The sequence below is a fragment of the Rhamphochromis longiceps genome, linkage group LG12 (assembly GCF_057381845.1).
Source record: "Rhamphochromis longiceps isolate RC_006_pf linkage group LG12, R_longiceps_female_GT1.1, whole genome shotgun sequence".
NCBI lineage: Eukaryota > Metazoa > Chordata > Actinopteri > Cichliformes > Cichlidae > Rhamphochromis > Rhamphochromis longiceps.
This window is the reverse complement of record NC_140568.1, coordinates 8,077,130-8,148,126: the sequence shown is the minus strand read 5'-3', so window position 1 is coordinate 8,148,126 and position 70,997 is coordinate 8,077,130. Positions and strand designations below refer to the sequence as shown.

The 70,997-nt window shown below is 42.4% G+C and overlaps 4 protein-coding genes and 3 long non-coding RNA genes across 7 annotated transcripts in view; 3 read left to right on the top strand and 4 right to left on the bottom strand.

Moving 5' to 3' along the window:
• The window catches only part of LOC146656805 (kelch-like protein 10), a 5,438-nt gene extending 1,926 nt beyond the window's left edge, over positions 1-3,512 (bottom strand). Inside the window, exons 1-3 of the mRNA XM_085426848.1 lie at positions 3,291-3,512; positions 1,723-2,206; positions 696-1,310 (exon numbers count right to left, since the gene is read on the bottom strand). Of these exons, the coding sequence (XP_085282974.1) occupies positions 696-1,310; positions 1,723-2,206; positions 3,291-3,442 (1,251 nt within the window). The 5' untranslated portion in view covers positions 3,443-3,512. The remainder of the gene's footprint in view (positions 1-695; positions 1,311-1,722; positions 2,207-3,290) is intronic.
• Positions 3,513-6,659: 3,147 nt separating this feature from the next.
• On the top strand, positions 6,660-17,881 carry LOC146656804 (uncharacterized). The gene is made up of 4 exons (XM_085424574.1): positions 6,660-6,967; positions 13,913-14,105; positions 17,222-17,287; positions 17,599-17,881. The coding sequence occupies exons 1-3, from the start codon at positions 6,708-6,710 to the stop codon at positions 17,246-17,248; spliced, it is 480 nt and encodes a 159-aa protein (XP_085280700.1). The 5' UTR covers positions 6,660-6,707; the 3' UTR covers positions 17,249-17,287; positions 17,599-17,881.
• A 3,835-nt stretch (positions 17,882-21,716) lies between these two features.
• LOC146656803 (uncharacterized) lies at positions 21,717-28,796 on the top strand. The gene is made up of 3 exons (XR_014913970.1): positions 21,717-25,847; positions 25,957-26,164; positions 27,143-28,796. It is a non-coding gene; the product is annotated as an uncharacterized LOC146656803 (long non-coding RNA).
• A 2,032-nt stretch (positions 28,797-30,828) lies between these two features.
• LOC146656802 (uncharacterized) lies at positions 30,829-32,972 on the bottom strand. The gene is made up of 4 exons (XM_085425857.1): positions 31,855-32,972; positions 31,393-31,709; positions 30,999-31,184; positions 30,829-30,905 (listed from the first exon to the last, which is right to left on the bottom strand). Exons 1-4 carry the CDS (start codon positions 32,490-32,492, stop codon positions 30,829-30,831), a joined length of 1,218 nt encoding a protein of 405 aa, XP_085281983.1. The 5' UTR covers positions 32,493-32,972.
• Positions 32,973-36,575: 3,603 nt separating this feature from the next.
• Positions 36,576-38,796, top strand: LOC146656801 (uncharacterized). Its single transcript, XR_014914183.1, has 3 exons — positions 36,576-37,479; positions 38,428-38,462; positions 38,699-38,796. It is a non-coding gene; the product is annotated as an uncharacterized LOC146656801 (long non-coding RNA).
• A 13,845-nt stretch (positions 38,797-52,641) lies between these two features.
• Positions 52,642-53,274, bottom strand: LOC146656800 (general transcription factor II-I repeat domain-containing protein 2A-like). Its single transcript, XM_085425856.1, has one exon. The coding sequence runs from the start codon at positions 53,272-53,274 to the stop codon at positions 52,642-52,644; it is 633 nt and encodes a 210-aa protein (XP_085281982.1).
• Positions 53,275-56,774: 3,500 nt separating this feature from the next.
• Positions 56,775-59,029, bottom strand: LOC146656799 (uncharacterized). The gene is made up of 3 exons (XR_014913968.1): positions 58,427-59,029; positions 58,171-58,295; positions 56,775-57,004 (listed from the first exon to the last, which is right to left on the bottom strand). It is a non-coding gene; the product is annotated as an uncharacterized LOC146656799 (long non-coding RNA).
• Positions 59,030-70,997: the final 11,968 nt, after the last annotated feature.

Here is a 70,997-nt window from a genome sequence, read left to right as displayed (position 1 = left end):
AAATTTTTACATTTCTTAGATTTCAGTTGGAAACAATGTTACCTGTAAGTGAAATGTTTCCACATCATTTGTGAAGTAAGACCGATACTCAGTACCCAAGTGTCCAACTGAAAAATATGACAATTAACAAATGTGTGTGTTTTACAATTTTTTTAATATCTGTTATATTTTAGTTGACAAGTCAACTCAACTAAAGTACTGTACATAAATGCAAAGATGCACTTGTGATCAGTTAGAAACAAAATAGATATATATTAGTATATTTTTCAACTTTTTAAACTATACTTTTAAATTTGAAAACATGAACATAGAAACCAGTTTGTGACCTATCTTGCACCTCGCTTCACTGTAAAAATGTGTATTCCCTGACTGGTTGGCAAGTGGTTGCTGGAGGTTGATGGCTGTCACTACTGTGAAATTGTAACCAGGAAGGTTTTGCACCACAAGCCTCCTTGTGTTTCCTTTGGTCGTAAGCAGACTGTTGAGGTTTGCATGGAGTACTCTGACTTACTGCAAATACTCAAACTATTTGCTGTAGAAATCTGTAGAGTCTTTCATACAACCACTGCCTAACCAGCTGAGGAGTACACATTTTCCCCTAGCAACTGGTTGTTACCAAAGGTTTCTGACAGGTCTCTAGGCCTGTGTGCCTTAGACCCTACTCTATTTCTCTGCTACTGTTTTACTTCACCCACCCGGTTGTTAAGTGTTGTGCAGCTGGCGTGGCTCCTCTGTTCGTGCATCGGTGCAATAAGACTCCACTGGTTGATTTCAGGTTGATAGCGCTCTGCACTGCTGAGTCGTACATGCCCGTCGTGGCCTCCCAGGGCATAGATGAACCCGTTCAACACAGTCACGCTCACATAGCAGCGGCGGGAGTGCATGGGCGCCACCTCATTCCAGGCGTGAGTGGTCAGGTCAAACCTACGGACGCTGTTGAAATGCTCCACCCCGTCGAAGCCACCAACGGAGTAGACGTACCCGTTGAGGAAGGCGGCTCCATGATAAGCACGAGGACACTCGAGGTTGTTCGTTACGTTGACCCAGCGGTTAGCCCGGCAATCGTAGGCCTCGATGCCGTTAGTTGGCTCACCACCACTCCACCCCCCAATGGCCAGCAGGATGGAATGAGGCAGGCGGGGACGAGCAAGAGGGTGATACAAGGCAGACATGAAGGGTCTGCTTCCTAGATCATGTATGTCTAAGATGGCATTACTTATCATGGACAGGCACTCAGAATTGGCCTCCACCAGCTCACTAGACAGCACATTGTCCTTTAGGTAGTCTGACGTCATCAATCCCAGTCGGACCTATAGAGAGATGACAGAAGAGAATGTGACTATGAATTTCAACTACATCAGTTTTAGTAAACTCAAGCTTCTTTAGGATAATGCTCCTAATGTTGTTTAATTTTCTTATTGCTAGCAAGAGAGCGACCAAAGTCAGACACCATTAGCCTTTTCGTCAACAGGGACAGTTTTTAGTCATAGCCCTAGCAACTATACTTAATAAATATAATTTATTCTATAGTATGTGTGTAGAGATCTGATACGGTTTTAATGCTCTTGAAGAGAATTTCTTAAATGTGGTTTGGCTACACCTGAAAAGAGCAACATCTCAAGATATTAAAGCATCCTTATACCCAGATGGATCGACTCAATCTATGACTTAAATGCTGAAGATTTAAGTCCAAACTAAATGTAGTAATGAAAGTTTATAGACCTTGGACAACAGAGCGGTGAGGTGTTGTTTCCGTTGTACAGGTACATGGCTAATCCACTTTGTAAGCGCTTCATACACAGTGGTCTCCAACTGCACATTGAGGTCCTCTCTATCAAGGATGTCAGCAAGTTCCTCCACAGTTAGCTGCAGGAACTCCTCCTCAAGAACAACCTGCTCAAAGTTACTGATGATGTAGTGGTAGGCCTTGGTGCGTAGTTCGGGTGATAAGCATACTTTTGTGAACTGCCAAATGCCAACGCAGTTCTCTGGGCACAGTTGCTCCCCGAGGAAGTCAGAGCAGAGTTTCACAATGTCCATTGCATTGAATTGATCAGCTGCCATGAGAAGTTCCACTACATTTTCCCCCGTTATGGAAACTGAGCCGGTGTATGCAAAGTTAATGATGAGTGCCATCATCTCAGAAGACAAGCCAGGTATGTTGAAGACCTGTTTGTCTGGGTCGCTGCAGTGGGTGAAAAGAGCCCTGAGGGTAGAGATGGAGACAGAGTAGAGAATATTAAAAGGTGTGGAGGCAACAAGATAATAAACTATGTCATGCACAAGTACTCCAAGTAACTCCAAAACAGAGTTTGTACATGTTTAGTGCACTTGATTGTTGGGTTTTCAATGTCTTTATTACATTGGCAGCATGTTTATGAAGCTATTGCCAAACACAATGCAGTCCCACACCATGACAGAGCCTCCACCGTGCTTTAAAGTTAACTCTAAACACTCACTGTTGTACCTCTATGACAAATATTGAAATCAACTCCATAGGGCCAGTTTACCCTGATATTTAGTCTAGTTATTGCGTAATTTGGCATACCTCAGTCTGTTTCCTTTCCTTATGGAAGTTCCAGTGCATGTTGCTTAATTACAGTCTCGGTTTCCCTTCCACAACCATTTCTTTTCTTTTCTTTTTTCTTAACATTTATTTATTGGTTTTAACAGGTTTTACATGAACCATGAAACCATTTCTGATGAGGATGAGGAAACCATTCCTCTGAAAATGATCGGGTACAAGCACTGGACTAAAAAGTGTGAAAATCGTCCAAACGAAACCTTTATAAGTCTTCAAAAAAACACTATTGCTCAAGTAGACTTTTAAAAAATCATCTGTTTCAAAGCAAAATATAAAAAAATGAGAGGCAACTCAAAACTTTTGCTCAGCGTATAACTGTATAACACAGTTCAACCTTTTTAGTATCAGGAAGTCTGGTGTGTCTTACTGTCTCAATAACAGTGGGGAAGATATTAATGTAACTTAATAAAACACTTCAATTAGACTTCACACAATCACCAAGTGATTCACAGTGCTTTTTAAATGGCACATTTACTGAAGTGGAATCTGGAGCTCTGTGAAGGTAATGATGAAATCTGCAAATGTTTGCATTATGTTTTGGGTGTATCTGTCAGTTGACCGTGACAAAGTCTTTCTATCAGAAAAGTTTTATGATTCAACCTGTTCCTTTTGGTTGGCACTGTTTCACCAACTAAGACCATGAATTACATTTTTCACAGGTATAAATCAGTCAACTGTCCTTCACATTATCAGGTAAGCAACTCACCTGAAGTACGGCGTACAGTTACATAGGATGATCCTGTGGACCGGAAATTCAACATCCTCCACTTTGATGATTGCATCACAAAATTGTCCCTCCAAACGGAGTTCATTATACACTGAGCTCGACTTGTATGGCAGCTGGCCTTCTTCACTCATCTTGAGTTTTGTGACTGCTTTTCTTAGTTTTTTTTGTCTGCAGTTTGTCTTGAAGTGTTCAGATCACAAAATCAAACCTAACTGAGGAATTTGGGGAATGGAGCCCATGACATCATCATGACTTGGCAACTGTTGCCATGAATTGTTTTGAAATGTATATTTACATTGTTTTAATGAACCTTTCATTGCATAAAAAAAAGCTTTGTTTTGATTTGATTTGGATTTAAGAAATTGCATATGAGCCTCACAGATAGCATACAGCATTTTGTATGTTTGCCTCACAGAGGTCACCTAGTAAAATAAGCACTTCAAAACACTCTTACGAATGGACTACAATATCATATTTAGCTCATATTTAACCTTAATAGGCCATTTTGTTTAATAAAATCACTTTGTAATATCCAAACAGATATTACAAAGTGTGATTCATGGCTAAGCTGTTTTCTTGGGTTGTATTAGACTTTTATCTAGTTGGAAAAATGGGCTCCTGCACTTTACTGATGTACAATAGTAGTAAGAAAGAAAGAAACAAAACACATATATACACTGTATGTATAGTACAAGACTGTTATAATGACGGTGCTTGACAGTATTACCTCAGACAGGTGCAAGCAGTCACCTGTCTGAGCACAGACTGCAGATCTGTTGTTGAGCAATTTCTTTCCATTCATAGATAAATGCAGCATCCAGCTGCAATGGGTTCTGGTTGCCTCTAATGAACATGCCAGCCCAAAATTACCCAGGCATATTCAGTGGGAAAGACATCAACACTAAATGCTGGCCAAGGAAGTGTCTGGATATGCTAGTGATCTCTGGCAATGTGGAGGCGACACGCAAACTGCCACAGGCCAGGTTGTTGTACAGGTTAGAGAACTTCATCTCGATAGCTCTGTCAAGTCACTTCCACCAAGAACAGTCAGATTGATAGGTTTGTAGCTTGAACCCATCCGCTGGAACGTTGAAGACAATATAATTACACTGCAAAGCAAGACACAAGTAGGCAAGCTTCTTCATGTTTCTCGTGCACGGGAGAGAACCGGACAGGCACCGTTCCTTCGCTTGACCCCAGTTGCTCTCGTCCGTTCTCCCGTACCACTGTTCTTTTATTGAGGTTACATGAATATGCATAAGTTCATTAACATATGACGTCTACATACACACAAAGAGTACCTTGCCTGTGTGTGTGTGTGTGTGTGTGTGTGTGTGTGTGTGTGTGTGTGTGTGTGTGTGTGTGTGTGTGTGTGTGTGTGTGTGTGTGGACTGCTGATCAAAGGGTCAAACATCCTTGGTCAGGAAGAGGGTAGCCTCCCCCTCACCCTAGATGGTTCATCCTAGATAACACGGTGAGGAAGTCCTGCAGTTCATCTAAACAAAGAGCACTTAGACTAGAACAGACGCAACTACGTTAATCCTACCATAAAACAATAAGACACGGTATGACCTCTCATGCTCCCAAAGTGCTGTCTAATACACACAAAGTTTGCAGACTATCAAGGATCAAAACCTCTACCAATCTACAACTAATTACAAAACTAAGCATATATAAGTAAATATTTCTAAGCATAAATGACAATCAACAATACAAATCTAACATTTCCCCCCTTTTTGACCTTTATGCTTGAAAAGTTCCCAGGTATGAATACCTCATGTCTGACAGTTTCAATGCAAACCTTTTTATACTCAGCATATGTCAAATCACCCTAAATTACTGAAAAGGTACACAGTTTAACAAATGTATTAGCAGTTATCCCATTCCTCATTGATCTCATCTCATGGCAAACTGCATCCCACAAACAAACAAATTGTTAATTTAATAGTGAAAATAAGAAGATAACATTTCCAAAAACATCTCAGCTTGGTGGTGCTTCCTCCGGGTGTGCACATCACATGTCTCTCTGCAGAGTGGTTTAAGCTCTGCAGGGCGTCATGAATGTCTCTTCCAGTTGTTTCCATCACTGTCCATAGGACCAGAGTCCAAATGTATGTAGAATAGACATTCAAACATACCAGTTGGTTTTGTTGTTCGTCAACATGGGTCTCAGCTATTTCCAAGCTGCAGACTTCTCAGCACTCTAGTTTTATGGCCTCTTACCAGCCCCCATCACCTGACTTCAGACCTTCGTCTTGTGAGGGGGATATTTATGACTCCTTAATTGTCCACGCTCTGCAGAAAAAGCTCTCTGTGGAAAGGGTGCTGGGTTCCGTCATCTTACTGCTGTTATGATCCCAGCAGCCTTCAGAGTGTCATCGTATGCACAGTACAGTGGCACAGCGTTAGGTGATGTTCATAGGAAACTGCTGTTATCACCACCATAGCTTCTGGTTCCTGTGCTTTTCACAGAATCATGACGTCATCCTCGAACTCCTTCTGCGCTGTCGATGGAGCTTGGCACGCTCCCCTCATCCCTCGAGTTTTCATATCCCAACGCTGCTGAAGATTTAAGGCAGAGCACGTCGTACACCTTAATTGTCTTTCTCAGCGTCAATATTGAATGTTTCATTTTATTTAACATCTTGCTGTGGGAAGTCTCCTCTTGATCTCCTGGAAGCTCAGTAGCACAGCTCTCTGTGTGATGTCTGCTGTGCTGAAGATGATCTCTGATCCTCCTGAAGCCTCTCTCCTGGCCTCAGCTCCCATCCTGTGGACGATCCTCTCAGGCACTCCTTCTCGTCATGCATAGTCCTGATTTTGGGCCTGCTGGATCTGTCTCTCTTAGGTGAGAGTTGTCATGTGTCCATCTCCTCATAAAATTGACCTTTTAAAATGGTTTCTGGGCATGTTTTAATACCCAAAAAGTGTTTTTCTCAAAAGTCTTTGTAAACCAAAAACTTGACATATGTTGTATATTTGTGTGTCCGCCACTGCCCCCTGTCGGTTCGAGTTGTCCCTGCATGCCGCACACACAAGCGCGGGAAATTATACACGAGCGCGGGACATTATACACATGGCGCGAAATTGGAAGCTGCGCATGCGCATTTTAACATTACCCATTTAGACCATTGATATTTACATCAATGATTTACGGTGTGTTCACACCGAACGCGATGGACGCGAATAAAACGCCCCAAACGCCCCTAATTTGACGCGTGTACATTCGCGTCTCAACGCGTGTCCAAGAAAAATCCATCGCGCCTCAAAATATGATATTTTGACGCGCGTGAACCGGAAATGTGGGAGGAATGTGGGAGGGAGTTGTGCCAGACTGGTATCTTTGCAAGATGGCAGCTATCGAGCTAGCGCTTGAAGAGAGAGTCTCCCTTCTCTATGTACTGTGGAGAGCAGAGCAGCAGCGTAAAAGACGTCCTCGCCGTACCTGGGTCCATCAGGTCCTCCAGAGGCATGAGCAGTTTGGTGAGTTTCACCACTTGCTCCAGGAGCTGCGCCTGGATGACGGCCGATTCCAGCGCTATCACCGTCGGCCAGTTTGAGGACCTGCTTTCCCTCGTCGGTCCCAGCATCGCCCGCTTAAACACCAACTACAGACGCTCAATCCCACCTGCAGAGCGCCTGTCCGTCTGCCTGAGGTTAGTAAAACTATTTAATACGGTAGTCCTTTATTGATATCTGTGCTAATATGCTAATCCATCCAGTTATACACTGCTAACATGGATGTGCTATGCTAACAGTGAATGCTGTCGGTGTTTACTGAAAGCAAACTGTGGTACAGAGACGACTCTTTATAATATTTCTAGTGATACTCAGAAGGTCTCATCAAGTCCCGATTTAATTCGATTTATGCTGTTATCAGTGTTTGCATGATAGCATGGCTGTGGTGTCACATCAATGTATGCGCTCGGTGTTTGCTGATTGTTGGAGGTTCCATTTTTTAGGGCAGAAATACCGGGGTTACTCGCATATCTCACGGAGGAATAAACCATACACACGTTGTTTAGAGTTTTACATCAGAGGGACACACCTTCCTCTGCGCCATCATTTATTGCACACACACTTCCGTATTTATACCTTTCAGGTTAAGAGCACATACATATATGATAGGGCAACACCCCCACTTGCTCTTAACACTATACATTACATATTTACATGATATTCACATATCAACGTTTTATGTTCCAAACAAAATATGCGTAAATTTATCTATTTTCACTTTACTTACAGACTTAGTCATGATGTCTGCTACCATGTCTTCTGTTGCACAATACTTAACTTGTACTTCCTTCTCAGTTATAGCAGACCTAATAAAGTGATACTTGATATCGATGTGTTTACATCTTTGACGGTTTATAGGATTTTTGGACAATGCAATTGCACCTTGATTGTCTGCAAGAATGGTAACTGGTGAATATTGCCTTTTAATGTCCATGCCATTAAGTAGCTGTGAGAGGTATAAGCTTTCTTGTACTGTGGCGGCCATCGCCATGTACTCTGCCTCGCACGTTGACAAAGCTACTGTAGCTTGCTTCCTGGTTTTCCAGCAGATCACTGGCCCATTTTTGGATAGTACAAAACAATAACCCGTTGTACTTCTCCTGTCACTCAAGTCTGTGGCCCAATCTGCATCGCTGTATGCTATAAGATTTAGGTTTCCTTCTATCCTTTTATAGCACAGCTCTTTGTTTAGTGTCCCCTTAAGGTAACGTAATACATGTTTTGCTGCTGTCCAATGATGCTCTTTTGGCTCAGACAGGGATTGTGACAGTTTGCTCACTATCCAACTCAAATCTGGTCTTGTACATGTCATTAAGTAAATCAAACTGCCCACTAATTCTCTATATTTTCCTGAATCAACTGATTCACCATGTGCACCAAAATCATTTTTGAGTTCACAAGGAGTAGAACGTGGCTTACAGTCAGACATTTTGAACTTTTCCAGGATTTTTGTGATGTACCGTGTCTGATTTAGTCTTATCTCATGGTTCTCTTGTATACAGTCAATACCCAAGAAATGTTTGAGCTCACCAAGATCCTTCATTTTAAATTTCTCATCCAACATTTGTTTCACGTTTCTGATAGCGTCCTCACCGTTGGCAGCTATGATTACATCATCAACCCAGATGATAAGAATCACTGTCTCACTCGCTGTCTGTCTGGAATATACACAATGGTCTACAGGATTTTGTTTGTAACCTTTTTCACATAAATGGTCATGTAACATCTTATTCCAGTTCCTGCCAGATTGTTTCAAACCATATAGTGATTTGTTTAGTTTACAGACCAGTTTTTCACCTGTGTCTGACTTTACTTCAAAACCTTCTGGTTGCTGCATATACACCTCACAATCGATTGGGGCGTGCAAATAAGCAGTCTTCACGTCCATTTGATGGAGTTTAAAGTTGTGCTGTACTGCTAATTGCATCAGCGTACGCACTGACGTCATATCTGCAGTCGGCGAAAAGGTTTCTTTGTAATCAATGCCTTGAACTTGGCTATAGCCTTTAGCAACATATCTTGCTTTAAATGTTTTAGTCTGATTTGGGTTCTCTTTTATCACATACACCCATCTCCCCCCCACTGCATTTTTACCTTCTGGCAGCGTGGTTAAAGTAAACGTATTATTGTCTTTCAAGGATCTTATTTCATCTTCCATAGCATCTGACCAACACTTAGAGTTCGATGACTGCATAGCTTCTTCAAAAGTCTTTGGTATGTCGTACATCACCCTGTAACAGTAATCTACAGTCAGTGATGTTTGGTCGTCTTCTGCAGTTTGGACATAGTCTTTCAGGTAATCTGGCCTTCTCCTGTTTCGTTTGGGATATCGTTCAGACTCTGTTCTATCACTCTGTTTGTCTGAGTTTTGTGCATCATTTATGCCATTGTCCTGAATGTCACTTTCAGGTTCCAGGATCATACTTTCATCTGATCTCTGGTCATTCCCTGTTTTGTCCTTTCTAGCGGGGTACTTCAAGATGTCCCCTGGAGTCAAATCATCATCTCCATTGTCATCAACCTGAGTGGTCTGGGTTTGGTGCTCAACTACACTTTTAGTGAGGAACTTGACCAACCTATGTCTAAGAACTCGTCCTGTTTTAGGGTAGTAGATTAGATACGACGGACTGTTTTTATCGTAACCCACAAAAACTCCTTCGTCACATCTTGCGTCTAACTTTTTTTTGTTGTGCCCGTAACCATAGCAAACTGATCCAAAAATCCCCATCCTCGACATGTCTGGCTTCTTTCCTGTCAGCATGTAATAAGGGGTTTGCTTTGTGCGTCTGTTGTAACACCTATTACGAATTACTGCGGCAGTCATAACAGCATAAGTCCATAATCTTTTTGGCAGGTTACTTTCGATCAACATACACCGTGCCATTTCAAAAAGTGTTCGCCATTGTCTCTCGGCAGTCCCATTCTGATGAGGTGAATACGGCGCTGATGTCTCATGCCTTATCGTGTTTTTATTTAACAATGTCTGAAACTCTTTAGATGTAAATTCAGTTCCATTGTCTGATCTGATTCTCTTTACTTGCCCATAGGGGGCGACGTCTGCCAAAAACTTTTCAGTTGCTTTTACGGTGTCACTTTTAGCCTTTAGAAAGTACACAAACATTGTGCCTGAGTAATCATCAGTAAATGCTAACGTGTACCTGAACCCGTCTTTAGCTTCTGGTTCTATCGGTCCAGCTAAGTCAGTGTGCACTAGCTCTAATGCTTCTTCTGCTCTTTCATCAGGCTCTCTATTCCTGGTTTGGATAAATTTGCCTTTTGTACACACTTCACAGTCTTGGTAATGTTTAGCTTTACCTTTTATTTTCATACCCTCGGTAATGTCCTCTAGTTTAACCAAGTCTTCATAGTTGCAATGGCCGAGGATTTTGTGCCAAGTTTCTACATCATGACAGCCATTGCATTCGTCGTTGTCAACATAATGATCAGATGTAACACTGTTCAAATAGTATAGGCGTTCATATTCACTTATCTTAAACCTTGTCCCGTTCTTATGGATAAGCTGGTTGCAGCCCTTCTTGAAGGTTACTGAGGCTCCTTTGGCCGTTGCCGCCTGAACCGAGAAGATATCTTGCGGGTAAGAGGGAATGTAAAGTGCTCCCTCCAGTGTCGCCTTCACCTTTCGTCCCTCGCTGTCTTGTAGATAGACCTCCACATCTCCCCTCTTCAGTGCGACCCCACTCGTCCTCGTTCCGTCAGCTAATTCCATGAAGTGTCTTCCAGGTGTGAATGTCTCATCAAAACTCTTAAATCTCTGAATGTCCGTAATAATGTGAGAAGTGGCCCCTGTATCAACCATTAGGCCTCTCTGTTTCAGCCCTTGATTTCCACAGTCTTTGGCTTTGAACGCGAAACTATGATCTTCTGCATCAGTTACGTGTTTAGCAGTAATCTTCTTTCGTCGGCGACAGTCGCTGTCCTTATGCGTTGAGCTTTTACAGTAACCGCACCACTGCTTCACTTTTTGTTCTTTCCTTTCGGTCTTTGTGTAACACTCACGTGCTATATGACCCTCTTTTCCACAGCTGTAACATATTATTTCTGCATTGTCTCTCTCTTTCTTCCAGTTATTTGCCTTCATCACATTGTCTTCAGAACATGTGGCCTTTTCGGTGCTCTCGTAGCTTCTTAATTTAGCTTTGAATTCACTAAATGTCATTGCTTTGTCACTGTGGGTTACATGTATGGCAAACGGCTTGAAAGATTCAGGCAACCCTTTTAGCACCATTGCAATAAGCAGTCCATCACTTAATGTCTCTTCTGCATTCCTCAGAGCTGTAATGGCAGTCTCAGCCCTTATCATATAGTCTGTGACGCTCTCACTGGGAGTTTTCTGTAGCGACGTTAGCTCCGTGTACAGGCTAATCACACGTGGTGTCCCCTTACCGGCGTAGTGCTCTCTCAGAATCTCCAACGCTTTTCGTCCGTCATCCTTGGCATCTCTCATCACGAGTGAAAGACTTCTATCATCCAATACTTGGATTAGCTCTGCATAAGCTACTTCATTCTTTTCATCCAAGTCCTTGTCTTCTTCCTCCGACTCGCCGGGCTCGTTCAGAATGGCAGCCTTTAGCCCAAGTAGCCGCAGGTATCCCAGGAACTTTGTTTCCCACAGTTCATAGTTTCTCTTGTCTCCGTCGAAGCATAGACGGTTCCACCGGCTTCCCACATCCCTTCTGGGCCCATAACCTGTTGGAGGTTCCATTTTTTAGGGCAGAAATACCGGGGTTACTCGCATATCTCACGGAGGAATAAACCATACACACGTTGTTTAGAGTTTTACATCAGAGGGACACACCTTCCTCTGCGCCATCATTTATTGCACACACACTTCCGTATTTATACCTTTCAGGTTAAGAGCACATACATATATGATAGGGCAACACTGATATCAAACTGTAGCATTAGGACCACTGAGTTAACCTTTGTAGTGATACTCACTCCTTTTTATTTAGACCTGGTTTAATTCTGGGATAGTTGAATATTTGTATATAATCCCTGCAGCTGTCAGACTCTATAGCAGGGGTCACCAGCCTTTATTAAAACAGAGTTAGATAAAACTGTGAACAGTTTGGTTCATCTCTAGTTACATGGTTCTATCTTGATAAGCTGTCTTATCACAGATTAATTTTTCAAAAATATTAATGATTTAAGTAAGGAAAGGGCTACATGTCAACACACAACTCTTTATTTCTATTAATGTCTCACTTCATTCCTACCTGATTGACATGTTTAGGAATTATGAGTGATTGGCTCACTGTAGTTGTGAAAGTTGCTACCAATCAAATTATGATATGTTAAAGTTAAAACAAAACACAACTGTTTTAGGTATGACCTAATATACATTTTGTAATTATCCTTATAATTACAAAATGTTTTATGTAAGATTTAAGTTTTGTGATTTATATCTGACATCACAAAAGTATTTTGGAATTTGAATAATGTATTTTGTAACTGCAGCACAGAGCAGGTAGTGGGCAAGAGGAGGAAGAGAAGAGAAGAGTAACAGCTAGTGATGGGCAGATGAAGCCCCATGAAGCACTGAAGCTTTTCATCCAGTTGGTTCACCCCAACGCGAAGCTTCATGAAGCTTCATTTGCTCTAGCAGGACACCTACTGGACGTAAAAATAATAGTTGGCATGAATTTGAAGAGTGTGGCATTTTGCACACAGCCTGTAAATGTCAACAACAAAAGGAGTGTGTAAAACATGTATATTGTAGTGATGGCAGTATACTGTGTATATTTATAGTGGCAGTATGGGAAATGATTATTTGGAAATGCTTGAAATGGAAATGATCATTTACTGTGAGGTGAGGTGTGGTTGGGGTGTGGACAGTGGTTGTGCTTTTGTAACGTTGAGGTATGGACAGCTACACACTGAGGCTTTGAGCCTCAGTCCTGCCTGTTCACATTTTATTCTGTAAAAACTAAATTTTCACTGCTTTTATGACCTTTTTAGTGGGGAGAACATAGCTAGGATTTAATGATTTAACAAATCTTTTGAATCCTTTGTCCTCCACAATGCTAAATGGCTGGGAGTCCTCAATCACCATGCTGACCAGGTCTTCATCTATTTGAGATTGTTCTCCTGAGGAAAGACAATAAAGATAAAGCACAAATATAAATATCACACACGTAACTTATAACAGTTGTATAATATTGTTATATCATTTAGTAACATTACTGCATCCTATATTATCATTGCATTTGATGGCTCACCTGGTCTTGCTCCACGATCGGTGTCCCCCTTATTCTCATGCAAAGCTCTGTAGTGCCTAAGCATGGATGAGGTGTTGCTGTTATATCCCAGCTCCCTGGCACATAGCAAACACTTCACCTTGTACAAAAGTCAAGACAGCTCAACATAAATTGTATTGCACCATCAGTATCATGAAAATACATCTTCTGTAGAAATACCTTGTTGGGAGGAATAAGATCAAAATGTTCCCACACGGGAGGACATCCTCCTCTTCTTAGCTGGCTCCATTCTCTCCTGACTTTCTCTCCTCACTCTCATAAACCTCCAAACTGTCTCCAAACTCTCACTAACCGCAACTCTCCATCAAACACCCACATTGTGAATGAAGTCTGAGGGGTTTATATCGCTGTCATATCTCGCGGCAAAGTTCGAACCACTTCATGAACCAGTCACGTGGTACAGCCGGGCAGCGAGGCTTCGGACGTCATCATTTTCAGCTCCTCCCATAAATGAAGCAAGCCTCGATACGCGCTTCGCGGAAACGCCCCCTCCATTACTCGACACACGCTCCGAAGCCTCGATACAGAACGTCCCATCACTAGTAACAGCCACACCTACTAGGTCAGCGCAACAGTACAACAAAACCACGTTTAAGCTCTAAGCACAAGTAGAAGCGCAAACACTTATCTCAGTCAGAAAGCAATGCGTCCTTGACTGATGGACCCTCTTTAACTTATCAACTATGCATTTAACAACTAAACTTGTATTGGATGTTGTGTTTGTGTTGGTGCTTAAAAATTATAGTATAGTTCATAGGCATGTCACTATAAATGTTTGTTTAATGTATGTTTCCAAATTTGCAGTATTGATGGAGCACTTGAAGATGGGTCATTTGGGCGACTAGTAAACGATGAACACAGGACACCAAATTGCAGAATGAAGTTGATTGAAGCAGAAGGGAAGCCACATCTCTGCCTTTTTGCACTGAAGGAAATTGCGGCAGGAAGTGAAATTACTTATGACTATGGTGGGAAAGAATGGCCCTGGCGGAAAAAGGTGGGTCATTTAAAAAAAATTTTCCCCCTATGAATTGTTGTTTAAAACATACATATCTAGATGTCACAATTAGGGCTGCAACTAACGATTATTTCAATAATCGATTAGTTGTCGATTAATCGATTAGTTGTTTCAGCCCTAGTCACAATATTTAAATGTCCTCTTGGTGGTATTCAATCTGGTTTAACTAAATCTTGAATTTGTATGACTTTCCCAAGTGATGATTGCAAGCTTATCTGTTTTGTGTCCCCTCCACAAGTGTGTTTTACTGAGTGGCCACACACTGGAGGTGAAACAGTGAAAGCATCAGTTTGAGCTCAGATGTCATTATGAGGCTGATGGACAGTGTCCTTGAAAACCTTGGGTTTTTCTGTGTCAGGCATATACATGCACCTTTTACTCACAGTCACTTTAGCTTCTTAGTATTGTCTTACTTTGGCTTCACTTAACTAGGTAAGGGTTAATCACTCTGTTTCCTTGCAGTTAGGGTGAGAGTTAGAACTGTATTTAACTGAAGGTGAAACAGAAAATGCTTAACTATGTGTGTGTGTCTGACACAGACAAACTCAAGGTATGTGAGAACACTGTCCTGACATCTGAGCTCAAACTGAGTCTTTCACTGTTTCATCTCTAGTGTTTGGCATACTCAGAAAAACACATGGGTTGAGGGGACACTGGTTAGAAAAGACCACTCGTAGTGGATTAAATACATTTCCACTGTAGCTGCCAGATGTTTGCAATATTTGTTCTACTTGTCATACCCAGCTAAAGATCGCAAGCATCCCTTCTGGTTGTTATTGCAGTTCTGTTTGTACTTTGCTGTGTAGTTAATACCATTTACAGTGAGGAAAGTAAGTATTTGCTATTTTGCAAGTTCTCCCACTTAGAAATCATGGAGGGATCTGAAATTTTCAGCGTTGGTACATGTCCACTGTGAGAGACAGAATCTAAAAGAAAATTCCGGAAATGATAATGTATGATTTTATTAAAATATTTTTGTATATTACTGCTTAAAATAAGTATTTGAACACTTGCTTATCATGCAGATTTCTGACCCTCAAATACCTGTTATTCTGCTTTTAAACAGTCCAACTACACTCTGCTCATGATTCTAATTTAGCAGCACCTGTTTGATGCCGTTAGCTTTTATAAAGACACATGTGCACCCCACAATCTGTCAAAAGTGTTGCAGCAACATGAGTAAAACCAAAGAGCTTTCCAACGACACAAGAGACAAAACTTTAGACCTTCACAAAGCTGGAAAGGGCTCCAGAGCCACTGCCAAGCAGCTCGGTGCGCGACAGTGCGCGTGCACGCATGTGCGTGTGCGCGATGGAGCGCGTGCAGGTGACTGTGCGTACCCTCTGCAAGACTCCTGCAGGCGCCCCTGAATGGAAGAGGCTAATGTCTTCCTCGGACTGGAGCCCCACGTAAGATCTCAGCTCGTGGGGTGTCAGTGATGCTAAGAAAGGTGAAGAATCAGCCCAGAACTACACGGGACGAGCTGGTCAATGACCTGAAGAGAGCTGGGACCACCGTTGGCAAGGCTACTATCAGTAATACACTGAGACGTCATGGTTTAAAATCATTCATCACACTGAAGGTTCCCCTTCTTAAGCCAACCCATGTCCAGGCCCGTCTGAAGTTTGCCAGGGACCATCTGGATGATCCAGAGTCATGGGAGAAAGTCCTGTGGTCAGATGAGACCAAAATAAAACTTTTTGGTCTAAACTCCATTGTTGGGGTTTGGAGGAAGAAGAAGGATGAGTCTCATCCCAATAATACCATCCTACAGTGAAGCATGAGGGTGGAAACATCATGCTCTGGGCTGTTTTTCTGCACAGGGGACAGGACGACTGCACTGTATTAAGGAGAAGATAAACGGGGACATGGATTGTGAGATTTTGGGCCAAAACGTCCTTCCCTCAGTCAGAGCATTGAAGATGGGTTCTGGCTGGGTCTTTCAACAAGACAAAGACCTGAAGCACTCAGCCAGGAAAACCAAAGAGTGGCTCCGTAAGAGGCATTTCAAGGTTCTGGAGTGGCCTCACTAGTCTCCAGACCTCAGTCCAATAGAAAATCTGTGGATGGAGTTAAAAGTCTGTGTTGGCCCAAAACATGACAGATCTACAGAAGATCTGTGTGGAGGAGTGGGTCAAAAGACCTTCTGCAATGTGTGCAAACCTGGTGAAGAACTACAGGAACTGTTTGGCCGCTGCAATTGTTAACAAAGGCAATATTAATATAGTTTGACTCAAGTGTTCAAATACTTATTTTACAAAGAAATATACAAAAAACTTGTTATAAAATCATACATTGTGATTGCCGGAATTTTCTTTTAGATTATGTCTCTCACAGTGGACATGTACCTATGATGAAAATTTCAGAGCCCTCCATGATTTCTAAGTGTGAGAACTCGCGCTATATATATATATATATATATATATATATATATATATGTGTGTGTGTGTGTATATAAATAAAATATTACTTCTGATTTGCCTCACTTCTCCGAGTCTGCAGCTCAAGGTACATTTTCAATGCTGTACTCAAAGTTTGCCCAACATATCTTATGTAATGAGCTGGGATCTGTGAGTTAGTCTTGTTCAGAGACAAATCCAGTGAAATATGCAGTAACGTATTTTAACAGCGCACATCACGTATGATAACGATGCTCTCTTGTTTCATTAATGCCACTTGCATCTCTGTTTTTCATTGCATTAAAAATGAAATCAGACTTTACTATTAACACTACTATGCTGATTACGATAACCTGGGATTGTGTATAGAACAATATTACTAACCATCAGTACATTTTTACATGGTCGATTGTTAGTTGTTCCATTCCTAATTGTGACACTAATGCTTTATGACTAGTATTTTGATGCTTCATCAGTTTTGGCCAAGCAAGATTTGGCCTGTGCAAAATCTACATCATTTCCCAGTAAACTTATTACCCAAGGTATTGTTGACTTCATCCAGTTCAGCAGCATTGCCATGTGTATAGTTAGTATAATAGAACTGGCTGTCATTGTCCCCTCTGTGCTCATGGTGTTTGATTGGTAGGCAGAAAGCCTCTTTAAGCCCATACATTTATACTGTGCAATATTTTTTAGATGACCAGGGGAATGATGCCTGTGTGACTTCTGGTTCACCTCCTGTCCCTGACTCAGTTACTAAAGGTATGATATAAATCAGATGCCATGTCCATCACTAGGCACTATGTGCAGTTAACACCAACATCATGTGGTTAGACATTATATAACATATAAAGAAGCTGAATGTATTTTGTGTTTACCAAGCAGTGTGATGAACTATCATGTTAATGAAAACAATCAAACTTTAAATTTTATCAGGTCTACAGTCTATTTATTATCACACACAATTTGTTTAGACAAGTACCAGCTTGTTTTCACAGTTTTGAACACCATCTCTACAAGTGCATCTCACATGATCTTTTTAAACTTCAAATTTGTTTTGTTTTATTGAACAGGTTTACGTGTTTCATCAAGGCGGTGTGTGAAGAGACCATGGTCTGAGGAGGAGATGGGAGCGGTGATGAAACATATGAAGCCTTTTATTGAAAACGGTATCACTGTCACCAACCAGCAGTGTCTGAAGTGCAAAGAAAAGGAACAACCTATCTTGGAGACGAGATCTATTCAAAACATTTGAGATTTTGTGCGCAACAGAGGACTGGCCTTTAAAAAAAAAATAAAAAATGTTAAACACTAAATGCACTTTTTGACAGTCTGAGCCTTTACCTTTCTGGGCCTGATTTCAAGGTTAGTGTTCTCCATTCAAAAAGTATGTAGTTGACTTCACTGTGCTCACAGGCAGTGTTTTGTTTTGATGTGTGGTTAGCCTGAGTCTTTTAATGCCAGGATTCACTTTTATTTTCCTTCAATAATTGTTACAATGCTGTCCTTTTAAGGAATTGATTATTGAGTTGGTTATATTAAATATAATTCAGTAATTCAACAAATGTGTTGTGTGTTGATATAAGTCTTATGTATAAGTCATGGTGTCAGCCCGACTCACCCCTGGTGTGCAAAAAAGGTGCTGTTTTATTGGTCAGCCACTCAGTGCCAGTTTCTTCAGGACAATGAAAAACTCTATAATACATAGTTTGTTCTAGTTGATGCAAGCACTGTTGTGTTATGCTTCTAGTTGTTTTAATGACACTTTGACCACCTGTTAGTAGATCACAACAGATATGATCTGTGGTGTTTTATGTAAGCTTGTATGTCAGATTGTAATGCTCATCAGAGAAAACCAAAATATAGTCTTTTTATTATTTTTTAATTTATTCATCCATCCATCCATCTTCAACTGCTTATCCGAGGCCGGGTCGCAGGGGCAGCAGCGTAAGCAAATTTATTCAATTTTACTATAATGATGTATCAGTCACAGTCTTATAATACACCTTCTTTTCTAAGAAGGTTATACTTAGTGCATGTGTGAGTATATGTACAGTGAACTGGCTTTACACACCATGTGTCCTTTTAAACCAGATTTAATCAGTGTGTGTGTGTACAGTAGACTGGCTTTACACACCATGTGTCCCTTCAGAACAGACTATACTTTGTGTATATGTATGATGACATCACTGACCTTGTACACCAGACTGTCCTTATAGACCGAGCTACAGAAAAGTCTCTACAAACCACCAGAATGTCTGAAAAAATAGCCTTTTTTTATATCTCAGTCGAGCAAAGAAAATGTTTAAATTTTAAGTTGTGTATAGGTTTGCTGATTTTTTTCATGATTTTTGATATGCATATTGTAGCTCTAGCACCTCTGGAACCCGGTGTCCCCATAGCCCTATGTCCAGTCTGATTTGCCAAAAATTTCAGAAATTGTCCCTCTAACCCAAGAAACGTGTGTGTGTGTGTGTGTGTGTGTGTGTGTGTGTGTGTGTGTGTGTGTGTGTGTGTGTGTGTGTGTGGACTGCTGATCAAAGGGTCAAACATCCTTGGTCAGGAAGAGGGTAGCCTCCCCCTCACCCTAGATGGTTCATCCTAGATAACACGGTGAGGAAGTCCTGCAGTTCATCTAAACAAAGAGCACTTAGACTAGAACAGACGCAACTACGTTAATCCTACCATAAAACAATAAGACACGGTATGACCTCTCATGCTCCCAAAGTGCTGTCTAATACACACAAAGTTTGCAGACTATCAAGGATCAAAACCTCTACCAATCTACAACTAATTACAAAACTCTAAGCATATATAAGTAAATATTTCTAAGCATAAATGACAATCAACAATACAAATCTAACACAGATGGTCATGCAAGGGATCACGCGGGATCATGCGTCATGCATGCTCAGCCTGGCATCAGGATTCTTCAGTCAGTTGCAGCAGGGTGGCAGTGATGACAGTATAAGGCATAGGTGTCAAACTCTGGCCCGCGGGCCAAATGTAATTGTACCAAATTATTATTAGAGCTGGCCTACTGGTATTATACAACTAATATACATATTGTTTAGTATTAAACTTTGCTTGTTCCATATTCAGTTTTTCAGCAAAACTTGTTTGAGTCCATAAGAAGAGATTCATTCTTAAATCTGGAGGAAGATTTTTTTTTTCAATAAATATTAATGTTAGCCCGCGACCTTGTTCCAGTTTTGAATTTTGGCCCACTGTGTATTTGAGTTTGACACCCCTGGTATAAGGCATACACCAGAGAAGTCATTCCTTTGTCACTATCAGTGGCTTCATCCACCTGCAGAGGAAAGCAGCTACCATGCACCTTATCATTAAGCACTCGATAGGCAACTTTACAGGGGTAGAGCACAGACGCAGTTTTAGCAGAGACACTGTTGAGCACGACGGTTTAGAAGTGTGTGTCTGAAAAAGCCCTCTGACTTGTCTTTGTGCTCTGGATGTTTGGCGTCTTAGCTTGTTAAGCTTTAAACTGTCACAAACTTGCACTTTAAGACAGACACGCTGCGGCCTCTCCTCATCACCCACCGCTGCGCAGGTATGCTTCAATTCAATTCAATTTTATTTATATAGCGCCAAATCACAACAAAAGTCGCCTCAAGGCGCTTCATAGATACAGAGAAAAACCCAACAATCATATGACCCCCTATGAGCAAGCACTTTGGCGACAGTGGGAAGGAAAAACTCCCTTTTAACAGGAAGAAACCTCCAGCAGAACCAGGCTCAGGGAGGGGCGGCCATCTGCTGCGACCGGTTGGGGTGAGAGAAGGAAGACAGGATAAAAGACATGCTGTGGAAGAGAGACAGAGGTTAATAACAGATATGATTCAATGCAGAGAGGTCTGTTAATACATAGTGAGTGAGAAAGGTGACTGGAAAGGAAAAACTCAATGCATCATGGGAATCCCCCGGCAGCCTACGTCTATTGCAGCATAACTAAGGGAGGATTCAGGATCACCTGGTCCAGCCCTAACTATATGCTTTAGCAAAAAGGAAAGTTTTAAGCCTAATCTTGAAAGTAGAGATAGTGTCTGTCTCCCGAATCCAAACTGGAAGCTGGTTCCACAGAAGAGGGGCCTGAAAACTGAAGGCTCTGCCTCCCATTCTACTTTTAAATACTCTAGGAACAACAAGTAGGCCTGCAGAGCGAGAGCGGAGCGCTCTAATAGGGTGATATGGTACTACAAGGTCATTAAGATAAGATGGGACCTGATTATTTAAGACCTTGTATGTGAGGAGCAGGATTTTGAATTCAATTCTGGATTTAACAGGAAGCCAATGAAGGGAAGCCAAAACAGGAGAAATATGCTCTCTCTTTCTAGTCCCTGTCAGTACTCTTGCTGCAGCATTTTGGATTAGCTGAAGGCTTTTCAGTGAGTTTTTTTGGACATCCTGATAATAATGAATTACAGTAGTCCAGCCTGGAAGTAATAAATGCATGAACTAGTTTTTCAGCGTCACTCTGAGACAGGATATTTCTAATTTTAGAGATGTTGCGCAAATGGAAGAAAGCAGTCTTACATATTTGTTTAATATGTGCTTTGAAGGACATGTCCTGGTCAAAAATGACTCCAAGGTTCCTCACAGTGTTACTGGAGGCCAAGGTAATGCCATCCAGAGTAAGAATCTGGTTAGATACCATATTTCTAAGATTTTCAGGGCGGAGTACAATAACCTCAGTTTTATCTGAATTAAGAAGCAGAAAGTTAGCGGCCATCCAGGTCTTTATGTCTTTAAGACATTCCTGCAGTTTAACTAATTGGTGTGTGTTATCTGGCTTCATGGACAGATAGAGCTGGGTGTCATCGGCATAGCAGTGAAAATGTATGCTATGTCTTCTAATGATGCTGCCTAAGGGAAGCATGTATAATGTAAACAGAATTGGTCCTAGCACTGAACCCTGTGGAACTCCATCATTAACCTCAGTGTGTGAAGAGGACTCTCCATTTACATGCACAAATTGGAGTCTATTAGATAGATATGATACAAACCACTGCAGTGCAGTATCTGTAATACCTACAGCATGTTCTAATCGCTCTAATAGGATATTATGGTCAACAGTATCGAATGCTGCACTCAGGTCTAGCAGGACAAGCACAGAGATGAGTCCACTGTCAGAGGCCATAAGAAGATCATTTGTAACCTTCACTAAAGCTGTTTCTGTGCTGTGCTGAGCTCTGAAACCTGACTGAAACTCTTCAAATAAACCATTCCTCTGCAGATGATCTGTTAGCTGTTTGACAACTACTCTTTCAAGGATTTTTGATATGACAGGAAGGTTGGAGATTGGCCTATAATTAGCTAAGACTGCTGGGTCTAGAGATGGCTTTTTGAGTAAAGGTTTAACTACAGCCAGCTTGAAGGCCTGTGGTACATAGCCGATCATTAGAGATAGGTTGATCATATTTAAGATCGAAGAATTAATTAATGGCAGGACTTCTTTGAGCAGTTTTGTAGGAATGGGGTCTAAAAGACACGTTGATGGTTTGGAGGAAGTAATTATTGAAGTTAACTCAGAAAGATCAATTAGAGAAAAAGAGTCTAACTTAACATCAATGGTACTAAGAGTAGCTGTAGATAATATTACATCTGTGGGATGATTACTGGTAATTTTTTCTCTAATGATAAAAATTTTATTTGTGAAGAAGTTCATGAAGTCATTACTAGTTAACGTTAAAGGGATGGTTGGCTCACAAGAGCTCTGACTTTTTGTCAGCCTGGCTACAGTGCTGAAGAGAAACCTGGGGTTGTTCTTATTTTCTTCAATCAGTGATGAATAGTAAGATGTTCTGGCTTTGCGGAGGGCTTTCTTATAAAGCAGCAAACTATTTCTCCAGGCTAAATGATGATCCTCTAAATTTGTGACACGCCATTTCCTCTCCAGATTACGAGTCATCTGCTTTAGGCTACGTGTTTGAGAATTATACCACGGAGTCAAATACTTCTGATTAGAGACCTTAGTTTTCACAGGAGCTACAGTATCCAGAGTCGTACGTAGTGAGGAGGTGAAATTATTAACAAGATAATCGACCTCTGTTGGGGTAGCGTTCAGATAGCTGCTCTGCTCTGTGTTGGTACAGGGCATTGAAGATGATAACAGTGGGTGGATTATATTCTTAAACTTAGTTACAGCGCTTTCAGAAAGACATCTACTTTGATAAAGTCTACTCTCCACCGCTGTGTAATCAATTATTGTAAATGTAAATGTTATCAGGAAATGATCAGACAGGAGAGGGTTTTCAGGAAACACTGTTAAATGTTCAGTTTCTATGCCATATGTTAAAACAAGATCTAGAGTGTGATTAAAGTGGTGGGTGGGTTCTTTTACATTTTGAGAGAAGCCAATTGAGTCTAATAACAGATTAAATGCCATGTTGAGGCTGTCATTTTTAGCATCTACATGGATGTTAAAATCACCCACAATAATTATTTTATCTGAGCTCAGAACTAAATTAGATATAAAGTCTGAGAAATCAGACAGAAACTCTGCGTAAGGCCCAGGTGGACGATAGATGATAACAAGTAAGACTGGTTTCTGAGTTTCACAGCTGGGGTGGACAAGGTTAAGCATCAGGCTTTCAAATGAATTAAAAGTCTGTCTTGGTCTTTCATTAATTAATAGGCTGGTGTGAAAAATTGCTGCCACACCGCCCCCTCGGCCTGTGCTTCGAGATTTCTGGTAGTTAGAATGACTCGGGGGTGTTGATTCATTTAAACTAACATAATCATCCTGCTGCAACCAGGTTTCTGTAAGGCAGAGTAAATCAATTTGTTGATCAATTATTAAGTCATGTACTAACAGAGACTTGGAGGAGAGAGACCTAATATTTAATAATCCACATTTCACTGTTTTACTCTTTGGTTCAGATGTGGATACTGTATTGTTCTTTCTTTGTAATTGTTTATGTTTAAGTCGTTTGTTGCTGGTTTTTAGTTTGTTTTTTGTCTTTTTGGAAGCTGACACAGTCTCTATGGAGATGGGTTTTTGGGGGGGTAGCAGGAGGAGAGAAGCTGCAGAGAGGCGTGTAAGACTGCAACTCTGCTTCCTGGTCCCAACTCTGGATAGTCATATTTTGGGGGGTTTAATAAATTTGTCCATATTTCTAGAAATGAGAGCTGCTCCATCCAAAGTGGGATGGATGCCGTCTCTCCTAACAAGACCAGGTTTCCTCCAGAAGGTTTGCCAATTATCTATGAAGCCCACATCGTTTCTGGGACACCACTCAGACAGCCAGCAATTTAAGGAGAACATGCGGCTAAACATGTCACTCCTGGTCTGATTGGGGAGGGGACCAGAGAAAACTACAGAGTCCGACATTGTTTTAGCAAAGTTGCACACCGATTCAATATTGATTTTAGTGACCTCCGATTGGCGTAACCGGGTGTCATTACTGCCGACGTGAATTATGATTTGCTTGTGATTATGCTTCATCTTATCTTCTTTGGTTTGGAAACTGTAAGAAACTCCATTCCGGGTTTCTCTGAGGCGTGGGCTTTCATCATCAGAGTTCATCCTCCTATAACAATTAAAATATTCTCAAGCATGATCAACGGTTAATTACGGCACCGGCCGGAGTACCGGGAGCAGTTTGGAAGAACAAAAAGACGCGGAGCAGGTCGCAGAGAATGGGGGTGAGGGAAGACTCCAAACCTCCCTCCACCCGCTCATTGTAGTGTTGATGCATGTGTGTTCTAAGGTGCATTTAAAACCCAGGAGGGCATGGAGCTACCTGCCAGAGAGCAGCAGGTAAGCGCATGGTCCCTCCTGCTAGCCCTCAATGTCTACCGGTATGTGTATTTAACCTTGAGAGCACTTTGTTACTAGCGGCCTGTCACAAAAACACATTTTGTATAGTGTTTTTTTATTATCTTGTTAATAAAATGTATACAAATGTGTGTGATTAATCACAATGTGTTAGTGTGTAATCACCCTGAGACATGCATGCCTGTCTGTAAGAGTCAGATCTAAAGCCACTTGTGATTTGGAGATGCAGCCTGCAGATTCTGTCCAGATTATCCCAGCTCTCTTCACTATATATCCAGGCTTCACTTATCAAATCTGTAAAATTCAAGGCTGGTCCTTAAAAGTTCCCAACAATGCAAAAACTGCATAGCCACACAAGTCCCAGCGTTTCCCACCGCAGCAGCTGTGAAACGAAAGAGGAGAAAGGATGAATGAGTGTTTGCTTATCGGCTCTCCGCTCTCCCCCAAGCTGGCGTTGTTCTTGGTAGCCATGACAACGGAGATAGTCCCAGCTTTGTAAATACAGGCCCCAACACCCCAAAAAAGAAAAGAAAAAAAAAGGATTGGGATTCCCTGCGCAGACCAGGAATCCCCCTAGCAGACTGAAGACACAGATAGGACCTGAACTCAGTGAGTGTGTTCGAGCCGAGGCTCGAACCAGGGCTTGTCTGTGCTTCAAGTTGCCAGGGGCCGGCAAGTGTTCTGCGCCACCTGCCCGCCGTGGAAGCCGTGCAAATTTGCTATATTTGACTTCTCTGAATATAAATTATTTTTGAAAAGGAAAACTAATAATTTTAATGTGAGGCAAAACATGTATGGTGCTCGATAAAGATGACACGCCGACTCACTTCTTCTTCTTTCTTTTTTTTGCAAAGTTTGTTTTCATATTAAACCAGTGTCAGTGACGTCATTCTATGCGACTACCACAGTAAAGGAAAAGCCTGGATCTGTACATCTTTTTCTTTTATTTTTGTTGTCTAAAACACAAAAATCGCGAAACAGTCAGCTCACAAAGTTGCAGGTTGGTGGCAATTTGGCAGAACAGCCAATGACTTAAAACATTTAAGTGCATATATCTTGCCACAAGACATGTGCGCTAAGCTAAGTCGGCTAACTACACAGCTAATTTCATCAGGCTGCTAATGAAACATCTAAAATGACAGATGGTTAACTACACAACGGAAGTAACAGCATTACAATCACTTGATTTAATTACATTTCCCCCCCAAACTTTTGATCCAAATTAGCAAAGTACTGCAGCCATCTGAACCTTCTAGGTGTTACATGTTACAGTGTTCCACTCTGGCCAGCTTTGAAAATGGAAAACTCTTTGCGTGGTTTACTCGGTTCTGTAAATAAGGCTCCTTTCATTTGTGAGACTGTATTCCACAGCCAGTTGTCTTCTCTCCCCTTTGGTCCGCCCTTACAAGGTGAAGGTGCTGCCCACCCATGATACCAGCAAGGTGCGTGCAAGTGGATCCGGCCTTAACACCACTGGAGCGCCCACCTCTCTGCCAGTGAAGGTCACCATTGATGCCAAAGATGCAGGTGAGGGACTGCTGGCAGTGCAGATCACTGTGAGTGCATGAACGTGGACCACACAATAATGTATTCAAAGCATTGATATTTAGGTAACAGTTTTTGTTTTCTCCTGAAGGACCCAGAGGGGAAGCCCAAGAAGCAGATATCTGTGACAGCCATGATGGGACCTACCTGGTGTTTTATGTGCCAGACATGACTGACAGATACACCACTCTCATTAAGTACGGAGGAGACAAGATCCCTTATTCACCCTACTGAATCAGGGCTCTGCCCACCGGAGATGCCAGCAAGTGCACTGTCACTGAATGTTGTCCAGTGGCCAGGTAGGACTCACTTCCTTGGTTGCTTATACACTTTTAGTTTTCTTTGAAAAGGGCCCTTTAAGTCACTTGATCCATGACTTGAGCGAGCACTCTCCATTTGTTCATTTGATAGTTATTGTAGAAAAGATAAGAAATGATGCTTTAGTCTTTTTGTAAATTATAGTCAAACATACAATAAACTGAGGTATTCCCTTTGGTTAACAGAGCAATCCGATAATAAAAGTGGACAAAGCACATCGAGTTGCCACAAATATCTTTGTATATTACGCAGTGGGGCAAAAAATGAGGTGACCAAATACTTCTTTTCCACCATAATTTGCAAATCAGTTCTTTAAAACTCGGACAAGTTAGAGGTATACCTATGATGAAAATGACAGGCCTCTCTCATATTTTTAAGTGGGAGAACTTGCACAATTGGTGGCTGACTAAATACTTTTTTGCCCCACTGTATTTGATCCTGTCTCCCTCAATACTATTTAATATCTAAATGCTTGATTCATCATATTATAACAAATGTGCTGTTGTAGCTACTGACAGTGAGTTTGATTCCATTTTTTCCATCTACCAAAGAGAAATAATATCTCTTAGTGGCAGGTGGATCACACGTTGATTCTAACACTTTGCATATGACTGGGTAGGATGAGCATTTTATAAGCGCTTGTGTGGTTTTTGTTTATTTAAGGAAATACATCAGTTTCCCTTGTATTTTAAATTTGAGTGAAGATCCTAAATTGGCCCCCACTCTTCACTTTGAGAAAAGGCTAATCTGTCTTATCCCCACATGAGCACAGTCAGATATAATACAGGCTTTCACTCAGGAGCAGGAAGGCTAAAGGCTGTTTAATGTTTGATCTAACTGTGTCAGACATTTGCGTTCTCACGTGCATGGACAATATCTTGAAAACTTCAGAGCTGCAGTGCATGTGTAAAAGTGGTTAGAAAGCAGTGCTTTAACACAGGTTTTGTCTCTTTGCGTAGCTGCTCGGTCCATCCAGACTCCCCTCGATATACAACAGTGATGCCAGCAACTCAAATACAAGCTCTCTCCAAGTGATTCCTTCATCATCAACATCTGCATCCATGATCCATTAGCTCAACAGCAACATCTGTCAGCTGTGCATCCAACTCGGGGGAATCGCCTGCTGTGCTCAGCCAGTGGGCCGCAATTTCTGTGCCTTGTTGATGGCCTCGCTGTATCCTGTGCTGGAGAAAGCTGGTGAGGAGACACTGCTGGTGAGCCAGGCGGCGCTGAGCTCCATGTAGGACATCAGTAAGGCCTGTGGATACACTTCCCTCAAGGAACTGATCAATGAGAACTCTGACTACCTGCTTAATGACATATCACTCAACCTTCAGAGGCTCAGCCAGCATCCACAGGTAGTTATGAGGTGTTTTTGTTTTTAGCCCAGAATGGACACAGAAATGAGTGCTGGAGGGTTTACCCGATTTCCTTCTTTGTCTGCTTAAGCCTGTGCGTCCCTTTCAGTAAGTGATTTGAATCCACCTGACATTCAGAAGGTCGTGGTAGAGCATATCGTACGAAGGCAAGATGTCAAACACATCCAGTCCCAGGTTAGACTCCGTACCTTCTCCGGTAAGGTTCCCAGACCTAACAACAAAACTGATTATGACACGTGGCGCACACAAATTAACCTGCTCCAAAATGACCCCAGCATGTCCCCGCTGCAAATATCCAGAAAGATCCATGAGAGCCTGCTCCCACCAGCAGCTGATATAGTTAAAATGTGTGACTCACAGGTGCTATAGCGTACGGCCACAGCTTCACTCTGAGCTCCATCTCCATAGAGTGCAGACAGTGATATCTGATACTCCTTAAGACACAGGACAACAGTTTATTGAGATATTGTATTTTTTATTTCATAATATGTACTCCAACAACTCAATAGTTCTTCCCCACCTGCCTCAGGTCGCCTCCACTTAGGGAGATCCACTTAATGAGGTAAGAAACATCATCATCATCTGCAGCTTCCCAGCGCACCGTGATGTCACTGTCTGAGAAATTAGTTATCCTAAGGTCTGAAGGAGGAGGCACCTTCACTAGAAGAAAAGAATAATGTGTATGGGAATTTTTTAAAAATGGGAAAGCTACATCTTTATATCTTTCATTATTAATAACATTTACAGTACTGTGCAAAAGTCATGAGCCACACGCTGAAGTATTTCATTGGACATTATCTGTTTTTTCCAATCCTTTTTAATCCAGTTCTTGTACCTGACCATTTTCTGAGTAATGTTTTTTGTTTGTTTGTTTGTGTAAACACTTGTTTGTTTGTTTGTTTGTTTGTTTGTTTGTTTGTGTAAACACTTTGCACTGACCATTATTGGAGAATTAAAAAGCACCTAATTCAAGGAATATGTGTACACATAACAGAAAACTTGGGAAAGAACCAATTTGAAATCTTTAAGCACTTTGTTACTAGCGGCCTGTCACAAAAACACATTTTGTATAGTGTTTTTTTTTAATCTTGTTAATAAAATGTATACAAATGTGTGTGATTAATCACAATGTGTTAGTGTGTAATCACCCTGAGACATGCATGCCTGTCTGTAAGAGTCAGATCTAAAGCCACTTCTTTTTTTCTTTTTTTCTTTTTTTTTTGCCTGTCCCGTTTGGCTCTTTTGCCATCAGAATTGTTGTCTAAAGGCAAAGAAAGATGCCCAAGCAAGCTTTGAAATAATATGTTACAAAAGTGTGAAACTGCGACATGAAATTTGATTTGAAAATGAAATTCATCCTGATCAGGAGCTGTTATGATCTAAATGGTGTTCTAGATCCAGTAAGCATTCATTCAACTTGTATGCAGCAAAATTAAAAATAAGTTACCACATGTTGTTTTTTAATTTGGTAAATAATTGATAAAATGTTAAAAGTACTGGTCGTACCTTAGCCACATGTTTTTTCTGTGTCCTGAGCTACAAGGTTTCTGGACAGGGTATTTTGCTATTATGTCAACTGTTCTTGGGGTAACTCTTCATCCTTGTCCTCTGATTGCTGTATTTGGGATTCCTGTTCGCTCACTTACACTTGATTCCACACAAAAGGATATTATAGCCTTCACATCCCTATTAGCGAGACGTCTAATATTGTTGCATTGGAAGTCTGTTAAGTATCCTACTGTTTCCCGGTGGCTTGAAGATGTCATGTTTTTTTTAAAACTTGAAAAAATTAAATATACGTTGAGAGGTTGCACAGCCAAATTTTTTCACAAGTGGCAACCCTTTATCTCTTATTTTGCTAGTCTAGAGGTATTGCCTGTTTAAATCTACTTTTGTTACTGTTATATTCCTCTAATATGTTTGATGGTTGTGTTGATCTGTGTGGGACTGGGGGGCGTTGTGGTTTGTTTGTTCATATATATATATATATATATATATATATATATATATATATATATATATATATATATATAGCACTTCAGATACTGCAGGAGTCTGACTCCGTCTGTCTTTTCTTTATATATATATATATATATATATATATATATATATATATATATACATATATATACACATACATATATATACACATACATATATATATACACACACACACACACTTAGGAAAATGAAGAAAGGTTGACTGTATTTCGGTAACTACTTACAGAAAAAGATTGATGAGCAGAAAAAAAGAAACAAACTTTAATTGTTTCTGATTAGAAGCTGTACAATCCGGACTGACTTTAACAAATGTGCTATAGGCTCACCTGGAAAATAGTGAGCTTTAAAAGACTGATTTTGTTCCAAAGGCTTGCACAGACCTCAACCAATCCTAAGGCTAATTAGCACGGCTAGAATTTTAAAAACATTTGTTAAATGATGTCATTGCTAACATATACCTGTTTTAGAGCATGGTGAGTAGCGAGAATGCAAAGTTATTGTTACCTCTAAAAAGAAAAATGTGAAGATGTGATATTAGCATGAGCTATATAGTATCTCCAAAAGTTGATTCTGTTCATCTGGACTTTACGTTTTGTGGGAAAAACGTTTCGTCACTCATCCAATTGACTTCTTCAGTCTCAGCTGACTGCAGGTTTCCCCAATCTTATAAACAGTGCATGTATATGGTTACCTGCCCCCTTGCAAAACTTTGCTAGACCCGTCCCTGCACAGTTACCAGCTGTCAGTAAAAAAGGATCCTGATGTTATTTGTCTCTCAGAAACAGTTCATAACTTCCCTTCAACTTATTCATGTCACCTAAAAGGTAAACCTGTTTCTCCATCACCTGTTCAGCTCTGATGATTCAGTAAGGACATCTCCTGGTTTCATCTTCACGTTTCCCTCTCACCATATATCCAAACCGATATCATGACCAGCAGCTGTTACAGCTGTGGCTCCAGCCAACATCAGCTGATACTAGAAAGTAATATTAAATAAATTCTAATAGCAGCTGATCAAGTTTTAACCTGCTGCTGTTGTTTAGAGCGACCACCGCTGGTTTCCTCTTTCTGGCTCGAAATGCGCGATAAACAAACAAGAGAGAAAAGCGATCAGCTGATCATTGATCAGTTTCATCATTTAAGTAGCAACAGGAGAGAGAGGGAGAGAGAATGGGAGAAGAAGAGGCAGCTGGCCACGTAAAGACACAGAAGAACTCCAGCTTTGTGTATTTTTTTTTCATTCAAGCTGGACATTCAAGCACACTTTACTTTCTGAACCTTTTGTTCAGTTTCAGCAAGAGCTGGTTTTCTAAATTAACAGAGGCAATCCGACTTCGTTTGGCTGTGAAGAGTAGACCAGCACAGCTAAAAAGTCGTTCACACGCAGCAGAAGCAGGCAGAGCTGTCTTCAGTTTAAGAGAGAGGTTTTTGATACCTGAGAAGGAGTGCAGCAGCTCCATGGTGTCTGTGGCACAAGCAAGGTAACCATCAAGCTCAACTGCACTTTGCAGCCTTCTGGAGATTGGTCTGGAGAAGAATTCATCTTCATCAGATGACTCTCTTTGCTGATCCTCACTCTCATGCTCTGTCGTTTCAAGATGTTGTTTGATGTATGTCAAGGCTGTAATTGCAAGTAGATAACACAATTTTGTTATTTAAATTTCAGTGATTATTCCTGAACACAAATTTAAAAACGGCAAATTCTCAAAAAGGATTGTTTAGTATTCGGGACAGACCATCAATAACTTACAATGTATTAGGTGAAATACTCACTTAAGCATGTGTTCAAATGTAAAAATACACAAAAATGGGATCACATGAATCCTTACCAGCCTCTGTTACATCTGCTCTGTCAGTCCAGGAAGTCTTGAACTTGGGTAAGAGGACTGCAGCTGCAGCCAACTCTGGATCCTCCATCATCGCTCCAAAACGCTTTTGAAGGCCATTTTGCAGGACTCTGATGAGTGGCACGCATGTCTTGCTTGATGTCTCCAGCCTGCTAAGTTTGAACAGTAGTTGTTGGATTACTGGCAGGAGCCATCCCATAAAGGAAGTGGACTCAGACTGAAGAATGTTTGAAGCTTTCACCAGTGGCTTCATGGTGGTACAGTACTCCCTAAGGAATGCAACTTCTGCAGGACTCAACCTGTAAGACACAACAACAAAACCCACCATGACTATAACAGGGATCTTCTGATTTAATATTAAGAGTCTGCTCACGTTTTTAACCATCCATTAAGGAAAATTCACAAGATTTGCAACCATATTGGTAGGTGTCCAATTTTACTCACATTTTCACCTTGAACTCCTCACAAATGCTCCTGATGGCATTTTCCCCCTTCTCATCAATGATGCGTATTATCCTTTCAATGGCAAGGTAGGTTGAATTCCATTGTGTTGCATTGGGACGAATGATCTGTAGCTCACACTTGTCCTCTACCACTTCATTAGCCAAATGAGATCGGCCAGTTTTGTTCCAAATGGCCTGGCATTTTGCAAAGCATGCACGGGAGAGCCTCTCGTAGGTTTCATTCATGCTCTCTGCTAGGGCAGCATCAGATGTTGCCACAAGGTTTAGCAGGTGACATGCACATCGCTGATGAGACGGGAGTTGATACTCCAAACCAGAGTCTTCATCAAGAATTGCACTTGCCTCATGGTAGTCAATATGGTCAGTCAGGTCAATAGTTTCTGGGTCTGTTTCATCTTCAGCTTCATCTGCATCATTTTGTGCCCCAAACAGTGGATCCAACTTTGTCAAGGCCTTCCACATATCAGTTGTGGTTCTTACAACTTTGCCTCTAATCTTGTATTGGCAATGGATATCATCAAGCGCACCAGCAAGCATGTCAAATGTGTGAGACCCTCTCAATCTTTTGCATGCTGGTGCTACAGATCTTCTTTCCAGGGACTCTTCCTCCAATGGCATGTGACTCCAAGGTAACTTTTCTGATGAGCTGACCAACAATCAGTAGTGGTAGCAACAAATTTGACTTTATCCAATGCTGCAACCAAAGTCATCTTCATGTGATCAGCAGCTTCACAGATTCTGGCACGGACAGTGGGTCTGGAGAGGACTTTGGCTTGAGGTTGTAATGTGGTAACCAATTCTTTGAAAGATGGCTGTTCTACCACTGCAAATGGCTGTAGACCCTCACATATGAAATTGATGACAAGCATGTCAACAGTTGCTTGTGGAACATGTTTGTTTGCAGCTCTCAACATCAGGTCTGGTAACTTGGCTTGTGTATTTGCTGAGAGCTTGTTTGGTGTGGCTGTGGCCTTTCGCTGACGAGATGTTGATGCCACAGTGATATTGTACTGCTCAATCTTCGATGGATGTTTCCTCTGTAGAGATAAATATTATCATACGTCAGGTTCATACATTACTTCATAACATCACTGTGATTAACACTACAGGAAAACATTTTTAAAACATCATTCAACTAGACATGAGCTAATCTTTGATTGTTTAGCATAGTATAAAAGAGTGGTGAATTTGGTCAAATCTTGCAGATATATTGCTGTATTTATTTACAAATGTAAACCAATTTTGAACGATCATTGCGAAAAACATGAATTTCTGTATACATTCCAAGTTCTGTAATCTGTATACTATCTGTAAAAAGAGTATCGACCAATGTATCAGTATCTAAATTTTTAAGTCCTTTTTATCAGTATCACCCTAAAGTTTTCAGTATTAGTCAGGTTCTAAAAATACTAAGAGAGCAAAATATGTGTATATAGCAAATGTAATTTAAGGAAAGGGATCACATACACAAAAATGCTGCCCATACAGCTAACAAATAAAAACAATCCACATTATGTTCTTTAAAAAAAAATATCATATTGGGAAACATATAACCCTACTGATTAAGAGCCACGTCACTATGATAGACCTATATCAGGCCAATCCGGTTGTTCAGTGATGACGCCACGAATCCTACTTCCGGGTCTAAAGTAGTCTGCGTTTAATATGGCTTTTGTGTTGTTAACATGTTTAATGTTATGTATTTTCTTCTATTTGATCTCAAAAGAAAGGGAGGTCAACAGGGATCACTGACTGTCAGTGATCCCTGTTGACCTCCCTCGGCTTTTATTACCGCTAATCATTTATTTAAGCTCAGTTTTTAAAACCTTAGGATGTAACTACAGCCCAGCCCATGCAGCAGTATATGAATGACTAACCTCGTATTTTGGATGGATTATCTCAGTTGTTCTCCTCGCGTATAGGTGTAACGGAGAAACAGCCAATCAAATCGCAGCTTTTCGGGCATTGGAAAAAAATGGGGTTTTTTTTACACTGAACTGTCTGAGCGCGGGTTCGAGTCCTGGTTGGGACAAAGGTTGTGTTACATTATCAAAAGTTAAACACCATTTTCAATTTACTTATTGTGGATAACATTTATTTTTCACTTTGCTTTTAATTTTTATTTCATTATCATTTTATTTAGATTATATAGTGTTATGGCCTGTGGAGCAATTTTTCTGCATTACGTACCTATACTGTCATAACTCAGACTGTATCATGACAGTCTTGAGATGATACATACCAGACATATAGTCTACAATTATGCAGACATCCAACTTTTAATAAAAAGACTAAAGCTAAAACTATAATACAGATACATTCTGATGACATAGAAAATGATGCTTATACATAATTTAAACAAGGCATGTCTGTAATAAGTCATCTGTCTGCTTCCTGGTGGCTGTTAGTTTATATCTATTCATTTTCCAGCACAAACTCAGTACTGACATCATTACTTTATTCCAGTCATGCTCTTGCCAGCCTCCACTCTGCATGCTTTAAATCTGTTGCTCTTCTGCTTCTACCATTCTGTGTTTCAGATCCTCAGCTATGCAGCCCGCCTCCTCTCCTTTCTCCTCCTCACCGTGGTCACTCAGAACCCTGTCCCAGCCTCCATCTTCATCACTACCAGCATTTTGACTCTGGGGTGTGGCTTATGCAAAATCCTGTCACTGCTGAGATTTCTTCTGCTATGATGGGTCATTGGAGTCTAACTGCCTAACAGTTACATTTATTTCTGTATCTCAATAAATCATGTTCGGTTTTTCCACATGATCTCTCCTTATTGAACTGCTTTGGTAGATAAGCTTCAAGCCAGAAAGCAACAATACCTAAACCAAAAATATTATCATCAGAAGTGAGAAAGTGTCTGGACTATCTCCAGCTGTGTTGCATGTATTAAAGATAACTTCAGACACTGTCTGGTTGTCATGTCTGAAACAGGCTGTATAGTCACACAGATAAAAGACAGCAGTCATGTTTCTAATATTACAAATCAACCAGAAAGATTATAAAGATAAAAGCTGTGAGACCCCACTAGAGAAAGGATGGCTTGTTATCATTACATGAAGTGATTTAGAAATAATATGTAAGCTTTCAGGGCTGCACTCATAGCTTTTTAAAACTGATTACCTGATGGTGAGCACACACAGGTATATAAACATACAGGTGAACTCTAAGAGGTTATAAAGAAGAGAGCTGTGCTGCTATTTTTACAGAACACAATTTATTCACATCTTTATATTTACAATCAGTTTTTATTTATATAAACAAAATAAACATTACAAAAGTAGAACAAAACTATCTTATGTACAATATCAACAGTTTCTCCCCTATTTCCTCTTTTCTTCCACCCATCTTTGTCTCTCTGCCTCGTAGAAAGGAGACTCCTGAATCTCCTTCCAGGTGCTCTTGGCTCGTGAGCCAAAGCCAACCAGCTGATCATCCTCAGAGGCTTCTGCAGCAACACTCACTCTGCTGGTCTTGCAGTTCAGAAGAGTCTTTATCTCTGTAAAGCTGAGGGCATACTGTACAAATGAATGCAAGCTCTCCTTGCCATGCCCTTCTTCCACAGAGGTCCCTGCAGCCTCTTCCTTCTGGAGATCTTTGATCAGGTACATGGTGTACCCGACATCATTCCCCAGAAGCCACCGGAAAGATTTCCCTTTATACTTTCCAAACTGCAGAATGTACTCTCCCTGCACTTCCTTCATGTCAGACTCATCCCCTCCTCTCTGATAGATGACAGTCAGAGCATTCTGATGTACAACATCATCCCTCACAGGTGCAGACTTGTCCTGCAGTTTGGGGTCATTTTTAATCCGTCGAGCTTCTTTTGACGGGTCCTGGAGAAGGTATCCAAGTGGCCCCTTGCGGAACAACCACAGAGATTTTCCCTGGATATGGCGCAACTTTCTTCTGCATCTTGACAAGCAGTGAAAAAATAAACAATTATATTAAACAAAATTGATTCCAAACACAAACAAAGACATTTCAGGTTATAATCTTGCTGCTGGGTTTACACAGCAGGATGCAGGAGAACAATAACGAGACTCAATTTGAAAGAACATTGACAACATTTGGGATAAAAGTGTTTTTTCCTCCAGGTATAACAAACTGTTCTGTCTGTAAATAAAAACCTTTCATGGTTGAATGATTATTGGCATATCTGCAAAATTTGTGGTAACTGCTTAGTAGTCATGGCACATAAGAATTGCTGGTAGATTAACAACATATATGTATTTAAGCTATCGTGTTTATTCATACACGAGTGGGCATTGCTCATGTTAGAGATATCAAAACAGATTTTCGCATTGATAAGGTGACTGACCATTACAACATGAAAGCAATACATTTTCTTTTAAAGCAGGTTCAGTCATTTAGCATGTCATCTCATAACAAGACACTTATTGGTTATTTAATTGTACCACATTATAGTAATGTCAGTGTCACAGCAGTCGGAAACCTACAAAGTTTATTTAATGGCAAAACACGTCAATGAAACACGTAATTTATTTAAGGATCACGTTCATTCATTTTTTACCGTGCCACTTTACAACAGCAGATAAACTCCCACCGTCTTTAACTGAGCGATGGATGCTTCGTAAATGCAATCGCAACACGCCTATTACCTGTAATATACACCTGTAAATGTATTCTGTTTGGTTTACTGTTATTTCAAACGACGTTTCTTACCTTTGATCAATGAATGAGGAGCGTTGGGATGTGTTGCGAGCGTTGAGTTACTTGTTTTCTCTCCCGAAACGTAAAAGAGGAGATTTTTTAAAAGTGCCGCCGCATCTCAAACTCGTTACAGCGCCGGAAGACCGTAGTGGCCAAAAATATATTACATCCGTAGTGGTTTAGCACTACCATAGAGAATGAATGGGAAACGGTTTAGGCCGTTTAGCTAAACAATCCCAGGCTCCCGCGCGACAAACGTCACTGCTGTTTAGTTTTCTGTCTTCATTTATGTTGGAAGTGATAGCAGAGCTGTACGTTTTAACTTGTTTCCAAAACCCCGCAGTCAGGACATGTTATATTGTATTTAGATAGAAGCTAGCGAGCTAACTCCCTGCTAACTTCTAACTCCGTTAAATGTCATAAATTCCGTTTTCATGGATGCCTGGATGTTAAACTCAATTGTTACACCTGGTAGAGCAGAACGCTGATCATTTTATTAAAGATGAAAGACTTTAGACAGTTTTTCAACTCTCAGTAATGCCATAGTGATCGTTTGATATATGGACCTGCAGCGGAGTTTAGACCCAGACACGGCTAGTGACGTCAGACTGAACAATCGGATAGTTCTATCACGTGCACGTGTACACGTTGACAACCGTAACCATGGTCGCCGAGGGTATTTAAATGCTGCACAAGGTTCCAAACGTCCGTTTACACTTGCTCGTGGACTTGTTTCGACCTGCTCCAACCTCAGCCTGTGGAAAGCTAAGTTTTGCAAAACATTTTACTAAAAGCGGATTTAATTTGAGAGCACAACAAGTACTTCATCTGTGGATCGTTTGTACTTGTTTTTGTTTTTCAAGTTTGAAGATGGCTCGCCGTGGACCCGGACTCCCCGACTGTCACCTGGACTTCGCTGCAGGTACGTTTGAAAATTTCTTTAAATGTAAATTACTGTAATAATTTAACAAGTTCCAGTGTGAATATCAAGTTCTAACGTGATCAAATATGTGTATTCCAAGATTGTTTCCCGTAAATTGTTTGTATGTTTTAAATTTTCCGGGAGAGGTGTAGAAATTATTAACGACTGGTGTATGAATATGAAAAAAGGTGTTACTTTGATTTGAAGGCTTCAAATTTGACACTTTTCTTTAAAATGAAATGGTTAAAAATAGCTTAATGGACTAAAATTTGTAAAATGCCCAAAAATCAGTTTCTGTGGTAACGGCATCTTCAAGATGTCATGGCGTCAGAACACGCAGGCGTAAACACACAGATCCAGGTCCCCTCCTGACATCCTTTTCTTCTCCGGATCAAAGGCTTTATTGACATAAACTATATTTTTTCTCTGCTGCAAAACACAAAGATAGCAGATAGCTTTTCTTCAAATTCTTTAATTCTCAATCGCTTTTGCAACTTTGTACTTTTGTATTACTTGCAGCAACAACTCCACCTCATTGTTAGTCCATTTAAAAAACTCGTCGCTTTTCCTTTTCATTTTCCTGCACGTTTCAAAGAGCCGGAAAGTAAATAAACGGCAGACAGAAATGAAGCAGGTCCAGTCACCTTGCGTTTCACGCATGCGCAGTACTGGAACGTAAGCGTTTTCGGCCGTTTCAATGTGGACACACAACTCTGTGAAAACGGTAGTTTGGACACGAGCATTTTCAGACAAAAACGCCTTTTTCAAATTGATCCGGGCTAGTGTGACGTAAGATCACAGGCCGTTCCAATGACGTCACCAATCACCACACTTCAAAGCACAAAGCCTGCGTTGTCACAGTAACGCATTCTGCGATAGGAGGTCATATATAGGAGTGAACTTGACTCTCACACAGCCTTAACTGTCTGCCTGTCCTCATGTCTGCAGTGCTGCTGTCTCCGGTCACCCTGCATGTTTCTAAGGTTAGTTTTCTCCATATTTATATTGTTCTTGTAGTTTTTGTCCTCTGGTTTTTGTCCTTGAGGTTTGAATATACATGTCAAATCAAATCAAATCACTTTTATTGTCACATCACATGTGCAGGTACATTGGTACAGTACATGTGAGTGAAATTAATGTTGAAGTTCCAGTTGTGAAGCTGAGGTGTCTATGAAGTGTTCAGCAGTCTGATGGCCTGATGGAAAAATCTGTCTCTCAGTCTGCTGGTACGGGACCGGATGCTGCAGAACCTCCTTCCTGTGGGAAGTAGTCGGAACAGTTTATGGCTGGGGTGACTGGAGTCCTTGATGATCCTCCCGGCTTTCCTCAGGCAGCGCTTCGTGTGTGTGTGTGTGTGTGTGTGTGTGTGTGTGTGTGTGTGTGTGTGTGTGTGTGTGTGTTGTACTCAGATTAGGTTTGAAGTGTCTGTGTGGTGCAGCTGGTCTGGTCTGTCTCTGTACAGTCGAGGCTGCACCCACCTATAAAAGGTGGAGGCTCACCAGGACATGCACACCTCACAAGTTCCCGGCTCTCTCGACTCTGTTGAAGACGGGTTTCTTGGAGAAGGGGAGGGCAGTGAGGCACAGTCCCCCGTCCCCCGACGCCCCTCGCGATGCCCCTCCGTCTTCGACTAACCCTCTGCATAGGAGCTGTGAGAGCCAGGAACTTGTGAGTTTTGTATGTCCACTCAGGCATCCTTCATACCTGGTCTGTAGGAAGTTCCTGTCAGAAGGAGGGGGCACCGCGAGGGCGTCGAGGGGCGGAAGGCGGTGCCTTAGTGCCTTCCTCCTTCTGACATTGTAAAGGAACCCTATTTTTTTAATGGTAAGGTGTGTGTGTGTGTGTGTGTGTGTGTGTGTGTGTGTGTGTGTGTGTGTGTGTGTGTGTGTGTGTGTGTGTGTGTGTGTGTGTGTGTGTGTGTGTGTGTTTTGTACTCAGATTAGGTTTGAAGTGTCTGTGTGGTGCAGCTGGTCTGGTCTGTCTCTGTACAGTCGAGGCTGCACCCACCTATAAAAGGTGGAGGCTCACCAGGACATGCACACCTCACAAGTTCCCGGCTCTCTCGACTCTGTTGAAGACGGGTTTCTTGGAGAAGGGGAGGGCAGTGAGGCACAGTCCCCCGTCCCCCGACGCCCCTCGCGATGCCCCTCCGTCTTCGACTAACCCTCTGCATAGGAGCCGTGAGAGCCAGGAACTTGTGAGTTTTGTATGTCCACTCAGGCATCCTTCATACCTGGTCTGTAGGAAGTTCCTGTCAGAAGGAGGGGGCACCGCGAGGGCGTCGAGGGGCGGAAGGCGGTGCCTTAGTGCCTTCCTCCTTCTGACATTGTAAAGGAACCCTATTTTTTTAATGGTAAGGTGTGTGTGTGTGTGTGTGTGTGTGTGTGTGTGTGTGTGTGTGTGTGTGTGTGTGTGTGTGTGTGTGTGTGTGTGTGTGTTTTTTGTCCTCATATTAGGTTTGAAGTGTCTGTGTGGTGCAGCTGGTCTGGTCTGTCTCTGTACAGTCGAGGCTGCACCCACCTATAAAAGGTGGAGGCTCGCCAGGACATGCACACCTCACAAGTTCCCGGCTCTCTCGACTCTGTTGAAGACGGGTTTCTTGGAGAAGGGGAGGGCAGTGAGGCACAGTCCCCCGTCCCCCGACGCCCCTCGCGATGCCCCTCCGTCTTCGACTAACCCTCTGCATAGGAGCCGTGAGAGCCAGGAACTTGTGAGTTTTGTATGTCCACTCAGGCATCCTTCATACCTGGTCTGTAGGAAGTTCCTGTCAGAAGGAGGGGGCACCGCGAGGGCGTCGAGGGGCGGAAGGCGGTGCCTTAGTGCCTTCCTCCTTCTGACATTGTAAAGGAACCCTATTTTTTTAATGGTAAGATGTTTGTGTGTGTGTGTGTGTGTGTGTGTGTGTGTCTGTGTCTGTGTGTGTATGTATGTATGTATGTATGTATGTATGTGTTTTTTGTCCTCAGATTAGGTTTGAAGTGTCTGTGTGGTGCAGCTGGTCTGGTCTGTCTCTGTACAGTCGAGGCTGCACCCACCTATAAAAGGTGGAGGCTCACCAGGACATGCACACCTCACAAGTTCCCGGCTCTCTCGACTCTGTTGAAGACGGGTTTCTTGGAGAAGGGGAGGGCAGTGAGGCACAATCCCCCGTCCCCCGACGCCCCTCGCGATGCCCCTCCGTCTTCGACTAACCCTCTGCATAGGAGCCGTGAGAGCCAGGAACTTGTGAGTTTTGTATGTCCACTCAGGCATCCTTCATACCTGGTCTGTAGGAAGTTCCTGTCAGAAGGAGGGGGCACCGCGAGGGCGTCGAGGGGCGGAAGGCGGTGCCTTAGTGCCTTCCTCCTTCTGACATTGTAAAGGAACCCTATTTTTTTTAATGGTGAGATGTATGTGTGTGTGTGTGTGTGTCTGTGTCTGTGTGTATGTATGTATGTATGTGTTTTTTGTCCTCAGATTAGGTTTGAAGTGTCTGTGTGGTGCAGCTGGTCTGGTCTGTCTCTGTACAGTCGAGGCTGCACCCACCTATAAAAGGTGGAGGCTCACCAGGACATGCACACCTCACAAGTTCCCGGCTCTCTCGACTCTGTTGAAGACGGGTTTCTTGGAGAAGGGGAGGGCAGTGAGGCACAGTCCCCCGTCCCCCGACGCCCCTCGCGATGCCCCTCCGTCTTCGACTAACCCTCTGCATAGGAGCCGTGAGAGCCAGGAACTTGTGAGTTTTGTATGTCCACTCAGGCATCCTTCATACCTGGTCTGTAGGAAGTTCCTGTCAGAAGGAGGGGGCACCGCGAGGGCGTCGAGGGGCGGAAGGCGGTGCCTTAGTGCCTTCCTCCTTCTGACATTGTAAAGGAACCCTATTTTTTTAATGGTAAGGTAGGTGTGTGTGTGTGTGTGTGTGTGTGTGTGTGTGTGTGTGTGTGTGTGTGTGTGTGTGTGTGTGTGTGTGTGTGTGTGTGTGTGTGTGTGTGTGTATGTATGTATGTGTTTTTTGTCCTCAGATTAGGTTTGAAGTGTCTGTGTGGTGCAGCTGGTCTGGTCTGTCTCTGTACAGTCGAGGCTGCACCCACCTATAAAAGGTGGAGGCTCGCCAGGACATGCACACCTCACAAGTTCCCGGCTCTCTCGACTCTGTTGAAGACGGGTTTCTTGGAGAAGGGGAGGGCAGTGAGGCACAGTCCCCCGTCCCCCGACGCCCCTCGCGATGCCCCTCCGTCTTCGACTAACCCTCTGCATAGGAGCCGTGAGAGCCAGGAACTTGTGAGTTTTGTATGTCCACTCAGGCATCCTTCATACCTGGTCTGTAGGAAGTTCCTGTCAGAAGGAGGGGGCACCGCGAGGGCGTCGAGGGGCGGAAGGCGGTGCCTTAGTGCCTTCCTCCTTCTGACATTGTAAAGGAACCCTATTTTTTTAATGGTAAGGTGTGTGTGTGTGTGTGTGTGTGTGTGTGTGTGTGTTTTGTACTCAGATTAGGTTTGAAGTGTCTGTGTGGTGCAGCTGGTCTGGTCTGTCTCTGTACAGTCGAGGCTGCACCCACCTATAAAAGGTGGAGGCTCACCAGGACATGCACACCTCACAAGTTCCCGGCTCTCTCGACTCTGTTGAAGACGGGTTTCTTGGAGAAGGGGAGGGCAGTGAGGCACAGTCCCCCGTCCCCCGACGCCCCTCGCGATGCCCCTCCGTCTTCGACTAACCCTCTGCATAGGAGCCGTGAGAGCCAGGAACTTGTGAGTTTTGTATGTCCACTCAGGCATCCTTCATACCTGGTCTGTAGGAAGTTCCTGTCAGAAGGAGGGGGCACCGCGAGGGCGTCGAGGGGCGGAAGGCGGTGCCTTAGTGCCTTCCTCCTTCTGACATTGTAAAGGAACCCTATTTTTTTAATGGTAAGGTGTGTGTGTGTGTGTGTGTGTGTGTGTGTGTGTTTTGTACTCAGATTAGGTTTGAAGTGTCTGTGTGGTGCAGCTGGTCTGGTCTGTCTCTGTACAGTCGAGGCTGCACCCACCTATAAAAGGTGGAGGCTCACCAGGACATGCACACCTCACAAGTTCCCGGCTCTCTCGACTCTGTTGAAGACGGGTTTCTTGGAGAAGGGGAGGGCAGTGAGGCACAGTCCCCCGTCCCCCGACGCCCCTCGCGATGCCCCTCCGTCTTCGACTAACCCTCTGCATAGGAGCCGTGAGAGCCAGGAACTTGTGAGTTTTGTATGTCCACTCAGGCATCCTTCATACCTGGTCTGTAGGAAGTTCCTGTCAGAAGGAGGGGGCACCGCGAGGGCGTCGAGGGGCGGAAGGCGGTGCCTTAGTGCCTTCCTCCTTCTGACATTGTAAAGGAACCCTATTCTTTTTTTAATGGTGAGATGTATGTTTGTGTCTGTGTGTGTGTGTGTGTCTGTGTCTGTATGTATGTATGTATGTATGTATGTATGTATGTATGTATGTATGTATGTGTTTTTTGTACTCAGATTAGGTTTGAAGTGTCTGTGTGGTGCAGCTGGTCTGGTCTGTCTCTGTACAGTCGAGGCTGCACCCACCTATAAAAGGTGGAGGCTCACCAGGACATGCACACCTCACAAGTTCCCGGCTCTCTCGACTCTGTTGAAGACGGGTTTCTTGGAGAAGGGGAGGGCAGTGAGGCACAGTCCCCCGTCCCCCGACGCCCCTCGCGATGCCCCTCCGTCTTCGACTAACCCTCTGCATAGGAGCCGTGAGAGCCAGGAACTTGTGAGTTTTGTATGTCCACTCAGGCATCCTTCATACCTGGTCTGTAGGAAGTTCCTGTCAGAAGGAGGGGGCACCGCGAGGGCGTCGAGGGGCGGAAGGCGGTGCCTTAGTGCCTTCCTCCTTCTGACATTGTAAAGGAACCCTATTTTTTTAATGGTAAGATGTTTGTGTCTGTGTGTGTGTGTGTGTCTGTGTCTGTGTGTATGTATGTATGTATGTATGTATGTGTTTTTTGTCCTCAGATTAGGTTTGAAGTGTCTGTGTGGTGCAGCTGGTCTGGTCTGTCTCTGTACAGTCGAGGCTGCACCCACCTATAAAAGGTGGAGGCTCACCAGGACATGCACACCTCACAAGTTCCCGGCTCTCTCGACTCTGTTGAAGACGGGTTTCTTGGAGAAGGGGAGGGCAGTGAGGCACAGTCCCCCGTCCCCCGACGCCCCTCGCGATGCCCCTCCGTCTTCGACTAACCCTCTGCATAGGAGCCGTGAGAGCCAGGAACTTGTGAGTTTTGTATGTCCACTCAGGCATCCTTCATACCTGGTCTGTAGGAAGTTCCTGTCAGAAGGAGGGGGCACCGCGAGGGCGTCGAGGGGCGGAAGGCGGTGCCTTAGTGCCTTCCTCCTTCTGACATTGTAAAGGAACCCTATTTTTTTAATGGTAAGATGTTTGTGTCTGTGTCTGTGTGTGTGTCTGTGTGTGTGTCTGTGTGTGTGTCTGTGTGTGTGTATGTATGTATGTATGTATGTATGTGTTTTTTGTCCTCAGATTAGGTTTGAAGTGTCTGTGTGGTGCAGCTGGTCTGGTCTGTCTCTGTACAGTCGAGGCTGCACCCACCTATAAAAGGTGGAGGCTCACCAGGACATGCACACCTCACAAGTTCCCGGCTCTCTCGACTCTGTTGAAGACGGATTTCTTGGAGAAGGGGAGGGCAGTGAGGCACAGTCCCCCGTCCCCCGACGCCCCTCGCGATGCCCCTCCGTCTTCGACTAACCCTCTGCATAGGAGCCGTGAGAGCCAGGAACTTGTGAGTTTTGTATGTCCACTCAGGCATCCTTCATACCTGGTCTGTAGGAAGTTCCTGTCAGAAGGAGGGGGCACCGCGAGGGCGTCGAGGGGCGGAAGGCGGTGCCTTAGTGCCTTCCTCCTTCTGACATTGTAAAGGAACCCTATTTTTTTAATGGTAAGGTGTGTGTGTGTGTGTGTGTGTGTGTGTGTGTGTGTGTGTGTGTGTGTGTGTGTGTGTGTGTGTGTGTGTTTTGTACTCAGATTAGGTTTGAAGTGTCTGTGTGGTGCAGCTGGTCTGGTCTGTCTCTGTACAGTCGAGGCTGCACCCACCTATAAAAGGTGGAGGCTCACCAGGACATGCACACCTCACAAGTTCCCGGCTCTCTCGACTCTGTTGAAGACGGGTTTCTTGGAGAAGGGGAGGGCAGTGAGGCACAGTCCCCCGTCCCCCGACGCCCCTCGCGATGCCCCTCCGTCTTCGACTAACCCTCTGCATAGGAGCCGTGAGAGCCAGGAACTTGTGAGTTTTGTATGTCCACTCAGGCATCCTTCATACCTGGTCTGTAGGAAGTTCCTGTCAGAAGGAGGGGGCACCGCGAGGGCGTCGAGGGGCGGAAGGCGGTGCCTTAGTGCCTTCCTCCTTCTGACATTGTAAAGGAACCCTATTTTTTTAATGGTAAGGTGTGTGTGTGTGTTTTGTACTCAGATTAGGTTTGAAGTGTCTGTGTGGTGCAGCTGGTCTGGTCTGTCTCTGTACAGTCGAGGCTGCACCCACCTATAAAAGGTGGAGGCTCACCAGGACATGCACACCTCACAAGTTCCCGGCTCTCTCGACTCTGTTGAAGACGGGTTTCTTGGAGAAGGGGAGGGCAGTGAGGCACAGTCCCCCGTCCCCCGACGCCCCTCGCGATGCCCCTCCGTCTTCGACTAACCCTCTGCATAGGAGCCGTGAGAGCCAGGAACTTGTGAGTTTTGTATGTCCACTCAGGCATCCTTCATACCTGGTCTGTAGGAAGTTCCTGTCAGAAGGAGGGGGCACCGCGAGGGCGTCGAGGGGCGGAAGGCGGTGCCTTAGTGCCTTCCTCCTTCTGACATTGTAAAGGAACCCTATTTTTTTAATGGTAAGGTGTGTGTGTGTGTGTGTGTGTGTGTGTGTGTGTGTGTGTGTGTGTGTGTGTGTGTGTGTGTGTGTGTGTTTTGTACTCAGATTAGGTTTGAAGTGTCTGTGTGGTGCAGCTGGTCTGGTCTGTCTCTGTACAGTCGAGGCTGCACCCACCTATAAAAGGTGGAGGCTCACCAGGACATGCACACCTCACAAGTTCCCGGCTCTCTCGACTCTGTTGAAGACGGGTTTCTTGGAGAAGGGGAGGGCAGTGAGGCACAGTCCCCCGTCCCCCGACGCCCCTCGCGATGCCCCTCCGTCTTCGACTAACCCTCTGCATAGGAGCCGTGAGAGCCAGGAACTTGTGAGTTTTGTATGTCCACTCAGGCATCCTTCATACCTGGTCTGTAGGAAGTTCCTGTCAGAAGGAGGGGGCACCGCGAGGGCGTCGAGGGGCGGAAGGCGGTGCCTTAGTGCCTTCCTCCTTCTGACATTGTAAAGGAACCCTATTTTTTTAATGGTAAGGTGTGTGTGTGTGTTTTGTACTCAGATTAGGTTTGAAGTGTCTGTGTGGTGCAGCTGGTCTGGTCTGTCTCTGTACAGTCGAGGCTGCACCCACCTATAAAAGGTGGAGGCTCACCAGGACATGCACACCTCACAAGTTCCCGGCTCTCTCGACTCTGTTGAAGACGGGTTTCTTGGAGAAGGGGAGGGCAGTGAGGCACAGTCCCCCGTCCCCCGACGCCCCTCGCGATGCCCCTCCGTCTTCGACTAACCCTCTGCATAGGAGCCGTGAGAGCCAGGAACTTGTGAGTTTTGTATGTCCACTCAGGCATCCTTCATACCTGGTCTGTAGGAAGTTCCTGTCAGAAGGAGGGGGCACCGCGAGGGCGTCGAGGGGCGGAAGGCGGTGCCTTAGTGCCTTCCTCCTTCTGACATTGTAAAGGAACCCTATTTTTTTAATGGTAAGGTGTGTGTGTGTGTGTGTGTGTGTGTGTGTGTGTGTGTGTGTGTGTGTTTTGTACTCAGATTAGGTTTGAAGTGTCTGTGTGGTGCAGCTGGTCTGGTCTGTCTCTGTACAGTCGAGGCTGCACCCACCTATAAAAGGTGGAGGCTCACCAGGACATGCACACCTCACAAGTTCCCGGCTCTCTCGACTCTGTTGAAGACGGGTTTCTTGGAGAAGGGGAGGGCAGTGAGGCACAGTCCCCCGTCCCCCGACGCCCCTCGCGATGCCCCTCCGTCTTCGACTAACCCTCTGCATAGGAGCCGTGAGAGCCAGGAACTTGTGAGTTTTGTATGTCCACTCAGGCATCCTTCATACCTGGTCTGTAGGAAGTTCCTGTCAGAAGGAGGGGGCACCGCGAGGGCGTCGAGGGGCGGAAGGCGGTGCCTTAGTGCCTTCCTCCTTCTGACATTGTAAAGGAACCCTATTTTTTTAATGGTAAGATGTTTGTGTCTGTGTGTGTGTGTGTGTGTCTGTGTCTGTGTGTATGTATGTATGTATGTGTTTTTTGTCCTCATATTAGGTTTGAAGTGTCTGTGTGGTGCAGCTGGTCTGGTCTGTCTCTGTACAGTCGAGGCTGCACCCACCTATAAAAGGTGGAGGCTCGCCAGGACATGCACACCTCACAAGTTCCCGGCTCTCTCGACTCTGTTGAAGACGGGTTTCTTGGAGAAGGGGAGGGCAGTGAGGCACAGTCCCCCGTCCCCCGACGCCCCTCGCGATGCCCCTCCGTCTTCGACTAACCCTCTGCATAGGAGCCGTGAGAGCCAGGAACTTGTGAGTTTTGTATGTCCACTCAGGCATCCTTCATACCTGGTCTGTAGGAAGTTCCTGTCAGAAGGAGGGGGCACCGCGAGGGCGTCGAGGGGCGGAAGGCGGTGCCTTAGTGCCTTCCTCCTTCTGACATTGTAAAGGAACCCTATTTTTTTAATGGTAAGATGTTTGTGTCTGTGTGTGTGTGTGTGTGTCTGTGTCTGTGTGTATGTATGTATGTATGTATGTGTTTTTTGTCCTCATATTAGGTTTGAAGTGTCTGTGTGGTGCAGCTGGTCTGGTCTGTCTCTGTACAGTCGAGGCTGCACCCACCTATAAAAGGTGGAGGCTCGCCAGGACATGCACACCTCACAAGTTCCCGGCTCTCTCGACTCTGTTGAAGACGGGTTTCTTGGAGAAGGGGAGGGCAGTGAGGCACAGTCCCCCGTCCCCCGACGCCCCTCGCGATGCCCCTCCGTCTTCGACTAACCCTCTGCATAGGAGCCGTGAGAGCCAGGAACTTGTGAGTTTTGTATGTCCACTCAGGCATCCTTCATACCTGGTCTGTAGGAAGTTCCTGTCAGAAGGAGGGGGCACCGCGAGGGCGTCGAGGGGCGGAAGGCGGTGCCTTAGTGCCTTCCTCCTTCTGACATTGTAAAGGAACCCTATTTTTTTTAATGGTAAGATGTGTGTGTGTGTGTGTGTGTGTCTGTGTCTGTGTGTATGTATGTATGTATGTATGTATGTGTTTTTTGTCCTCAGATTAGGTTTGAAGTGTCTGTGTGGTGCAGCTGGTCTGGTCTGTCTCTGTACAGTCGAGGCTGCACCCACCTATAAAAGGTGGAGGCTCACCAGGACATGCACACCTCACAAGTTCCCGGCTCTCTCGACTCTGTTGAAGACGGGTTTCTTGGAGAAGGGGAGGGCAGTGAGGCACAGTCCCCCGTCCCCCGACGCCCCTCGCGATGCCCCTCCGTCTTCGACTAACCCTCTGCATAGGAGCCGTGAGAGCCAGGAACTTGTGAGTTTTGTATGTCCACTCAGGCATCCTTCATACCTGGTCTGTAGGAAGTTCCTGTCAGAAGGAGGGGGCACCGCGAGGGCGTCGAGGGGCGGAAGGCGGTGCCTTAGTGCCTTCCTCCTTCTGACATTGTAAAGGAACCCTATTTTTTTAATGGTAAGATGTGTGTGTCTGTGTGTGTGTGTGTGTGTGTGTGTGTGTGTCTGTGTGTATGTATGTATGTATGTATGTATGTGTTTTTTGTCCTCAGATTAGGTTTGAAGTGTCTGTGTGGTGCAGCTGGTCTGGTCTGTCTCTGTACAGTCGAGGCTGCACCCACCTATAAAAGGTGGAGGCTCACCAGGACATGCACACCTCACAAGTTCCCGGCTCTCTCGACTCTGTTGAAGACGGGTTTCTTGGAGAAGGGGAGGGCAGTGAGGCACAGTCCCCCGTCCCCCGACGCCCCTCGCGATGCCCCTCCGTCTTCGACTAACCCTCTGCATTGGAGCCGTGAGAGCCAGGAACTTGTGAGTTTTGTATGTCCACTCAGGCATCCTTCATACCTGGTCTGTAGGAAGCTCCTGTCAGAAGGAGGATGGACAGTGAACATTTTAAGCCCACTCGGCAGCGACAGATGGCCACCCCTTCCTGAGCCTGGTTCTGTCGGAGGTTTCTCCCCTTTAAAAGGGAGTTTTTCCTCCCCACCGTCGCCAAGTGCTTGCTCATAGGGGATTTTTTGGGCTTTTTTTTTTTAAAAACCAACCGCTGATAAGTTCACTGGCATCAAGTTTAGGACTCTGCAAATATTTAAATGGATAATTCGTCATCAAGTGAGGAATGATCCATTTAAAGAGTCACATATATTTGTATATAAATATGATTTGTTGGACAATAAGACAAATCACAGACTAATTTGGACAATTGGGAAAAATTAAATAAATAAAAAAATTGGATAAAATGCATGTGTCATTGTTTCATATTGATTTCAAATAACATACCATTTGATTTCAACATATTTTTGTTACACTTGCAGTGGTGTTATTTTGTTATGATCCTGTTCATTTTAAATATAAATATAAATCATCTAAATAGAAATGGAAAACTAGAAAAATTAAAAATATAGCTTTACTAATCTGAAAGTTATTTGTCATTGGATCCATCATTCCCACAGTGGAAACACATTATTTCATATTATGTTCAATTCAGTAGTTAAAAGTATAAAATTTAATAATGTCTATTTTTAGTTTACTTTGTTAATAAGCACATTTTTTAGTATTTTAGAAACTAACATCATACATATCCAAATATGAAGCAATGTTTTAACTGCCATTTACATACAGACCTGTGGCCAACTTTATAAACCATTTTGAATTTTTTCCAGCTGAGGCGTTCAAAATAGATATACAGGGAGTGCAGAATTATTAGGCAAGTTGTATTTTTGAGGAATAATGTTATTATTGAACAACAACCATGTTCTCAATGAACCCAAAAAACTCATTAATATCAAAGCTGAATGTTTTTGGAAGTAGTTTTTAGTTTGTTTTTACTTTTAGCTATTTTAGGGGGATATCTGTGTGTGCAGGTGACTATTACTGTGCATAATTATTAGGCAACTTAACAAAAAACAAATATATACCCATTTCAATTATTTATTTTTACCAGTGAAACCAATATAACATCTCCACATTCACAAATATACATTTCTGACATTCAAAAACAAAACAAAAACAAATCAGCGACCAATATAGCCACCTTTCTTTGCAAGGACACTCAAAAGCCTGCCATCCATGGATTCTGTCAGTGTTTGGATCTGTTCACCATCAACATTGCGTGCAGCAGCAACCACAGCCTCCCAGACACTGTTCAGAGAGGTGTACTGTTTTCCCTCCTTGTAAATCTCACATTTGATGATGGACCACAGGTTCTCAATGGGGTCCAGATCAGGTGAACAAGGTGGCCATGTCATTAGTTTTTCTTCTTTTATACCCTTTCTTGCCAGCCACGCTGTGGAGTACTTGGACGCGTGTGATGGAGCATTGTCCTGCATGAAAATCATGTTTTTCTTGAAGGATGCAGACTTCTTCCTGTACCACTGCTTGAAGAAGGTGTCTTCCAGGAACTGGCAGTAGGACTGGGAGTTGAGCTTGACTCCATCCTCAACCCGAAAAGGCCCCACAAGCTCATCTTTGATGATACCAGCCCAAACCAGTACTCCACCTCCACCTTGCTGGTGTCTGAGTCAGACTGGAGCTCTCTGCCCTTTACCAATCCAGCCACGGGCCCATCCATCTGGCCCATCAAGACTCACTCTCATTTCATCAGTCCATAAAACCTTAGAAAAACCAGTCTTGAGATATTTCTTGGCCCAGTCTTGACGTTTCAGCTTGTGTGTCTTGTTCAGTGGTGGTCGTCTTTCAGCCTTTCTTACCTTGGCCATGTCTCTGAGTATTGCACACCTTGTGCTTTTGGGCACTCCAGTGATGTTGCAGCTCTGAAATATGGCCAAACTGGTGGCAAGTGGCATCTTGGCAGCTGCACGCTTGACTTTTCTCAGTTCATGGGCAGTTATTTTGTGCCTTGGTTTTTCCACGCGCTTCTTGCGACCCTGTTGACTATTTTGAATGAAACGCTTGATTGTTCGATGATCACGCTTCAGAAGCTTTGCAATTTTGAGACTGCTGCATCCCTCTGCAAGATATCTCACTATTTTTGACTATTTATGGCACCAAAACCAATGCCACTTTCAGCCTGTCAAGTCCTTCTTTTGACCCATTTTGCCAAAGGAAAGGACGTTGCCTAATAATTATGCACACCTGATATAGGGTGTTGATGTCATTAGACCACACCCCTTCTCATTACAGAGATGCACATCACCTAATATGCTTAATTGGTAGTAGGCTTTCGAGCCTATACAGCTTGGAGTAAGACAACATGCATGAAGAGGATGATGTGGACAAAATACTCATTTGCCTAATAATTCTGCACTCCCTGTACTTTTGATTGTCACAGTGTTATTTGGGCAGCTGCCTGCCTAATATAACATAACATCACCACAATATTTTACATTAAATGAGGAAATGTATCTTTGTTTCCTCAGCTAAGACTGCTTGGCTGCTGTAGCTTGTGTTTATGTTGAGAGTGACATCTGATTTAAAAGCAAGAAGCAAAAGCCACTGAGCACCATCAGGCAGCACAGAGGCAATGCTACAAATTTAAGGAACGAAGGTCAATTCTTTGTGTGTGTACATGCACAGAGCACATGTGCACACGGTTGTGCAGATTAACTCACAGATGTATATGACAACTCACGTTTGTGGCATTGACATTGTTTTCCAATCTTAAATGTAATACATACATTTCCGTCATTGGCCATAATTCTTGCAAGGAAGGGACTCAAAGGTCACAAGTTATTAAATCAAATTAATTAAACACACCATTAAAAGAAGTTCACTATTCACTCCTTAACACATTGAAAATAGTGACATCAAGGGAAAAACATGCAGTGCAGCACTATCAGATGCCAGTGACGGTTGGGCTCAGTGATGAATCAGGTGAGCTGGATTCATGGCTGAATCAAGACATAGGTTCCCCTGCTGTGGTCAGTGAGGGAAAAACAGTGGCGAAAAAAAACACGACGTTTCAAATGTGAAGTTCATATTAATACAGGTTTTGTTTCTAGGCAATTGTGCAGATGCAGGCTCTGGGCGGAGCCAGGAGTTTAACAGATTTAACATAATAACTACACTGATTTCATTTCCTAACACAGGATGACAAGACTGGGGCAACGATACTCGAGAGGAGAATTTCTGATACTTTCTGAGATATGTCACTAACCTTTTCTTTTAATTTCTAGCTCCAGGTGAATTGACACATGGGAGTGTGTCAAAAAGGGGGAAGATGAGTTTTAACATCAAACAATGGTTTTATGAATATTCTATGACTTTATTTGTGTGTTTAATAATTTAGGTATGGTAAAACTTAAGCTTGTAATGACCCAAAAGTTCCCAGACTTTTTTAGAGAACCAGTGAGAAGTTTAAAGCATGATTTGCATGTTTAAGCATTAATGATTGAAATAAACGGAATAGCGTTTAGAGCAGGGGTATTAAACTAAAATTTGAGGAGGTCCAGTTGGAGAAAATCTTCTCAAGCAGAGGTCCGGGACATCATAATGTCTAACTTATGTTATGATTGTGATAGAGAAGCAACCTTTTTTTTTTTTTTTTTTTTTAATTTATATCTGAACGTATGAACAATAGATTGTCAAATCAATGAAAATACAAGTTAAAACATTTCAACAAAATTTATTGTTAACACTGAAACACACAGTAGGCCTACATTAGAAATAGGGCTGCTGTTTAAAATGAATTAGAGAAAATAAATAAAATGGCTAAATTGTGCATCTTAAAACAAAGTGATTAATTTCAGAAAAAAAAAGTTTCCCTTTTTCTTTACATTTTACATCTCGACTAAACAGTCTCAATACATTTTCAACAGATAACATCAAAACATTTTAACAATTTTACAGTTTCTCTTTCTTTCCCCCTTATATTCCACGTCCCAACTTTCTGTTGTTCAGTGAGAGAACTGAGCTTTAGTTCGCTCTACTAGGATTTTAAATCTGGGCTGGAATGGTGTCAGGGCCATTCTCATACACATGTGTAGGTGCTCATTGGTGATCCTGGAACGATATTTAGTTTTTATTATGTTCATTGTGGAGAAAGCTGCCTCACAGCTGTATGTGGAGCCAAACATGGCAGGTTCAGTTCTTCCAAACTGCTCTTTCAGGGCCACATCTGCTTGGAGATCAATTAGTTGCATTTGAAGAGGCCCAGCATTTGCCCACTTGAAGTGCTGTGTGACTTCCTTTGAGAACCCTCTGACATCAGTGATGGCAAATGGGTTCTTTATGAACATGGTGAGCTGCTGTCCAAAGCTGAAGCTATCAAAACGTTTGCTGAAGTTTTCAATCAGCTTATCAACAAAGTCAACAAAAGAGGACACATCTCTCTGTCCCTGAGCCTGTTCCTTCACTGTTGGGAAGTGTGCATAGTCTCCTTGCAGGTCTTCTTTGAACACTTCAAGTTTCCTCTGAAAGCAGTGGACAGCTGTCATCAGTTCACAAATTGAATTGTCCTTGCCCTGCAGCTTCAAATTCAGTTCATTCAGGTGTGAAGTGATATCAACCAAAAAGGCCACAATATCCATGTTTTTCCCATCATTTAAAAAGAGAGAAAAGTTTGTTGCTTTTTGACTTTCCAGCTCTTCCAAGAAAGCTGCTACTTCACTTCTGATGGACCAAAATCGCTCCAATGCCCTGCCTTTGCTAAGCCATCTCACATTGTTGTGAAGCAGAAGATCATCAGCGTGTGCATCAACTTCTCTGAGAAATTCCCTGAGCATGCGATGCTGACAAGAAGAAGATGCCCTGAGAAAATTAATCATTTTCATCATTGTTTTCATCACCTCAGCATACTCGTCTGACAGGGTGGAGCATAACACTGACTGATGAATAATGCAATGATAAGAGATTAGCTCGGGATTGTCCTCTTTCATTCTTGCTACAGCTCCTTTCTCTCTCCCCATCATAGCAGGGGCTCCATCTGTGGTTATTGAAACCACTTGGTTTGGCTCTATTCCTCGCTTTGTTAACATTTCCTTAATGGCCAGGTAAATATCCTCTCCTCTTGTAGTGCTGTGAAGGGAAGTTACACCTAGCAGGTCTTCACAGAACTCTTTCTTATCATTGTTGAAGAACCTTACATAAACTAACAGCTGAGCATTGTCAGACACATCAGTGGACTCATCTACAGCCAAGCCTACACATGGTGTCTTATGAATAGCTTCTTCCAGCTGGGATAGCACATCCTGAGCTAATAATTCACTTCTCTTTGTGGCTGTTGATGCTGACATAGGTATTTGCTTTATTTTGTCATGAAGCTCTTCTTTTTGTTTACCCTCAAGTAATGTTTCTGCTACTGCACTCATGCACTCTTTGACAACACCTGCATCTGCAAAGGGCTTTTTGTGTTGACCTAAAATCCAAGCAACTCTGAGGGAACATTCATGAGCACGTTGTTGGGCGGTGAAAGAACTGGTTAAGATCCTTGTGGACTGATCATATTGGGCTCTGAGACTGCTAATTTTCTGGGACCTGAGTTCAGACTTGGGTGGGTATGATTGTTCAAAAGCTTTGTGCTTTGTCTCATAGTGGCGTTTGACATTGCCACTTTTAATCAGTGCCACGGTTTCTGAACATATGAGACACACTGGTTTGCTGCTTGCGGCCGGAAGAATGAACATATATGCGTCAGTCCATTCAGTCTTGAAAGTTCTATTTTCGGTGTCTACTTTTCTCTTTTTTGAAAGCGCCATAGTTGTTTTACCTCTTGTGACTCCCGCTCACGTCTTGTCTCACTGTATCGTTAATCGTCTCGCTTGTCATTCACCTCTCACCATGTCTTTCCTCTGTCTGTCTGTGTCTGCACTCAGCGTTGCGATCGCCTTGAATGCGCAGATGTGATTGGCTAAGTAGTGTCACGTGGGTGGCGTAACTCGCACACAATTGGTTAGTATGTTCCCTGGTCTAATACAATGTAAGGTTACCGCTTAAAATTGAATCGCCCCGTCAAAATTAAATATAATTTAATATTTTGTTAACTATAGGTCCGGGTCCATATAGGATGGCGACTGGGTCCGGATTCGGACCCCGGTCCGCCTGTTAGTGACCCCTGGTTTAGAGGATAAAATCCCTGTGTTCATGAGAAGCTGAGTATCGCACTGGAGAGGAAATCGTAGGACGGAAGGCTGAAAGAAACACATGATTTTTGTAAAAAGGTGGCAAAGATTAGAAGTAAAAATGGTTAATTTGTTTTTGATTTCTTTTACTAAAATAAGTGGTTATTTTTATTTTCATATACGCATTGCAAATGTGCTCATAATGAGTTGGCACTCAGTCTTTAGAAGGTCATAAGCTTCGTTCGGCGTGATGGACCGGACTGATATATTGCAGGTATTGACTTTGAGTGCAGAGGGCTAAATGCAAACACGCTTACACACACATAGATTATGATTAGAATAAGTCCCTGGGCCAGAGAGTCCTGAACATTCTGAATATTCTAAACCAATTTTGAATCACTCGAGGAACAATGAATAACAACATTAGATTATTAAGGCTAGGCAGAGAGGTGTTTTGGTTTTCTGTCTTACAGAGAAAGGAACAGACACCAGACGAGGTCACGGAGATATGAGGATCCTTCGCAGCAGAGATAGGCGTGGAGACTGCCGAGACGGCAACTGGGGCCAAGGGTCATGCAGTTTGGGCTCTAGCTAGTCACCTCAAAAGGATGGATCCCATAAACACAGCAATAACCATGAAGGGGTTGGCAAAAAACCAGGAACACCAGACCAACGAGGTTCGAGAGGCTCTTGGTAAAAAGGGGGACACGGCTGTGACCCCAGAATACACAGATCGTTGTTTGAAAATCGGGGCAGAATAATCCCCTGATCTGTGCAACGACTGAAGGGTGGTCTAACCCCTGAGGTCGAAGAAAGAAGAGCAGAGAATCACCCGACTGGAAGACACTGATAGCTGCAGCAATAAAGTAAAGGTTAAAAGCTCCTTGGACAGAGGTTCTAGTCTGAGTACGTTTGAAAGGTACAAGGTGGCACCAAAATGAGGTTGGGGAAACTGGAGCACCAAGATAAAGCTGTGGGAGAACTGGAGAGCGATGGGAGTGTCATCTGTAACTACTATTGTTGTTGTAATCATAGTTTTTCTTGCATCTGAACTGTGCAAACACAGAGGTCATCCAATATGGTCCACTCGTTAAACGGGGACACAGGGCCTCAGGACTAAGAAGAAGAAATGGACCTCGCAAACCTGGATTCTAGGGTGTAAGTGATCTCTTTTAAAAGAGATCAAAGGGGGACTGTGAGATTATTATATTATCTTATGCCACGTTATGCCCCTGATTAATGATTGTGAAATTATTATGTAGTTTTAGTTTGCATTATTCTCCTGAATTAGAAGAAGGTGATAACTATTACATTTGTTAAACTGATTTGTATTACATTAGGCTGCTGATTTATTGTGAATGAATGATATTGTTTTATGATGCATTATACTGCTGAGTTATAAGAAATACTGTTTTCAGAGAGTCAGGACCTTGCTTTTTCTGATAATAGAGGAGACAGAGAGCACATTCCACGGGAGCTTCACTCCCACCGTTGTTAAAGGTAGACGAAATAGGGACCCAAGGCCATAAGTCATAAGTCAGGCTCTCTTCTTTATAACCTCTTAGAGTTCACCTGTATGTTTATATACCTGTGTGTGCTCACCATCAGGTAATCAGTTTTAAAAAGCTATGAGTGCAGCCCTGAAAGCTTACATATTATTTCTAAATCACTTCATGTAATGATAACAAGCCATCCTTTCTCTAGTGGGGTCTCACAGCTTTTATCTTTATAATCTTTCTGGTTGATTTGTAATATTAGAAACATGACTGCTGTCTTTTATCTGTGTGACTATACGGCCTGTTTCAGACATGACAACCAGACAGTGTCTGAAGTTATCTTTAATACATGCAACACAGCTGGAGATAGTCCAGACACTTTCTCACTTCTGATGATAATATTTTTGGTTTAGGTATTGTTGCTTTCTGGCTTGAAGCTTATCTACCAAAGCAGTTCAATAAGGAGAGATCATGTGGAAAAACCGAACATGATTTATTGAGATACAGAAATAAATGTAACTGTTAGGCAGTTAGACTCCAATGACCCATCATAGCAGAAGAAATCTCAGCAGTGACAGGATTTTGCATAAGCCACACCCCAGAGTCAAAATGCTGGTAGTGATGAAGATGGAGGCTGGGACAGGGTTCTGAGTGACCACGGTGAGGAGGAGAAAGGAGAGGAGGCGGGCTGCATAGCTGAGGATCTGAAACACAGAATGGTAGAAGCAGAAGAGCAACAGATTTAAAGCATGCAGAGTGGAGGCTGGCAAGAGCATGACTGGAATAAAGTAATGATGTCAGTACTGAGTTTGTGCTGGAAAATGAATAGATATAAACTAACAGCCACCAGGAAGCAGACAGATGACTTATTACAGACATGCCTTGTTTAAATTATGTATAAGCATCATTTTCTATGTCATCAGAATGTATCTGTATTATAGTTTTAGCTTTAGTCTTTTTATTAAAAGTTGGATGTCTGCATAATTGTAGACTATATGTCTGGTATGTATCATCTCAAGACTGTCATGATACAGTCTGAGTTATGACAGTATAGGTACGTAATGCAGAAAAATTGCTCCACAGGCCATAACACTATATAATCTAAATAAAATGATAATGAAATAAAAATTAAAAGCAAAGTGAAAAATAAATGTTATCCACAATAAGTAAATTGAAAATGGTGTTTAACTTTTGATAATGTAACACAACCTTTGTCCCAACCAGGACTCGAACCCGCGCTCAGACAGTTCAGTGTAAAAAAAACCCCATTTTTTTCCAATGCCCGAAAAGCTGCGATTTGATTGGCTGTTTCTCCGTTACACCTATACGCGAGGAGAACAACTGAGATAATCCATCCAAAATACGAGGTTAGTCATTCATATACTGCTGCATGGGCTGGGCTGTAGTTACATCCTAAGGTTTTAAAAACTGAGCTTAAATAAATGATTAGCGGTAATAAAAGCCGAGGGAGGTCAACAGGGATCACTGACAGTCAGTGATCCCTGTTGACCTCCCTTTCTTTTGAGATCAAATAGAAGAAAATACATAACATTAAACATGTTAACAACACAAAAGCCATATTAAACGCAGACTACTTTAGACCCGGAAGTAGGATTCGTGGCGTCATCACTGAACAACCGGATATGAATGGAGCTCACCGCAGTGTAATTTACAGTTAATTTATGGTCATTTACTGTCAGGGGTGGAAGTAATGAATTACAAATACTCACGTTACTGTAATTAAGTAGATTTTTTGGGTACTTGTACTTTTATGAGTAATTTTTCAAGTGTGTAATTTTACTCATACTTGAGTACAACTTACACCATGTAATCTACTGAGTACGCCCACAATTTGAATTAATATTCAAACCTTTCGTCTGCATTTTTGCAGCCAATAAAGCCGTGCAATCCCGACCGGTGTTCCAGATCTACTGGCGTTTAGATCAACTGGCGTTGGTCGAACAGATGTGTGGCAGTCTTGCGTTTCAGTAGCTCCTACCGACAAACCAGCAAAAAAAAAAAACGCCAAATGTGTCATCTGTGACACTTGTGAGGTTATCTCAAACACACTCCGTCAGTCTTGATGCTGTTGAACAACAAAATGTTTAAAAATGTGGCGAGTTTACCTGGTGATATCCTCGTGCGCGACGCGATCGCGAAAACAGCAAACAAGTAACACCACGCCGTTGTTGTTCACGGGACAGCAAGAGTAAACGATCGGGAGACTCTTGTCGTCGTTATCGTTCCCCTCGCACGGTTTATTTCTCCGAATTCAGCGTTTTTGCTTCACAACTACAGCGTGCAGTTTACTTTGTGCACTAACATGGACTCGAGTCAACCAGCGCCACCTCTGGCCAAGTGCCACAGCCTACAGCCAGATCAACCTGTGACACACATCTGCACCACGTTTGAATTCGTGTCATGCACATTTGTACCTTTCAATTGTGTCTGTTTGTGCGTCATGCAAACAAACCTTTGGAAAGAATGAAATGATATCATATATTCCTTATTGGCCTACATTTGTACAAAATTCCAAATTATATACACAAAGTCATAGAAATCACCACTCCAATTGGTCATCATGATTTTAATATTCTCTTTTTCCATAACAATGAAATACGCCTTGGACAAATATGACACATCAATATTTCATTAGTGTTGTCACATCACATCCTGTAAGCATCGTCTGTCTGTGTCTTTTCCCTGAAAATGAATATTTCCAGCCAATATAGGCAATTCATCAACATGGCTGGAGTTATATACAGTCTGTATAAGTGTGGTTAATCTAATGAACATTTGTAAGGAGACGGCAGTTACTGTGAATTCACAGCAGTTACACAGTGATTAGTAATAAACAGCCAGTGAGAGTGAGTGGATATGACTGTTCCCACCACTAACACATGACCATAGGCCACTACTAGATTAACTTGTGACACATCTGCACCTGCTGCTATGATCACATTGAGTAGAGGCTGAGTGGCTGCACTTACCCCTGGTACATCCAAATCTGCCCACAAACATGTTGAAAGATGCAATGCCAGCAATGTGGATTGTCAACACTGAAAACAATCAGTAAGCAAAGACAACAGGGATCAATTTTTTCTGTTTATTTAGCACCCACAACATTTGTAGTCGCCTTCTGCACAGGGGAAGTCCACACACACCGTGTGGTACCACTTTCCACAGAAGGTGCAATCTGCAAGATTGAATGAGATTGTCAGAGTCATTGTCTGGCTGTTTATTACTAATCACCTGCTGTACATTCACAGTAACTGCCATCTCCTTATAAATGTTTATTAGATTGACCACACTTATGCAGACTGTATATCACAACCAACTCTAACATGTTTGTTTGCAGAGGGCAGACACAGACAGACTACGCTAACGACATGTGATGTTACAACACTGGTGAAATATTAGTGTGTTCACGACATTTTTCGTATGGGCAAAAGTATTGATATCAGGATGGTGATTCTTATGTGTATGTCATTTGGCATTTTGTACAAATGTAGGCTGATAATAAATACATGATATCATTTCATTCTTTCCAAAGGTTTGTTTGCATGACGCACAAACAGACACAATTGAAAGGTACAAATGTGCATGACACGAATTCAAACGTGGTGCAGATGTGTGTCACAGGTTGATCTGGCTGTAGGCTGTGGCACTTGGCCAGAGGTGGCGCTGGTTGACTCGAGTCCATGTTAGTGCACAAAGTAAACTGCACGCTGTAGTTGTGAAGCAAAAACGCTGAATTCGGAGAAATAAACCGTGCGAGGGGAACGATAACGACGACAAGAGTCTCCCGATCGTTTACTCTTGCTGTCCTGTGAACAACAACGGCGTGGTGTTACTTGTTTGCTGTTTTCGCGATCGCGTCGCGCACGAGGATATCACCAGGTAAACTCGCCACATTTTTAAACATTTTGTTGTTCAACAGCATCAAGACTGACGGAGTGTGTTTGAGACAACCTCACAAGTGTCACAGGTGACACATTTGGCGTTTTTTTGCTGGTTTGTCGGTAGGAGCTACTGAAACGCAAGACTGCCACACATCTGTTCGACCAACGCCAGTTGATCTAAACGCCAGTAGATCTGGAACACCGGCCAATTTAAGACGTAAGCAAAGAATAAACTCTGATGCAGCAGCAGGCACAGGTGTCTGGAGGTGCTACATGGTGGAGTACAAACTACTTTATAGACGGAAGATGTGGAGACAAAGAAGCCAAAATGGAGACAGAGGACAACTGTCAACCATGAAAACGACGTAGAAAAGACGGAGGACGTGTGCCCGTGGCCATACCTGGAGGAATTTTTCATGTGCAGAGGGAGAAAAGGAGACAGCGTCCAGATGCAGTGCAAACTTTGTTTGACCTCTACAGTCATTTCAGCTTACAAGACTTCAGCGTCTAATCTAAAAAAAAAAAAAAAACACATTGAGGTAAGAGGTTTTACAACTATACGTGTACAATATTGCCTTCTTATTTTTCATGTGTGTTAAGGTTATTAGTTTGGCTGAGATATTGTCACCGCCATTGGTTAGCCTGATATTAAAATAAGACGGAGCTAGCTAATGTGCGTGTGTGCATGCATAATTGAGCTAAATTCGTAGGAATGTTTTAGCTTATTATTTGGATAACCACCGTCATTACAATAAATTAAATTTGTAGTCATTTAAAACTCACAGGCCTACAATCAGCTGGCCTATATAAAAAACAAAAACAAAATTTGAACACAGTGCTGAGCTGCATCTCAAATTAATCTTCCAGCTCTCAGCTGACATGTACCAGAGCCCGCTTGATGGATCAGTTGATCAGGATCATTGGCCTGATATAGGTCTATCATAGTGACGTGGCTCTTAATCAGTAGGGTTATATGTTTCCCAATATGATATATTTTTTTTAAAGAACATAATGTGGATTGTTTTTATTTGTTAGCTGTATGGGCAGCATTTTTGTGTATGTGATCCCTTTCCTTAAATTACATTTGCTATATACACATATTTTGCTCTCTTAGTATTTTTAGAACCTGACTAATACTGAAAACTTTAGGGTGATACTGATAAAAAGGACTTAAAAATTTAGATACTGATACATTGGTCGATACTCTTTTTACAGATAGTATACAGATTACAGAACTTGGAATGTATACAGAAATTCATGTTTTTCGCAATGATCGTTCAAAATTGGTTTACATTTGTAAATAAATACAGCAATATATCTGCAAGATTTGACCAAATTCACCACTCTTTTATACTATGCTAAACAATCAAAGATTAGCTCATGTCTAGTTGAATGATGTTTTAAAAATGTTTTCCTGTAGTGTTAATCACAGTGATGTTATGAAGTAATGTATGAACCTGACGTATGATAATATTTATCTCTACAGAGGAAACATCCATCGAAGATTGAGCAGTACAATATCACTGTGGCATCAACATCTCGTCAGCGAAAGGCCACAGCCACACCAAACAAGCTCTCAGCAAATACACAAGCCAAGTTACCAGACCTGATGTTGAGAGCTGCAAACAAACATGTTCCACAAGCAACTGTTGACATGCTTGTCATCAATTTCATATGTGAGGGTCTACAGCCATTTGCAGTGGTAGAACAGCCATCTTTCAAAGAATTGGTTACCACATTACAACCTCAAGCCAAAGTCCTCTCCAGACCCACTGTCCATGCCAGAATCTGTGAAGCTGCTGATCACATGAAGATGACTTTGGTTGCAGCATTGGATAAAGTCAAATTTGTTGCTACCACTACTGATTGTTGGTCAGCTCATCAGAAAAGTTACCTTGGAGTCACATGCCATTGGAGGAAGAGTCCCTGGAAAGAAGATCTGTAGCACCAGCATGCAAAAGATTGAGAGGGTCTCACACATTTGACATGCTTGCTGGTGCGCTTGATGATATCCATTGCCAATACAAGATTAGAGGCAAAGTTGTAAGAACCACAACTGATATGTGGAAGGCCTTGACAAAGTTGGATCCACTGTTTGGGGCACAAAATGATGCAGATGAAGCTGAAGATGAAACAGACCCAGAAACTATTGACCTGACTGACCATATTGACTACCATGAGGCAAGTGCAATTCTTGATGAAGACTCTGGTTTGGAGTATCAACTCCCGTCTCATCAGCGATGTGCATGTCACCTGCTAAACCTTGTGGCAACATCTGATGCTGCCCTAGCAGAGAGCATGAATGAAACCTACGAGAGGGTCTCCCGTGCATGCTTTGCAAAATGCCAGGCCATTTGGAACAAAACTGGCCGATCTCATTTGGCTAATGAAGTGGTAGAGGACAAGTGTGAGCTACAGATCATTCGTCCCAATGCAACACAATGGAATTCAACCTACCTTGCCATTGAAAGGATAATACGCATCATTGATGAGAAGGGGGAAAATGCCATCAGGAGCATTTGTGAGGAGTTCAAGGTGAAAATGTGAGTAAAATTGGACACCTACCAATATGGTTTCAAATCTTGTGAATTTTCCTTAATGGATGGTTAAAAACGTGAGCAGACTCTTAATATTAAATCAGAAGATCCCTGTTATAGTCATGGTGGGTTTTGTTGTTGTGTCTTACAGGTTGAGTCCTGCAGAAGTTGCATTCCTTAGGGAGTACTGTACCACCATGAAGCCACTGGTGAAAGCTTCAAACATTCTTCAGTCTGAGTCCACTTCCTTTATGGGATGGCTCCTGCCAGTAATCCAACAACTACTGTTCAAACTTAGCAGGCTGGAGACATCAAGCAAGACATGCGTGCCACTCATCAGAGTCCTGCAAAATGGCCTTCAAAAGCGTTTTGGAGCGATGATGGAGGATCCAGAGTTGGCTGCAGCTGCAGTCCTCTTACCCAAGTTCAAGACTTCCTGGACTGACAGAGCAGATGTAACAGAGGCTGGTAAGGATTCATGTGATCCCATTTTTGTGTATTTTTACATTTGAACACATGCTTAAGTGAGTATTTCACCTAATACATTGTAAGTTATTGATGGTCTGTCCCGAATACTAAACAATCCTTTTTGAGAATTTGCCGTTTTTAAATTTGTGTTCAGGAATAATCACTGAAATTTAAATAACAAAATTGTGTTATCTACTTGCAATTACAGCCTTGACATACATCAAACAACATCTTGAAACGACAGAGCATGAGAGTGAGGATCAGCAAAGAGAGTCATCTGATGAAGATGAATTCTTCTCCAGACCAATCTCCAGAAGGCTGCAAAGTGCAGTTGAGCTTGATGGTTACCTTGCTTGTGCCACAGACACCATGGAGCTGCTGCACTCCTTCTCAGGTATCAAAAACCTCTCTCTTAAACTGAACACAGCTCTGCCTGCTTCTGCTGCGTGTGAACGACTTTTTAGCTGTGCTGGTCTACTCTTCACAGCCAAACGAAGTCGGATTGCCTCTGTTAATTTAGAAAACCAGCTCTTGCTGAAACTGAACAAAAGGTTCAGAAAGTAAAGTGTGCTTGAATGTCCAGCTTGAATGAAAAAAAAATACACAAAGCTGGAGTTCTTCTGTGTCTTTACGTGGCCAGCTGCCTCTTCTTCTCCCATTCTCTCTCCCTCTCTCTCCTGTTGCTACTTAAATGATGAAACTGATCAATGATCAGCTGATCGCTTTTCTCTCTTGTTTGTTTATCGCGCATTTCGAGCCAGAAAGAGGAAACCAGCGGTGGTCGCTCTAAACAACAGCAGCAGGTTAAAACTTGATCAGCTGCTATTAGAATTTATTTAATATTACTTTCTAGTATCAGCTGATGTTGGCTGGAGCCACAGCTGTAACAGCTGCTGGTCATGATATCGGTTTGGATATATGGTGAGAGGGAAACGTGAAGATGAAACCAGGAGATGTCCTTACTGAATCATCAGAGCTGAACAGGTGATGGAGAAACAGGTTTACCTTTTAGGTGACATGAATAAGTTGAAGGGAAGTTATGAACTGTTTCTGAGAGACAAATAACATCAGGATCCTTTTTTACTGACAGCTGGTAACTGTGCAGGGACGGGTCTAGCAAAGTTTTGCAAGGGGGCAGGTAACCATATACATGCACTGTTTATAAGATTGGGGAAACCTGCAGTCAGCTGAGACTGAAGAAGTCAATTGGATGAGTGACGAAACGTTTTTCCCACAAAACGTAAAGTCCAGATGAACAGAATCAACTTTTGGAGATACTATATAGCTCATGCTAATATCACATCTTCACATTTTTCTTTTTAGAGGTAACAATAACTTTGCATTCTCGCTACTCACCATGCTCTAAAACAGGTATATGTTAGCAATGACATCATTTAACAAATGTTTTTAAAATTCTAGCCGTGCTAATTAGCCTTAGGATTGGTTGAGGTCTGTGCAAGCCTTTGGAACAAAATCAGTCTTTTAAAGCTCACTATTTTCCAGGTGAGCCTATAGCACATTTGTTAAAGTCAGTCCGGATTGTACAGCTTCTAATCAGAAACAATTAAAGTTTGTTTCTTTTTTTCTGCTCATCAATCTTTTTCTGTAAGTAGTTACCGAAATACAGTCAACCTTTCTTCATTTTCCTAAGTGTGTGTGTGTATATGTGTATGTATGTATGTATGTATATATATAAAAATATAAATAAAAGTAACAAAAAAAAAACAAACCACAACGCCCCCCAGTCCCACACAGATCAACACAACCATCAAACATATTAGAGGAATATAACAGTAACAAAAGTAGATTTAAACAGGCAATACCTCTAGACTAGCAAAATAAGAGATAAAGGGTTGCCACTTGTGAAAAAATTTGGCTGTGCAACCTCTCAACGTATATTTAATTTTTTCAAGTTTTAAAAAAAACATGACATCTTCAAGCCACCGGGAAACAGTAGGATACTTAACAGACTTCCAATGCAACAATATTAGACGTCTCGCTAATAGGGATGTGAAGGCTATAATATCCTTTTGTGTGGAATCAAGTGTAAGTGAGCGAACAGGAATCCCAAATACAGCAATCAGAGGACAAGGATGAAGAGTTACCCCAAGAACAGTTGACATAATAGCAAAATACCCTGTCCAGAAACCTTGTAGCTCAGGACACAGAAAAAACATGTGGCTAAGGTACGACCAGTACTTTTAACATTTTATCAATTATTTACCAAATTAAAAAACAACATGTGGTAACTTATTTTTAATTTTGCTGCATACAAGTTGAATGAATGCTTACTGGATCTAGAACACCATTTAGATCATAACAGCTCCTGATCAGGATGAATTTCATTTTCAAATCAAATTTCATGTCGCAGTTTCACACTTTTGTAACATATTATTTCAAAGCTTGCTTATGGGCTTGTTTTGGAGCAGACCAACAGTCAGGCTCGTCTTCACCCTTACTGTCAGACTCTGAATTGATAGTTCTGCTATATCTCACCTGGCTGAGTGGGGACACATGTACTAAACGTTAGAGTTCCCACTGCAGGAGCTTGGGTTTGAGTCTGCCCTCGACCGTTTCCTGTGTGCCATACCGCCTCAGTCTCTCCCCACCTTCCTGCCTCATGTTCTGAAATCTCTTCCTCTCCATCAACTTTGAGTTTCTTTGAGTGGAGCTTCTTTTGCAGCTGTGACAAAATATAGAATGGTTTCTGCAACCAGGGGAGTAAAATGTGCTGCAGTGTGAGGGCGCACAGGTGTAGGTGTGGAATTTTACATATAAATATTATAGTTTACTTCATGCACAAGAAATGTAAACATTTAATCTAACCCACTTTTCATCAACTACATAACCTTTATTGGAGAGTACATTCATAAATTGTGTGTATCACACACACAAACACACATCCACTAAACTCTCTCGTTTTATATCTCTCCCTCTCTCTTGTGAATGATGGAAGTTTGGTGGACTGTGTGGTTTGTCTGGCTGAAAGTTGTGTTTTTTTTATGTGTGGTGTGTTGTGAGGCTGATTATGAGTTAGTGTAATTGTGTATGGTGTTGTTAGCGTAGTTTATGTGGCGTTAGTGGTTTTTCCTGGATGCAGAGCAGGTCAGTATGCCGTGGACTTTTACACCACCATGTTAGGGATGGAGTAAAGTAATAAAGCTTGAGTGGAGAAGCTGCTGCAGGGGCTTCCTCAGCTGAGCTCTGAGGACAGAGCTGTCCTGGATGCTAACTTTTCTTTGGAGGAGATTAGTGCTGCTGCTGGTCAGCTGGCTCCTGCACAGGGTGGGCTGCCTGCAGACTTCTGTAAAAGACTGTTACTGGCATCGAGCCATCATGTGGGGCTCTCTCTTCTCCCTAAAAAACAGAGATTTGTCTCTGCTTAGAAATGGAGACGTGGCTCTGTTATGCACAGATTACTAACTTCCTTCAAAAGTACTGGCCACCAGGCCGAAACACTTTGTGAAATGAATCACTCACAGGGATCAGTCGTACTGTGTACCACACAGCTCTAATGTGAACAAGAGTTTTCTCATGAGAGACTTGGTAGTTATTTGTAAATTGTACAGTTTGATGTTGGAATAATTTCTTTAGATTAAGAGAAAGTGTTTGATAGGATTGGCAATCTTTTTTGTTTTTCCATTATGAGAAGTTTTGCTTTTTGGAGGTGGATTTTTGTCACTTTTGGGGCTGTTGTATCAGGCGGCTTTCTGTTTTGTGAAAGTGGATGATGGGCTGAGCCGCCCAGTATAAGTTTGGAGAGGATCTAACTGGAATGTCCTGTTTCTGGAATATATATTTATATTGGTATATTTGTTAGAATTTTTAATCTTTGTTGAATGTTTTAAGAGATAAATAAGCAAAGTTATCTAGATTTATGTTGCCAGGTTTATGTCGGAGGCCTCTGCTGGTGTTGTCATTGTTTTTCTGTTTTCATTACAGATCAGAGTGATGTGGACTTTCTCAAAAGATGTTTAGATTTGTTTGAGAACCTTCAGCAAAGGTGAGCTGGTGAAAAAATATGGTGTAACAGGTTTGTTGGTGGTCATATAGAGACTTTTTTTTTTTTTTAGGAAAAGAAGAGTCTCGGAGGTTGCCATGGAGACGGTCTGTGTCAGACTGTCTAAACCAAAAATGGATGCTGTACATACACTGATAAATGTCATTTCAGGAGTGGCCAGATTGAAATCCAGAGAAAACTATGCTAGAGGTGAAAGGTCAAACATTGGTCATCATGTTGAGATTTTTTTAATACCACAGACTGACAAAGAAAACTGAAATTTGTGAATTTTAAAGGTGTGCAAGATGTGCTGTGTTCAGTCGCAGGGCCTTGCCTTTTATTTCATTTGTCTTTGGTTTCGAGTTTTTATTTGTGCTCTTGTAATTATTTTGTGATAAAACTTTTTCTATTTTGAGATCAAGATTCAAGTGGAAATCTTTGTGTGTCTGTCTCTCCCTTGGTTTCTGTAGAGGTACAGTGTGGGGGCGCCTGGATAAATGTTAAACAGAAGCTAGATGTAGTGTTCCTCCACTGTCCGTTAAGGATATGAGGAAAAGAAATGGTCAAGAACAAAGTGTATGGTGTATTTATAAAAGAAAATGGCTTTTAAATTGTATACCAAAACGACCACCAGAAAGTCAACTACAACTTGTTACATAATCATCATGATTGTTGTATCAGTTTAACAGTTTATGGGTTGACTTCTTTCGGTTCATTCACTGTTTACATCATGAAGGAAAAAGAAGGCAACAGGCTGAGAAATGAAGCTGTTGTGTGTCTTTGTGGCCACACGGGGGCAGTGCTGCATAAATAGTAGAATCTCTTCCTGGACACTTTTTCTGGACCTCTTTTTAAATGACTAATAAAGACAACAACAACATGAATTACATCAGGATCTGATATGGTTGTCTTTTTTTGTTGAGCTTTATATATTTCAGAATGCCTAGAGTTTGTTTGTTTCCCATGTTTTGTGATACAGAACATCTCCTCTCAGACGGCTGTTGTCTCATAATGGGTCATTACCTGGTCTGATGGGGTGTTTGTTCCATTTATAAATCAAGTGATTGATTTGTGAAATGAGAGATGGCCTCTGACCTGCTGACTGGTGTCTGATCTTCTCTGCTCCCCTCAAATTTGACAACTACTCGGCTAATGTGATGGTGGACAGGAAGTCACTAAACCTGGGACTCTGGAAACACATTTCTAGGGATAAAAAGTTAATGTAGATCGTTTCAGGAGATAAATATTAAATGATCGATTTGGCGATTATACTAATATAGTAAGAAAAGAATGTATGAAGAAAAGATTTTTTATCTATACACTTAAGCAACGACCAGAGTCTTAGAATTGCGCTTTCACCAGGTTTTACTTGACTGAACAACAGAACTTCTCTGTCTCCTTTATAAGGGGTCACATCCTGAGTTACACAATGAGTCTTTCAAATGTGTGCGATAACCCACTGCATGTGTAGTCGTGCTGAGACTGCGTGGTCTTATTTTTATTACCCCTTGATTCAGCTGTGACCTGCTTATCAAGTCTTTTTACAAGTACATCATAATTATCTGCTCTGTGCAGACATAAGTTGAGCAATGGTTTAACAAACTTTCCCATCAAAAACATGAAGGTTTAGCTTTAAGCTTATTTGTCCAAACAACAAAGGATAAACTGCCAGCACCTGGACTGAAACAGAACATAGTAGTGTTGGATGTAAGTAAAGGAAATACAAGTATAACTGTGACTATGGAACAAATCTCCTTCAATGTTAAACCTTAATGTTAACCTGATTGTGTTTATTAGAAAAATCAGCCATTACAGTGTCTGTGATTGCTTCACATAGTTAACTCTGGTTGTCTGTGGGTTTGTGTCAAACTTGGAGTGGAAAAAAAGCATAAAAACTGTGGAAGATGCAGACTGTGAAAGTCTAGTTTATTTCATGAATACAATTTTTTTTTTACAGTCGCTAGAACAAAGTAGCGTACATTCATGATAAAGTAAATACCACAACACAACATGGACAGTAAGAAGTAAACTGAATTGTCTTAGAACTTATTATATTCTTTAAGCTTAAAAGCAACACCTAGGATTCGACTGTTTGTGTTTTAAACCTTTTATTCAAAACTAGTATGTGTCAACACTTCTTTCTCCCAGCAGCATTATTGAAGTGACACTTTAACGACACTTTACCTGCTGATGCTTCACATCACAATCTTTATGACGAAAAAGCTCAGATGTCTGTGCTGTCACTTGTTATGAAAATGGACAGAACCTGGGCTCAGGCTTCCTCTTCTTCTTTCCTTCCTCTTTAATAATAACCATAGATCAGTAAAATAGCCATATTTTTAAACAAATGATTGTGATGAAGAGAATTTTTTTTTCTAGTGTGCATGAACTCAAAATCTTTTAAGTTTAAATCTTTTTTGTTTACCAATAACTGGGGAAATCCAAACTTGATGTACCAGGTCAACTCAGCGAGCTCCTGTCTTGACCTCCCCTCTGCGCGTGCGCACGCACGCACGCACGCACACACACACACACACACACACACACACACACACACACACACACACACACAATCATCATAAATGCCATGATATCTTTCTTGTTCAAATAGTTTATTCACTTAACAAAGAGGTAGCTTGGAAACTCAGTAAGAAGGAGGAAAAATAGTTTAAGGACATTTTCTCAAATAAAGAGGATTTCATCATCTTTCTGTTCATAATGGGGCGATTGTGGCTCAAGAGTTGGGAGTTCGCCTTGTAACCGGAAGGTTGCCGGTTCGAGCCCCGGCTTGTACGGCCGCGGTCGTTGTGTCCTTGGGCAAGATACTTCCCCCGTTGCCTACTGGTGGCGCCAGTGTCGGGCAGCCTCGCCTCTGTCAGTGCGCCCCAGGGTGGCTGTGGCTACAATGTAGCTTGCCATCACCAGTGTGTGAATGGGTGGATGACTGGTTGTGTAAAGCGCTTTGGGGACCTTAGGGACTAGTAAAGCACTATACAAATACAGGCTAAATAAAAGAAGAGATACATCAGAAACAAATCAGTAGATCCAGAAATTATAGAGTCAAACTCTTTTCAGCTGTAGAGGTACACTTCATGCACTCCTTAGCGTACAGTTCAAATGCCTGTGTTAGGGTGCATTGTTTCAGTTTCATTAAGTCTTCTTGCAGTTACATGATAATTATTATGCTGGAGTGATCAAAGCTCATAAACATCTGAGTTACACAATGAGTCTTTCAAATGTGTGGAATATCCCAGCTGTAACCTTTGCTTTCAATTTGGTTAAATTTGGCATTCAGATCACAGACTAAACAACAAGTACAGTAGGTCTTCCACTCCACAATTAAAAATAGCAACACTCATGCAAGGCTTTATTCTCCATAGAGTCAACATAAAGCAACATTAAATAATGGATCTTTCATCTGAAAAAATTACAGTTTGTATAAATTTACACTGAAGACCAAAATACACACACATACATAAAACCCATAAATCACTAAAACCTATTAAAACACATGGAAAATTACCTCATTTGTTGTGCTATTCAAAGATGTGTATGTGTGTGTATTCAGGCCAAGTCATAAAGAAAGCAATAGAGGTCAATATACTTTATGTTCTACAGTCGCTGCAGATTAATGAATTATAGTGGAAACTTGAAGATCCTAGGTATAGTAGTTTGTGGGAAATAAATACAGTGAAGTGACCATTTAGCTCTTGTGGCATGAAACTGCTTAGTGCATTATTATTTGCTTTTCTACAATATGATATTTGTTTAATAATTGATTGATTTAGTG

What these genes read in the sequence shown, in the direction of transcription:
- LOC146656804 (XM_085424574.1), top strand. Translation starts at nt 6,708, where the DNA reads ATGTACTGTGGAGAGCAGAGCAGCAGCGTAAAAGACGTCCTCGCCGTA. An exon ending in CGCCTGTCCGTCTGCCTGAG is followed by an intron (nt 6,968 to 13,912) that starts GTTAGTAAAACT and finishes CCAAATTTGCAG; the next exon opens with TATTGATGGAGCACTTGAAG. An exon ending in AATGGCCCTGGCGGAAAAAG is followed by an intron (nt 14,106 to 17,221) that starts GTGGGTCATTTA and finishes AATATTTTTTAG; the next exon opens with ATGACCAGGGGAATGATGCC.
- LOC146656802 (XM_085425857.1), bottom strand. Translation starts at nt 32,492, where the DNA reads ATGCCATTGGAGGAAGAGTCCCTGGAAAGAAGATCTGTAGCACCAGCA. An exon ending in AGCAGATGTAACAGAGGCTG is followed by an intron (nt 31,185 to 31,392) that starts GTAAGGATTCAT and finishes TTGCAATTACAG; the next exon opens with CCTTGACATACATCAAACAA. An exon ending in GCTGCTGCACTCCTTCTCAG is followed by an intron (nt 30,906 to 30,998) that starts GTATCAAAAACC and finishes TACTCTTCACAG; the next exon opens with CCAAACGAAGTCGGATTGCC.
- LOC146656800 (XM_085425856.1), bottom strand. Translation starts at nt 53,274, where the DNA reads ATGGATATTGTGGCCTTTTTGGTTGATATCACTTCACACCTGAATGAA.